The sequence below is a fragment of the Centropristis striata genome, chromosome 2 (genome assembly GCF_030273125.1).
Source record: "Centropristis striata isolate RG_2023a ecotype Rhode Island chromosome 2, C.striata_1.0, whole genome shotgun sequence".
In the NCBI taxonomy this organism is placed as follows: Eukaryota; Metazoa; Chordata; class Actinopteri; order Perciformes; family Serranidae; genus Centropristis; species Centropristis striata.
This window is the reverse complement of record NC_081518.1, coordinates 21,162,794-21,222,455: the sequence shown is the minus strand read 5'-3', so window position 1 is coordinate 21,222,455 and position 59,662 is coordinate 21,162,794. Positions and strand designations below refer to the sequence as shown.

The 59,662-nt window shown below is 39.8% G+C and overlaps 2 protein-coding genes and 1 long non-coding RNA gene across 4 annotated transcripts; 2 read left to right on the top strand and 1 right to left on the bottom strand.

Annotated features, from left to right (window-relative positions):
* The first annotated feature begins 10,004 nt into the window (after positions 1 to 10,004).
* jph3a (junctophilin 3a) lies at positions 10,005 to 45,139 on the top strand. 2 transcript variants are annotated; one of them, XM_059350299.1, is made up of 6 exons: positions 10,005 to 10,345; positions 10,463 to 11,401; positions 32,507 to 33,287; positions 39,174 to 39,298; positions 40,299 to 41,545; positions 43,261 to 45,139. In XM_059350299.1, the coding sequence occupies exons 2-6, from the start codon at positions 11,020 to 11,022 to the stop codon at positions 43,339 to 43,341; spliced, it is 2,616 nt and encodes an 871-aa protein (XP_059206282.1). In that variant the 5' UTR covers positions 10,005 to 10,345; positions 10,463 to 11,019; the 3' UTR covers positions 43,342 to 45,139. The 2 variants fall into 2 exon arrangements, with proteins under 2 accessions (XP_059206282.1, XP_059206273.1); XM_059350290.1 differs by having other exon boundaries at positions 10,049 to 11,401.
* Positions 45,140 to 49,497: 4,358 nt separating this feature from the next.
* LOC131991496 (uncharacterized) lies at positions 49,498 to 52,426 on the bottom strand. Its single transcript, XR_009396147.1, has 2 exons — positions 52,363 to 52,426; positions 49,498 to 49,921 (listed from the first exon to the last, which is right to left on the bottom strand). It is a non-coding gene; the product is annotated as an uncharacterized LOC131991496 (long non-coding RNA).
* LOC131991488 (zinc finger protein 319) lies at positions 51,929 to 57,081 on the top strand. The gene is made up of 2 exons (XM_059356945.1): positions 51,929 to 52,607; positions 53,648 to 57,081. The coding sequence occupies exon 2, from the start codon at positions 53,794 to 53,796 to the stop codon at positions 55,570 to 55,572; it is 1,779 nt and encodes a 592-aa protein (XP_059212928.1). The 5' UTR covers positions 51,929 to 52,607; positions 53,648 to 53,793; the 3' UTR covers positions 55,573 to 57,081.
* Positions 57,082 to 59,662: the final 2,581 nt, after the last annotated feature.

The following is a 59,662-nucleotide window of genomic DNA, read 5'->3' as shown; positions in this document are numbered from 1 at the left end:
AAAGGTTATTATATATAAAATGTATACTGCTACTAATGATAATAATAATGAACTAGGCCTGCAAGCAGGACTGAACGGGACCGAGCAGGGTGGAGCCGTCGCAGGAGGCCACGTCGGGCGCGGTGCTGTAAACTCAATCCCTATGCGTCCCAAATGGCGTGTCTGTGTAAAACATGTTACTTCCTGTAGCCAGCAGGGGGCGCTATGACTGTGTGTCAATAATGACATGTGGGTGTGGTCAGGGCTGGACCCTCATCAGGTGTGGGAAATTTGGGACAGATTGGACAATGTATGGTCAAGTTATAGAGTCTGGTGTATTATGGCGAGATGCCATATTTTGCCGGCATGCCACGCCCACATATTCGAAGGTCAGTAAAGGTGTTGATATGTTATGTTCCCAAAGGGCTTGTAATGGTATTGACCAATTTATAAATCAATGGGATTAAATTTGTAGGCGGAGTTTGGTAAAGTATGCAACGTGGTCATTTTATGAAAGGGGGTGTGGATTAAGCATAAGGGGTGGGGCTTTATGAAATATTGTTATTTAGAAGTGTTAAGGGCTGGACTCTGATGAAGCATGGGAAGTTTGGACCAGATGGGACAAAGTATGTAAAAGTTATAAGGGTGTGTAGTTTGTGGCAAGACGCCATATTTTGCTGCCATGCCACGCCCACATAGTGTGACAGTCGATAAAGCTTTCAATAACTTTTGATCCCAAAGTACAAAGCCCTTGTGATACTGACCAAGTTTGAAGTCCATGGGGTGAAATCTGTCGGAGGAGTTTGTTAAAGTATGCGAGATGGAAATGGAAAAAATGATGAATTGTGCGAAATTCAAACCAAGATGGCAGATTTTCAGTTGGGTTTGAGGTATGGGTCCAAGAGGCTTTTTGGTGCGTCTCCACATGATTCATGTGTGTACCAAATTTCGTGTCTCTACGTGAAGCCTGCTAGGGCTAATTATAAAACATGCGACTACCTGTTGCCAGCGGGGGGCGCTCTGACTGAGTGTCAATATTGATATGTGGGTGTGTTCAGGGCTGGACCCTCATGACATATGAGAAATTTGGGACAGACTGGACAATGTATGGTCAAGTTATACGGTCTCGTGTGTTGTGGCGAGACGGCATAATTTGCCGCCATGCCACGCCCACATAGTGTGACGGTCAGTAAAGCTTTTGATAACTTTTGATCCCAAAGGCCTTGTGGACTGCCCGTTGGAAGCCTCGAGTTCAGCGTTACACTCGTCGCCATCTTGCGTCGCCATCATGTTTCCGATACGCGGAGCAGACCATAATTGGACTGTGGCGGAGCGCGAGGGATCTGACGACACTGACTACACGCATCTCTACACCGGCAACCCGACTGAGAGAAGCTGCTGCTAATTCATGTTAGCATTAACTGGAGCATTAACTGGGATGTTAGTTTTGGCTAGCAAAAAAACAAAAACAAAATGTATCTTTCTTACCTCAGAAAACTGAGCAGCGACTCCTTGGAGTGTCTGTTAGTCCAACCAAATGCTGAACAAGACATTTTACTGAACAAAACTTTCAAATAAACTGTCATTAAGTGAAAATATAGTGTGAAAGGGTCAAAGTTATGACACCAAACCGCTAAACGTCCTCTTTTCTATCTATATAACGTTATATATAACTTTATTGACACGTTGCCGTGGATACGCTCTGCTTCTCTCCTGGTGACGGCTCGCCTTGTCAGTGACCTGTCTATCAAAGCTAGAAACGCCCCAAATCATACGATTCTTTATCTTCTATTTTCTTCTAAATGGGGCCATTATTAGAACTATTGACATCAAATTGTCTTGAAGAAGATTTTTTACTAGCGATTGAGACCATAATGTTGTCCCTGAAAAAATTTTCTGAGGTAGTAAATCAAGTGAGAAGTTTTCAAATTTAGCACTGAAATGAATGGGCAGATTTCTTTTGCAGCCAAACTTAGCACCCCCTATTGGAATTTTCGGTGAATTGCAGGCTTTATGCACTTCCTGGTGGCTTCCATGCTCAGGCACGGAGATTGCCGCCTGGATGGTACTGACCAACTTTGAAGTCAATCAGGTTAAATCCGTAAGAGGAGTTAATTAAAATATGAAATGTGGTCATTTAATGAAAGTGAGCGTGGATATAGCATAAGGGGCGGGCCTTTGTGAATTATTATGATTTAGATGTGTTAAGGGCTGGACTCTGATGAAGCATGAGAAGTTTGGAGCAGATCGGACAAAGAATGGAGAAGTTATAACGATCTCGTGTTTTATGGTGAGATGCCATATTTTGGCGCCATGCCACGCCCACATAATGTGACTGTCGGTAAAGATTTGAATAACTTTTGATCCCAAAGGCCTTGTGATGGTACTGACCAACTTTGAAGTCAATCAGGTTAAATCTGTAGGAGGAGTTCATTAAAATATGAAATGTGGTCATTTAATGAAAGTGGGCGTGGCTATAGCATAAGGGGCGGGGCTTTATGAATTATTTTGATTTAGAAGTGTTAAGGGCTGGTCTGCTCCAAATTTCTCATGCTTCATCAGAGTACAGCCCTTAACACTTCTACATCACAATTTTTTTCATAAAGCCCTGCCCCTTATGTTTTATCCACGCCCCCTTTCATAAAATGACCACGTTGCATACTTTACATAACTTCTCCAAAAGATTTAATCCCATTGACTTCAAACTTGGTCAGTACCATCACAAGGCTTTGGGGAACACAACTTATCAACACGTTTACTGACCTTCACAATATGTGGGCGTGGCATGGCGCCAAAATAGGGCGTCTCGCCATAAAACACGAGAACGTTATAACTTTTCCATTCTTTGTCCCATCTGCTCCAAACTTCTCATGCTTCACCAGAGTACAGCCCTTAACACTTTTACATAACAATTTTTCCATAAAGCCCCGCTTTATCCATGCCCCCTTTCATAAAATGACCACGTTGCATACTTTACATAACTTCTCCAACAGATTTAATCCCATTGACTTCAAACTTGGTCAGTACCATCACAAGGCTTTGGGGAACACAACTTAAAATAAAATAAAATTGTGAAATATAGAATGAAGATATATATATATATATATATATATACATATATATATACACACATATATATATATATATATATATACATATATATATGTACATATATATATATATATATATATATATATATATATATATATATATTATGGCATGCCGTTTAGGAAATTAATCTTTGAATATATTGAATGAATTCTTGAATATATGGAATGAAACTTTGAATATATTGAATGAATTGTTGAATATATGGAATGAACCTTGAATATATTGAATGAATTCTTGAATATATGGAATGAACCTTTGAATATATTGAATGAATTCTTGAATATATGGAATGAAACTTTAAATATATTGAATGAATTGTTGAATATATGGAATGAAACTTTGAATATATTGAATGAATTCTTGAATATATGGAATGAACCTTGAATATATGGAATGAACCTTGAATATATGGAATGAAACTTGACTGACGTCATCAAGGCACTGCCATCTTGTATTTTGCTGCCGCAATAAGTGAGCATGAGTCAGTCTGGGAACCTTGTGGCAGCAACACTGACCAATGAGGACATTATCAACTTATTGTCAAGTGCTTGTATGGGCCACAATCCTCCCGATAGTACCCGTGCCTAATACAGTTCTCCTGACGAAGAAGTTCGCTCCCTTTTTAATCTTTTTAATTCGTTTCTCATTTATTAATATGACGGCGGACAGACGGGAAAATAAAAGTCCCGTCAAAATAAAAGTAGCGTGCTAACTTATTATCAAGCACAATAAAGAAAAGAAAAAAACACTTATCATCATGCACTAGTATAGGCTACTGTTCTCTTTCTACACCCAGGCATGGTTCACATTTATTTTAGTCAGTCAGTTTAGTCATACATAATTATTATTGATTATTAATTATAATCATAACTAATGCCATGGAAGCTATCGCTATGAAAGAGTTTGTTTACTTAACTTTTTTTTTTCAATATAAATGAAGTAGGACATCAAAAGATTCCCTTTGATTAGATAGGCTAAAGCACACTCAGAACATTGTCATATCATTTAATTACAGCAATAGGCGGCGGGTGAGCCTGACGTTTGGGAAGGCTATCTGACCACATATTATACAGAGCAACGGGTCGCCGGTGCTGCTGATCTCTTCTGAAGTACTTTTACGTTGTTTATCTCATCACCATGGCAACGCAGCAGCTGCATCATAATAAATCCCTGGAATTTGGGGGAAGCTTGCTCGCGATTGCAGCTCCTTTGATGAGAATGCGCACAGAGCACAAAGCTCAGAGCTGGACAATAACCGGACAATAACACCAGTTAACTCCGACCGGGGCAAAAGGTTTTGTTGAGCCGGAACATGAACACAGAGCCTGGTTGAGCCTCCTCCGATCTACTTTTCATGTAATAACTGCGCCAGCCTGTGGCTAAACATCAGCACTGAAGCAATAACTTCACAAGTTCTCATTTTCAATTAATATTAACAGTAACACTATTATTATGATTTGAAGCCTTGTCAGTTGACTGTGCGTGATGGGGACCTCTGCTTGTGTCTGCTTGTTATTGATTATAATCACAGCCATGGAAGCTATCGCTATGAAAGAGTTTGTTTATTAAATTTTTTTTTCAATATAAATGAAGTAGGACATCACAAGATTCTCTTTGATTAGATAGGCTATAGCACACTCAGAACATTGTCATATCATTTAATTACAGCAATAGGCGGCGGGTGAGCCTGACGTTTGGGAAAGTTATCTGACCACATGTTATACACAGCGATGGGTCGCCGGTGCTGCTGATCGCTTCTGAAGTACTTTTACGTTGTTTATCTCATCACCATGGCAACGCGTTGTCACTAGCACAATGTGCATTCACACACTAAAATAATAATAGCCTAATTATGTATCACGTTCTCCCAAAGAACCAGCTCTTATAGTTTCACTTGATTAAAATAAACTTCCACTTGAATTACGTTCCCTGCCTAAATAAAGAGCATCTATAAAGTCACAAGCAGAGGTCCCCATCACGCACAGTCAAAACTGACACGGCTTCAAATCATAATAATAGTGTTACTGTTAATATTAATTGAAAATGAGAATTTGTGAAGTTATCGCTTCAGTGCTGATGTTTAGCCACAGGCTGGCGCAGTTATTACATGGAAAGTAGATCGGAGAAGGCTCAACCAGGCTCTGTGTTCATGTTCTGGCTCAACAAAACCTTTTGCCCCGGTCGGAGTTAACTGGTGTTATTGTCCGGTTATTGTCCGGCTCTGAGCTTTGTGCTCTGTGCGCCTTCCCATCAAAGGAGCTGCAATCGCGAGCAAGCTTCCCCCATATACCAGGGATTTATTATGATGCAGCTGCTGCGTTGCCATGGTGATGAGATAAACAATGTAAAAGTACTTCAGAAGCTATCAGCAGCACCGGCGACCCGTTGCTCTGTATAATATGTGGTCAGATAGCCTTCCCAAACGTCAGGCTCACCCGCCGCCTATTGCTGTAATTAAATGATATGACAATGTTCTGAGTGTGCTTTAGCCTATCTAATCAAAGGGAATCTTTTGATGTCCTACTTCATTTATATTGAAAAAAAAAAGTTAAGTAAACAAACTCTTTCATAGCGATAGCTTCCATGGCATTAGTTATGATTATAATTAATAATCAATAATAATTATGTATGACTAAACTGACTGACTAAAATAAATGTGAACCATGCCTGGGTGTAGAAAGAGAACAGTAGCCTATACTAGTGCATGATGATAAGTGTTTTTTTCTTTTCTTTATTGTGCTTGATAATAAGTTAGCACGCTACTTTTATTTTGACGGGACTTTTATTTTCCCGTCTGTCCGCCGTCATATTAATAAATGAGAAACGAATTAAAAAGATTAAAAAGGGAGCGAACTTCTTCGTCAGGAGAACTGTATTAGGCACGGGTACTATCGGGAGGATTGTGGCCCATACAAGCACTTGACAATAAGTTGATAATGTCCTCATTGGTCAGTGTTGCTGCCACAAGGTTCCCAGACTGACTCATGCTCACTTATTGCGGCAGCAAAATACAAGATGGCAGTGCCTTGATGACGTCAGTCAAGTTTCATTATATATATTCAAGGTTCATTCCATATATTCGAGAATTCATTCAATATATTCAAAGTTTCATTCCATATATTCAAGGTTCATTCAATATATTCAAAGTTTCATTCCATATATTCAAGGTTCATTCCATATATTCAAGAATTCATTCAATATATTCAACGTTTCATTCCATATATTCAAGAATTCATTCAATATATTCAAGGTTCATTCCATATATTCAAGAATTAATTCAATATATTCAAAGTTTCATTCCATATATTCAAAGATTAATTTCCTGAACAGCATGCCATAATATATATATATATATATATATATATATATATATATATATATATATATATATATATATATATATCAGTGTGATAAATGTTATTGGATTATTTCTATAGAAATTCCATAGTGCAGAAGTCATTCACTGTTTCAAAAATGGGCATTTATTACATTTCAGTGAAAGTTATTGAGCTAAAAGTGTCACCAAATTATGATGAGGCCAGGCTATGATGAGGCAGCAATTACCAAGCTATTTTTTATCAATTAAAAATATTATTTTCTCAACTAATTGATTCATCAGTTAATTTAAAAATGGTCTGAAATGTTGAAAAAAAAGTTCCCAGAGCCAGTGTTTTTATATTTATATTGGCCGTGTTATTTCACCAATTTACTACCAGAGAAAAACAGCAGATGTTTTAAAGCTGGAAACAGAATTTATTTAGTGTTTGGACCAGCATCCTGTGAGCAGCTCCTCACTCTGACATCTCTCCATATATATATAATGCAGGTGTGTGTGTACATCCTTTCTGCATGCTGCAGCCTGTGTGTGAAAATATATGATAAAAAAAGTAAAAAATGAATTATTTGCGGGATTAATACACTATACATTAAAATAAATATTATTTTTGCAGAAGAAATGACTGATTGTGAACACAGATTGCAGATTAAGCTTCTGTCTGCTCCACTAATCGATTTATTGGCGAAGCGTTTCAGCTCTAAATTATTTATTGTTGGACGGAGAATCTCAGCCCACGAGGAAGGCATTGATATTTTGAAAGTCGATGCTACGACAGAACTTCTGGTCACCACGTCGTCTTAATGAGCTCCTGTGATTGATTTCTCCCCGTTTGTTTAATGATCACTGGAGCAACATGGTGCTGCAGAAACAAGCTGCTGCTTTCACTTTCTGAGGATTCATAAAGAATGAGGAAGCAGAAATACACAGTTATACTTTAGTGTAGGAGCTGCGTAATTGCTATTGTAAATGCATTTTTGTCATGTTTGATTTCCCTTACTTTTTTGTGTAAGAATATGTAAATCATATAAATACACAAAATTATTGTTTTTGTTTTTTATTATATTATTTAAATGTTTTTATTTACCTCCTGCTTTTTCTTGGCTAATTTGTTAGTCACTACAAAGACTTTCAGCTCTTTATACTAAAATCAAGTACTGTCATACAAAAAGGAAATAAAGTAAAAAAAAAAAAACATAACATAAAAATAAATAAATTCAAATCAATAAACCTGATAAAAACAAATATTAAAAAATAGTCTAAATAAAATAAAATGACTAAACTATTTTTAATATGTAATATTTTTTATTTTAAAATGTGCATTTTTATTTTTTAAGTACTTCTTGCTTTGCATTGTTACAATTCAAGCCCTCTCATAAATAAGAAAAAATATATATATATTTATATATATAGATATATATAGATATATAGATACACACACACACACACACACACACACACACACACATATGTGTGAGTGCATTAAATCTGTAATATTTTGTCCTACTTTTAAATATAACTTTGCAGTACGTCACTTTTTATTACATGAAAGCAGATGCCTGATTAAAGTCGAGCTCTGTCCTGTAAACGCTGACACAAACTAGAATCACATCAGCACGTCTGGACAACAGATGGATCAGCAGCTGCTCAGAAACACCAACGTCTCTGAAATAATTCAGCTTTCTGTTTGTTTAGTGGAACAAAATCTCATTATTCACCAACTCTTGTTCATTTTACAGATTATAGATTTACTGTGAGAGGTCAGAACTTTCCGTTCCTGATGAGAACGGTGACAGATTTACCTCCCAGTGGTTCGGTGAGCAGAGATAACTGGTTAGTGTAAAAGGTTGGCTTCAGGTTTTGACACATATGAACGGATTATATACAGTATGTTTTATTAGGTGACTACAGGTCTTTATACAGGTCTGTATATTTGTTTTAATATTTTTTGTGCTTTTAAAAAAAATGTTTTTCCCCTTCTTTTTTATGAGAAATTATACTGATACACTAATTTATTTATTTATTATTTTTAAAAATATATTATTTTAATTATTATTATTTCTGTATGTTTGACTATAGGTCTGTATATGTTTTTTGTGTTTTCAAAAATCCCCCTTTTTTTACAAGACTAAGTAAATCATACAGGTACACTAATTTTATTTATTTGTTTATTTATTTTATTATATTATTTAAATTATTATTATTTCTGTATGTGTGACTACAGGTATGTATATATGTTTTTGTGGGGGTTTTCAATGTTTTTTCCCCTTCTTTTTTTATAAGAAGTGAGTAAATCATTCACATACACAAATTAATGAATTCATGTGTTGTTGTTGTTGTTTTTTATTATATTATTTCAATTCTTATTATTTCCCTCCTGTTTTCCTTGGTTAATTTATTAGTCACTATTCAGACTTCAGCTCTTTATATCAAAATCAGACATGTCATACAAAAAGGAAATAAAGTTGAATTTAAAAAACTAAATAGATAAATTCAAATCAATAAATAATCTGATCAAAGAAATCTTTAAAAATGTTCTAAATAAAATCAAATGACTAAACAATAAAAATTAATAATAATATATGTAAATATATATATATATATAATTACTCAAATATATTGAAAAATATGTATGATAAAATAAATATAGATACATGAATAAGAATAAATAAATAGAAACAAATTTAAACAAATAAATGATACAAAAAAATGGAAAAAATATAAAATAATTTTAAAAATAACAAGAAAGCTCAGTGAGTGATTGATTTGTTTCTATCATGTTCACGTGACCTTGCAACTCTGATTTGAAAAAAGTTGTGACACTGTAAATATAAACAAAATGCATTAAATTCAGAAAGCAAAAGCAAAAGTTTATCCGTTTGAGCATCAAATATCTTCAAAAAGAATGTAGGTCACAAGGGATTTGCAAATCATTGCATTCTGTTTTTATTACATATTTCACAGTGTTTAACATCGTTGGACTGAATCTACATTACAGAAAAATTAAAAAGACAGAAACAGCAGATGTGAACTTGAGATGGACTGTTTCTGTTTCACCAGTTAAACCAGTTTAAACGTTGTCAGTCTGTCTCTGACATCGTTCTCTAGTCTCCATACGATACAACAGATGGTGTGTTCAATGACTGATAGATTTCTAGTAACCATCATGCTCCAGTTATTGATGAGGAAAATATTTACCATGTGACCGCTCGGACAGTAAAGCTCCTACATGTACAGCAGACATGTATCTGTATGTTTAAAGGTCAGTGTGGCTGTAATAAAGCTCCCTCAGTGACAGCTACAGTCCATTCGTTTGCTTGTGAGACAACAGTGAAAAAGACTGACAACAATTAGCTTTGGGAAGAGAGTGGCATGGGATCAATGAGCTCACAAACCTCCAGTTATCAGGAAAACAGATTGCTGACTGACCAGATTTCAGTCTGGGAGGACGAGAGAGTGAAATGAGGCTGGATAATTAGGAAAAAGCAGGCTGTATCCCCAAAGGGAGAGAGCAGCGAGCTCCGTGCACGCAGATATTCGCAGCATCCCTCCGTCTCTATCTCTTTAAGAGCCTAGAGAAGGAGTGTGTGTTCAGTGTGTGTGTGTGTGTGGGGGAGGGGTATTGGCTGGGGTGGAACAGTCCTGTAATGAGCAGATTTTAGAGAGAGAGAGAGAGAGAGAGCGAGGAAGAGAGCAAGAGAGAGAGAGAGGCCGAAAAACAAGAGAGGACAGATGACTTGGTGGAATTGGGATACAACAACAATCCAGGTTTCAGGCTATGCCGAGGCGGAGAGGACAAAGGGAAGAGGAGAGGAATAACTCATTTTTTCTTCTTCACATCCTCATCTCTCGGAGACGCTCATCTTTAGATCACAGCGGAGCGGAGAGGAGGAAGAGGGATATTCAGTGATGTCTGCCGAGGTGTGTGTGCGAGGCTGAGGCTGTGTGTGCTTATGGATGTGTGTCTCTGTTTCCAGGCCATGCTATAGAGCTCCAACTTCTCTCTCTTCTTCTCTTTTTTTTCAAATGGCGTACCAGTGCAGCAGCATCCCCGTCCTGGTGCGGCAGGGCTATGTGGATGCTGTAATGTCTGACTGAGCCGAGCTCGGTCCCCGCCACCACTGTGGGCCTTCTGGGACTGCTGGAAAAAGCCTAGGCCTTGCTTGTCTGGAGCGCCCCGCTGCACCGGCTGAGGCGACGGGTTGGCGAGCTCCCCGGCTGCGAGGCTGCGTGGAGCAGGAAGGTGGAGGAGGAAGTGGAGGAGGAGGAGGATGAGAAGCACTCTGAGCCTGCATGCCCATGGGAAGCAGCATGCACAGCAGCTGCGTTCGTCACTCCAGACCCGTCGCTGAAGCTTAGACTGCTTCTCCATCATCAGGCGATGCTCTTCGGGCCACGTCGGGCGGCTTTTAAAAACCAGGAGCTGGTGTTTTACATCCTAAACTAAGCGGAGAGGGAGAGTCGAGGCCCTGCACCTCCGTGCTACCAGATTCAAACCAGGCCTCCTCCCTCTTTGCTCCTTCTGAGTGAACCAGGCCCTTCTTGTTTTTTCTTTTTCTTGACGTTCTAAGGATTTGCCTAAACCTGTTTCATGCATGTCCACTGGAGGCAGGTTTGACTTTGATGACGGGGGGTCGTACTGCGGGGGGTGGGAGCAGGGGAAGGCCCATGGACGAGGGGTCTGCACGGGGCCCCAGGGTCAGGGCGAGTATGCGGGTGCATGGAGCCACGGCTTCGAGGTCCTGGGCGTGTACATGTGGCCCAGCGGGAACAGTTACCAGGGCACCTGGGCGCAGGGCAAGCGGCACGGCATCGGCGTGGAGAGCAAGGGCCGCTGGGAGTACAGAGGGGAGTGGACGCAGGGGTTCAAAGGTCGCTATGGGCAGCTGGAGAGCACGGCGAGCGGCGCCCGGTACGAGGGGACGTGGAGCAACGGGCTGCAGGACGGATACGGCACCGAGACGTACTCTGATGGAGGTAAGGAGGCTTAATGTCACTTCCTGTTTCTGCTCACAAAAAAACAGCTCAGAGATCAGATTTAATCCAGTTCGACTTCTCTGAATAAAACATCTCCAAATGATTTTCAGGCTGCAAGTGGAGCGACTTGCTTACTTCGCCTGCTGCTAGCATCCACTGTAACACATCTCTGAAGTAGGCTACATAAATAACATGTAGGTCACTTCCACAGGCAGCGATGGATCACTGAGCACACTTGCCGGGCCCCGGGCCCACGGGTTCACAGGGCCCAAATATCGTATAGTTCGCTGTAGGATTCAGTCTAATATCTGACAGAAGCTCTTCATCTCCAGGATGGACTGAATAGTCACTCTTATATAAAGTTCAGCTGTAGGAGCTTAGATCCACCTGCACAGTGAAACTGACAGAGACACAAAATGAGCACACAAGTAACAAAAAGTGATTACCAAAATGCAAAATGATGTCAAAATTACCACATTGGGATGCAAGATAACTACAACAAGACAACAGTTATTACAAAGAGACTCAAAATGTACATAAAACAACTACAAGGATTTGCAAAATGACCAGAAAGAGACAAAAAAATGACTACAAAGCACAGCAAAGTTACAACAAAGAGACAAATATTGCAAGGAGACACAAAGTGACCAGAAAGAGATGCAAAAAACTACAAATAAACACTAAAGGACTACAAAGACACAGAATGGGTACAAAGAGCTGCCTAAAAAGAGACACTGGATGACCGACAGATGCAAAAACACTACAAAGACTTAAGATGATTACAAAGAGACACAAAATGACTACATAACTGCTACTAAGAGATGCAAAATGACCAAACAGAGATGTGAAACAACTACAAAGAAACACAGATAAAGACAAAACAAGATGACTATACATAGACTCACAAAAGGTCATAAAGAAATGCAAACGACTGCAAAGAAATACAAAATCCTTACAATTTGACACAAGATGACCAGCAAAACATGCAAAGCAGCTACTGGGAGACACTACTTGACTACAAAGAAACACAAGATGACTCCAAAGAGACTCGAAATGACTAAAAGAGAGATGAGTGACTTCAAAGAGGTGCAAAACTGCTAAAAGGAAATGCAAAATGATAAAAGATAGATGCAAAATGACTACAAAGGTACAAAACTACTTCATGGAGACAGTAAATGACTACATAGAGGCTCACAAAAGATAAAGAGATGCAAACAAGAAAAACACACAAAAGAGACAAAATATTCACTGACTACAAAAAGAGGGAAACAACGGCAATTAGATGCAAAAAGACAAGAAAGAGATGAAAAACAACTACAAGGATACACTACTTGACTACAGAGAAACACAAGATGACTCCAAAGAGACTCAAAATTACTAAAGGTAGAAGCTGAGTGATTTCAAAGAGGCGCAAAACTGCTAAAAGGAAATGCAAAGTGATAAAAGATAGACACAAAAAAATACAGAGAGACACTAGATGCCTAAAAAAACACACAAAACAACTGCAATTAGATGCAAAATGACCAGAAAGTGATGCAAAAAACTATACAGATACACTAAATGACTACAAAGAGACTTGCAAAAGGAAATATATAAAAAAAAGAAAAGAGACACAAAATGTCCAGAAAGAGATGCAAAGCAACTACAGAGAGACAAAAGATGACATAGAGAGAAGATGAGTGAATCCAAAGAGTCGCAAAACTGCTAAAAGAAAATGTAAAATTATTTAAAAAAATAGATGCATAAAGACTACAAAGAGACCCTAAATGACTACAGACACGCAGAACAACGACAATTCACAAACGATGCAAAATCACCAAAAAGAGATGCAAAAGAACTACAAATTGCTTTCAAAGAGATTTAAAATCACCACGAACGAATTAGTAAGGTGGCTTAGTAAAAAATAAAGAGGACACACTGGATAAAAGCACCAAATGTTTTCCACATGCTCTCCATCATCATAAACTTCAATGTTCGATGGGAGCCACTTAATCAAGATTGTGGATTGTGTGACATACACCCAGACGGTCTCTTACAGTCGGGACCCAGTCCTGGAGGGTCAGGGGCCCCCTTCATGTCGGGGGTACAGGTCCTTATAATCTCTGTGTCCACATGAAAACATGAGGTCTGCATCCTCTGGACTTTACTTTGATTATTATGATTATTATTATTATATTATGATTATTATTATATTACTATTATTATTAGATTATTATTATTAGATTATGAGGATGGTGAAACGAGGACGTGTGTTTCTAATATTAGAAATAGTTAAAATCTCGTCATGTTAAGAGACGCACAGATTTATAAACACACACACACACACACACACACACACACACACACCTCTGCATCGCACCCCTCTGTCGCCATGGCAACGCGGAGACAGCAGGTCAGCGTGTCACTGGAGACCAGCTCGCGGCTCTCTCCTCGCGCTCTGATTGGCTCCGCGCCTCCGTCAGTCTCGTGCGCGTGAATCTAGGCCGTTTGATCGGCGCCGCCGCACCGCGCGAGACCCGGATGATTGAAGCCAGGTCAATAAGTGATGCAGGTGTGTGTGTGTGTGTCGGTGCTGCATTGAAGGTGGAGGGTTGCTGGGCTAAGGGCGCGTGCACGTACCTGCTGTTTGAACACGAGGCTGTAAAAATAAAAAAACAAAGATGGTGAAAAAAGACTGCGTCACGCGACAGCCCTGGTCCTCTCTTCCGCTCACGTGCAAGACCGCCGACAGATGAATATAGCACGCACGAGCTGACACATTTTCCACAACCCAATAACTGTGCAGGACACACACACACACACACACACACTGACAGGCCCGTCAACGCCGCGAGCACTTATTAAAAACGATAATAAAACCACATCACGGTGCACATGCATGCAGAGCTCGTGCACCTACAGACAGATCCTGAGCGCGAGACTTCAGCACCGCGGACAGCTCCTCACAAACACACACACACACACACCGGGCCAGGTTTTTAGTTTGTGGAGCTTTAAAAAGCTTTAAATAAAGAAAAATAACCAAGATACAAAAGATAACGCATAAAGGCAACAGGAGAAAATACTGATAGATACTCATGTGAAAACAATGAGTCACTTCACATTATTTATCTAGTTTAAATACTCGTCTTTAATAGGATGCTGTTTCTGCAGCTAGTGAAGAAGAAAACGAATTTATTTGACCATTTTACACCAACAGGTTATGATAGAAAGTAACTAAATACATTTGAAGGGACAGTTCACACCCCCCAAAATTAATGAAATACAGAGATTTGCGTAACAAAATGGACTTTTAAAACTTTAAAGCTTAACATTTTGGTTCATCACTTTCAACAGGATTCACTTGTAAACTGTAGATGTGTCCCAGACTTACTAAATATGTACAGTTTATAAACTGATCTTTATAGCAAACTGTATCTGCAGTTAGTGAACAACGAAACTAATTTCTTTTACCATGTTGTACCCACAGGACATGATAGAAAGCAACTGAATACATTTACTCAAATACTTTAAGTACTTGAGTAAATGTTCACCCGTAAATACTTATTTTGTGAAAACACAGAAAATTACCTGAAAACAATGAATCACTTAATGCTATTTATCTATAGTTTGTACACTCATCCTTTATAGGATGCTGTTTCTACAGTTAGTGAACAAGAAAACTAATTTATTTTACCATTTTGTACCAACAGCACATGATAAAAAAGTATCTACATACATTTATTAAAGCACTTAAAGGGACAGCTCCCCGCATAAATACTTATTTTTTTAAAAATACACTGAATTACAGATAAAATCAGTCAATTGAAGCTTGAGTTTGGTTAATCAGTTTCCACAGGATTCAGTTGTAAACTGTAGAGGTGTCCCAGACTTGATAGATTTAATAGTATTTCATAACAAACTGTTTGTGCAGTTAGTGAAGGAAATCTTTTTTTTTTTTTTTACCATTTTGTAATTGATAGAAAGCAACTAAATACATTTATTTAAAGCACTTAAAGGGACAGTTCAAGCAGACTTCATTTTTAAGTGTTTACAGTTTAAATACTCATCTTTATAGCATGCTGTCAACAAACAAGAAAACTTTATTATTTTGTATTAATAGGACTAGTCAGAAAGTAAATAAATACATTCAGTCAGTCAAGTACTTAAAGGGACAGTCCACCCAAAATCAAAAATGCTTAATTTCCCCTCTTTGTCATATATATAATATTTTTTCTCTTTATTTACCAGTCTAGATGTGGGATACTAAACTTTCTTAGCTTGAGGGCCATTTTTGCAAAATATAAGGTGACTAGGTGCAATTAATAAACAAACATTAATCTATATTTATAACATAAAATGGAAGGCCCATTACCACTTTCGTCGATATTCATTATTTTCAAATTTATTGATTTAAAACCTTAACTCATTGAGTTAATTGACTTGGCCTGTATGACGGATAAAGATATTTAACTGCAGCTGCATTTTATTTGTAAATTCTTTAGTTGCATTTTAGTTTATACACCATTTATTCATCATGCAATCACTCAAATGAAACTACACAGACATAAAACATGTTTTCGTGTGTGTTTTAGTGTCGGTTTGACCAACATCTGAAGTTTATTTCTGATGTTTTGCAGCTCCTGTATTTCCTTTGTGCATTGAATTGTGGGAGTGTGTCCATCAACACTCATTAAATGTTAAAAAATTTTAAATTTATTTTGCACCCTGTGCAAACAAGTAATCACCACAATAATTTAAATGCTGTAATCATGCTGCTATAAAGCTGTTTGTTCCCTTCTCTTCAACAGAACAAAACAACTGTAAATATCAGTAATATTATCGACATTTAACCAAATGTAATCAGCAGGAAATGACTCAGGATCTCAGATTATTTACTCAAGTTAAAGTAGGAAAACCACAGTACAGAAACACTCTGACAAGTGAAAGTCCTGCATCAGATGTTGACTTGATTAAACTAGCATTGAAATATACAATATTTCCCTCTGGATTTTGACTAGATTTAATGTTTGTTCTGTTAATTTATGCACACAAATGATTAAGGTCAAGTTAAATCAATCTGCAACTATTGTGATTATCAATTAATCCTTTGAATTACTTTTCAAACAAAAACACAGTTTCTGTAGTTTCAGTTTGTAAAATGTGAGAATTGCTGCTATTCTCTGTTTTACATCATTTATATCTTTGTAAACATAAAATGTTTGAGTTTTGGACAATTTTCTAACATTTTAGAGACTAAATGATTCAACAGTTAACCCTCCTATTATTTTCACTTCTCAGGAACAGCAATAGTGTTCGTGGGTCAATTTTACCCGGGGCATTATTTAAAAGTGTCAGAAACCAAAAAATCCACATAAATGTTGTTTATATTTTATGATGACTAACCATCTCAATCAATATTTAGTGCAGTGGTGTTCTTTACCTCTCACAGATGAGGTTCAATGAGGATAATTCAAAAATTTATCATTAACAAATGCATGTTAAAAAATGTTTATATACATTGGAAATACCTTCATATAAAATACAATGTTTTATATGACATTTATGGAGTGAGTTGATAAATTACCACGAGTCAGCTCTTCTGTTCAGGGTCAGATTGATCATTGAACAGTACCTATTTAATATAAACATGCAAATATGTGAAATGAACCATTTTCATTTTATATGTTGATTACAGCAAATTTTTTTCCATTTTAGATTTTTAACCCTATAAAGCCTGAACCATGAAATAATTAATAATAATTAATTATTAATTTCCATCTTTTTAAACTGGAGTGTTTACTGAACCTGCCGACAAATGAATATATATATATATATATATATATATATATATATATATATATATATATATATATATATAGTGAAGGCCATCTGATGCATCAATTATTGATCCCTGGTGGAATATCTAGCTCCTACATGCCTGTCTTGCCGGTCAATTATCTAACCTTGCACACTGGAAAAGTTTGCATCCTAAAAAACACTTACATTTTGAGTGTGCTGTTGATAGACACTATTCTCCCACAATACAATGGACAAAGGAAATTCTCAAAGATTAAAAAAAAAAAAAGCTGGATGCAAGAAGCAGGTGCAGAAGCTAAATAAAAAACAAATCCTTGTTTATAAAAAGAAACAATCTTCTTTCTCTTTTTATTATGAAGGTTAATCACACTAACTGCACTAACAGTATCTTATATAATTCCAGTACTACAGTGCATACTGTTTATTATTCATATTTATTAAATTGGGACGCAGTGACTCATGGTTTAGATTTCTCACTAAGACAGAAAACCGCAGCAGGAAAAGAAGTCAACCTCCGTATGTCTGTTTCAGCACCACAGACAGCTCCATAAAAAGTCACTTCACCGCTCCGAACGTACAGGAAATGATGCAAAACAAGATGCCAAACTAAATTTAAATGTAGGAAAACTACTGTAGGTTAAACTTATCTTAAAGATTTAACTTTTAAAGGTTTTATGTGAAGAAATCTACATGCAGTAATCTGCTTGTTTAACCATTCAAGTGAGAAAGTGAGAAGAACTGAGACCTTTCCTGACTTATAACAGCCTGCAGACTCATCCCATGTAAAGGACTTTGTTAGTAAAAAACATTCATGCTCCTGAGTGCCTTTCCAGCTGCTCTACAGCAGCAAACTAGTCTGCTTTTCTGCTAACTTTATCTCTAGTAAAATTCAATCTGAGGGGAAATGTTAGTTAATGAACTTGCAAAATTACTTCACCAGTTAACATTAAGATATGTTATAGTACAAAAATACAACAAAATTTGCATGGTAGCTTCCCAACGTCTCAGCAGTGATAAAAGAAAATATGAGAAATTAGACTCAACAAGAAGTAGAAGAGTAGTACGGTCATAGTGCAAACTGGGAAAACTTGTAAAAACTGGCAGTGCATGTAAAAGATTGTAAAACATTCACAAGTATTTTAATAAAGTTTCCAATATACTAATTCAGGGTTAGGCAGCCCGCGGCTCCAGAGCCTCATGTGGCTCATTTTAAGCATATTTAGTCATTTTAAAACATCCTATAATCCCATAATATGGTGTTTTTCGATAACTTCTGTCCATATGATGCTCTAATATGTATCAACAAACTATAATTGACCAATTTCTAGCATTTTTAGGCATTTTAAAATTTGAAAAAAATCGACACATGACCAGGCGGCAACCTCCGGGTCTGAGTAGGGAGGCAAACCAGGAAGTGCCTTAAGCTGCATTCTACCGGAAATTCCAGCAGGGGGCGCTAAGTTTGGCTGCAGAAAGATTTCTGTTGATTAATTTCAATGCAAAATGAGAAAACTTCTCACTTGATTTATTACCTCAGAAACACTATGGTCTCAATCACTAGTAAAAAATCTTCTTCAAGACAATTTGATGTTAATAGTTCTAATAATGGTTCAATTTAGAAGAAAATAGAAGATAAAGAATCTTATGATTTGGGCGTGGCTACCTTTGATTGACAGGTCACTAACAAGGCGAGCCGTCATCAGGAGAGAAGCAGAACAATGCGTATCCACGGCAACTTGTAAATAAAGTTATATAGAAAGTTATATAGAAATAAAAAAGGACGTTTAGCGGTTTGTCTCATAACTTTGACCCTTTCACTGTATTTTCACTTAATGACAGTTTATTTGAATGTTTTGTTCAATAAAATGTCTTGTTCAGCGTTTGGTTGGACTAACAGACACTCAAAGGAGTCTCTGTTCAGTTTTGTGAGGTAAGTAACATAAGTTTTGTTTTTATTTTTTGCTAGCCAAAACTAACATCCCAGTTAATGCTCCAATTAATGCTAACATGAATTAGCATCAGCTTCTCTCAGTCAGGTTGAGGTGTAGAGAGGCTGTAGTCAGTGATCAGATCCCTCTCGCTCCTCCACAGTCCAGATATGGTCTGCTCCCTGTATCGGAAACAAGATGCCGATGAGTGTAACGCTGAACTTGATGCCTCAAACGGGCCACAAACCAACAGGTGACGTCACGGTCACTACGTCCATTATTTATATAGTCTATGCATACAACATATGACATTTTTTTTCCCAGGATTGGACATCGCATAATATGGTGTTTTTCTTCGTTTTTGGACAAATTATAGTCCCACATGTATTAACAGGCTATAATTGACCCATTTTAAGCATTTTAAAATTTGGCCATTTATGACAAAAATTGCTTAGGAGCAATCAGCGACCCTCTAGGCCAGGCATGTCCAAACTATTCCACAAAGGGCCGTGTGGCTGCAGGTTTTCGTTTCAACCAAGCAAAAGCACACAGTTTGACCAATCAACTGTCTGAAGACTGAGATCAGTTGATTAACTGAGTCAAGTCTGGTGTGCTGCTGCTTGGTTGGAACGAAAACCTGCAGCCACACGGCCCTTTGTGGAATAGTTTGGACATGCCTGCTCTAGGCCATGAAACGTCCTGGCTAACTCATTTTCACAACGTTAAGTGTGACTTTTAGTTGTTGTAAATATATAGTATTTTGATAAATTATTCTTGTCATTCAAAATACTTCCAAACGAGAGGTGGGAAAGGAGACCACGCCTGATCAGGAGACAACAAATGTTGATTGATGATTTCACAGTGGAGAAGCTTGTAATGCTCGTAATCTATCCAGGATCTTTGCTGTAGCTCAGCTGCACTGCATGGATCTGATCGCTTCCTAACATTAGCTGGTAGAGTTATTTGAAAACGGTAACCGGGTTTGTATCATGGAGACAAAGGTTGGATTAAAATATAGGAACATTACGGACAGTAACGTTATTCTAAATGTGATTATAATCTGTTTTCCAGCATTCTTACCTTCAACATTGCACCTTTACTTACTGTTTTAGTAATCACTTGTAATATTATTTGTGACTTGTCACTGAATCTTTTTCAACCTGTTTTCAGTCTGAAGTTTAAAGCTACTTCTCTGCAACACATTTCACTGTGTAATGGAGGAAACACCCAAACTTCAATTGTCATTTCCTAAAACAAGTAATCACCACAATAATTTAAATGCTGTAATCATGCTGCTACAAAGCTGTTTGTTCCCTTCTCTTCAACAGAACAAAACAACTGTAAATATCAGTAATATTATCGACATTTAACCAAATGTAATCAGCAGGAAATGACTCAGGATCTCAGACTATTTACTCAAGTTAAAGTAGGAAAACCACAGTATAGAAACACTCTGACAAGTGAAAGTCCTGCATCAGATGTTGACTTGATTAAACTAGCATTGAAATATACAATATTTCCCTCTGGATTTTGACTAGATTTAGTGTTTGTTCTGTTAATTTATGCACACAAATGATTAAGGTCAAGTTAAATCAATCTGCAACTATTGTGATTATCAATTAATCCTTTGAATTACTTTTCAAACAAAAACACAGTTTCTGTAGTTTCAGTTTGTAAAATGTGAGAATTGCTGCTATTCTCTGTTTTACATCATTTATATCTTTGTAAACATAAAATGTTTGAGTTTTGGACAATTTTCTAACATTTTAGAGACTAAATGATTCAACAGTTACACCCCTATTATTTTCACTTCTCAGGAACAGCAATAGTGTTTGTGGGTCAATTTTACCCGGGGCATTATTTAAAAGTGTCAGAAACCAAAAAATCCACATAAACGTTGTTTATATTTTATGATGACTAACCATCTCAATCAATATTTAGTGCAGTGGTGTTCTTTACCTCTCACAGATGAGGTTCAACGAGGATAATTCACAAATTTATCATTAACAAATGCATGTTAAAAAATGTTTATATACATTGGAAATACCTTCATATAAAATACAATGTTTTATATGACATTTATGGAGTGAGTTGATAAATTACCACGAGTCAGCTCTCCTGTTCAGGGTCAGATTGATCATTGAACAGTACCTATTTAATATAAACATGCAAATATGTGAAATGAACCATTTTCATTTTATATGTTGATTACAGCTAATTTTTTTCGTTTTTAGATTTTTAACCCTATAAAGCCTGAACCATGAAATAATTAATAATAATTAATTATTAATTTCCATCTTTTTAAACTGGAGTGTTTACTGAACCTGCCGACAAATGCATATATATATATATATATATATATATATATATATATATAAACTACGCACAAAAAGTAAGTAAGTAAGCAATTTGTGTTGGGTAGATTATTTTGTTATTGTAACAATGCTTTTTGGCAATAAATCTTATACCGTTGGAAAGCCTGAAGCCTCCCCTTTTAAATGGTAACACATTTGTAAGGAACATGCATTTGTGGGATAAGCAGCAGAGCTGAGTATGTAGGCTGTGCCCAAGAAAAATGTGCCAAATCTTCTCATTATTTTGCTGTTGCTATTGACTCTTATTTTGAGCTTTTGGTACTCCCAGGTGATGCCAATCAGGTGCCAATCAGAAACTTGATTGGTGCTGTTCGTGCCAGAGTGACCAACACAACCAGGTTGGCTGACTTACGACAAATGCTGGTTGAAGAATGGGAGGCCATCCCACAGCAGCATGTGACTGGTGACCAGCATGAGGAGGAGGTGCCAGGCTGGTGACCAGCATGAGGAGGACGTGCCAGGCTGTATATGGTTATTCCACATGCTACTGAGGCTCATGTTCCTTAAATTAATAAATTGTTAAATTGCCAATATGTCTTGTTTCTTCAAACTTCAATCATCCAATCCACCAAACACCAAACAAGAGTCAATGGCAAAGTAGCCTAGGCATTGGCAGAGAAGATTTGGCACATTTTTCTTTGGCGCTACCTACATACTCAGCTCTGCTGCTAATCCCACAAATGGATGTTCCTTACACATGTGGTAGGGGAAGGCTTCAGGCTTTCCAACGGTATAAGATTTATTGCCAAAAAGCTTTGTTACCACATCAAAATAATCTACCAAACACATATATATATATATATATATATATATATATATATATATATATATATATATATATATATATATATATATATATATATATATATATATATATATATATATATATATATATATATATATATGTAACCGGTGGAGGCTACTCTGCGTTGTGTAAAGTTGACGCTCAGACCAGTTTTCCTTTTGGAGGCGATCTCCGTTTATTCTCACAGCCTGACAGATACAATTAACAAAAACAATCTCCAGTTAGTCCTTCCCTCATTCAGCTCCTCTGCCATCAACAGTTACAAACGGGCGTATTAAATGAACAAAACATACCTGACAGATACAATTAAAATAAACAATTTCCAGTTAGTCCTGCCCTCAACTTCAGCTCCTACACAAATGTACAAAAGTATATTACAGATTTTGACATTTAAAACAACATTTAAGCATAACGGTCAATTAACGGACATACACAGGAAAGAAATGCAGCTTACCTCTGCCATCAACAGTTACAAACGGGCAGAGGTACGCGCGAGGATCCAATATATATACAGTAAACGGACACACAAAAATGACGTGGATTACAGGAGCTTAATGAAACACAAGCACAAGCAGACTAAAGAGGATAACATGTCAGGTAAGAACTATATATACAGATTTTGGGAAATTATAATACAAGAAATGAAAACTAAATAACTATCTTATTTGCAATATTTCTGTACAATTTTATATTATATATTAGCCTTGTTACACTCTCCCCCCTAGAATTACACAAAATTCTGGATAGCAAAACAATCCACAATCACAAAAACACATTTGCCGTAAAGAAGACACAACCAAAACAAAGTGCAATGGACCAGCAACATGAGCTTCCTACTTAAAGGATAAGAGAATTAGAGCACTGCTCGGCGCCTAGCAAGAACTCATAACACTCCATAGACAAAGTGAGATGCCTTATACACCACACATATTACGGCCACACCATGTGGGCACATTAAAAGAAATACCATCATACAGCAGCAAATCAGCACAGTACACAGAGTGACCCAAACATGTTCTCTGTTAAAAAAAATAAATACAAAAAAATTCAAAAATACACATGCTACTAGCATGTTACTTCAACTACATTTACTGTTCACACATGAATAACAGCAGTGGGGCTCGGTTCAACCCCCAGAAAAGACTCTAGTTGTACCATGGACTCAATCAAACGACACACTGGTCTAATAGCTCTGCCAAACCGAGAAGTGAAAAGTCCACCAGCATTTGGAGCCTGAGGTGGATCAGAATGGGCAGTCAGGGGTCGTGGCAGGGAAGCGGGGAGTGTGATTGAGGAATCTGCGGGGGTGGCAGGACCATCAGAAGCAAGGGAAACAACCACAGAGGGAGACAGGGGACACTCTGAACCAGCTGATCCATTAATGGAGGACTGCTCACAGACCCATGAGGCAGTGCGGCTATCATCACAGTCAGCAGCGCTCGAGAGGGAACCAGCAAGGGACGGCTCAGGTGTTTCAGGCGCAGTCTCTGACACAGACGCCTCATTATCATGCCATTCAGTTGTGACAGGAGCATTGGCCAAGCTAGCAGCAGGTATGGACACATGGGCAGTTTCATCGTCCAAAGCCTCATCCAGGGGCAGGAAGCTAACCTGAAGCAGCAGGTTCCGATGGACAACACGCTCCCTTCCTTCGCGATCCCTGATCCTATAGATGTGTAAGGCAGGTTTTGAGGCTACCACTGTGTAAACAACAGGCATCCACTTGTCAGAAAGCTTATGCTTCCCCTTGACACCTTTGTTTGCCAATAGCACCTTGTCACCAAGAGACAGAGGTTGACCTTTGACCCGTTTGTTGTACTGGTCACACTGATGTTTCTGCTCAGCGGTGCAGTTCTTCTGAGCCAGTGCCATGGCACAGTGCAGGTCGTCCAAAAGGGAGGTCACATAAGCATTATAGTCACAGACAGTCCCATCATGCAGCACATTCTTAAAGAGAAGATCAACTGGTAGCCTGGGGACCCTCCCAAACATCAAATAGAAAGGCGCAAACCCGGTGGTCTCATGAACGGTACAGTTGTAAACAAAGGTCATAGTCTGGATCATTTGCGGCCATTTCTGTTTTGAACGTGGGGGCAGAGATCTCAACATGTTACCCAGGGTGCGATTAAACCTTTCTGTGCCGCCGTTACCCATTGGATGGTAAGGTGAGGTATGGGACTTGTTGACCCCCGACAACTCCAGCAGCTCAGCAACCAGCTCACTTTCAAATGTGGCTCCTTGGTCGGAATGGAGGCGCTGAGGGAAGCCATAAACACAGAAAAAGTTTTCCCACAGTTTCTTAGCCACTCTCTTGGCAGTCTGATCCTGACAGGGAAAAGCATGTGCCAGCTTAGTGAAGTGATCAGTGATGACGAGAACATCCACAGACTTGTTGTTACTGTCTTCAGCAGACCAAAAGTCAACACTCACAAGCTCCAGAGGGGCAGATGTCTTAATGCTCTCCATTGGGGCTCTTGCCGAAGGCTCAGGGGTCTTGCTAAGAATACATCTGTGGCAGTTCCTCACATGATCACGAACATCTCCTTCCATATCACACCAGAAGAACCGCTGACGAGCCAGGGAAAGCGTGCGGGGCTGACCCTGATGACCAGCATGGTCATGAACACCAGACAATGCCTCTTCCTTCAGGGTTTCAGGTACAATGAACTGGAATCTTTTCTGCTTCGTCAGGGGGTCCTTTGTGACCCTATAGAGGATGCCGTTCATGAGTGTCAGTTTATCCCACTGCTTAAGGACTCTCAGAGTTTGATTACTTTCATTGCAGCGTTCACGCCTGGAGGGCCTACGTTTCCTGTCCACATAGTGAGCAGCCCTTGAGATGACTGGGTCTTGTTGTTGGTGAGACTGCAGGTCTGCAAGAGACAAAGATGGCAATGCATCCTGGCCAGGGGGTTCCAAGGAGGTGAGATGGTCGGCAAGAGATGCTGCACGCTGCCTGGGGACAGAATCCCACTCGTCAAAAGAGGACAGGATGGAGGAGACTTCATCCTCAGACATTGAGACATCAAGTGTAGTGGAAGGAGGTGGGGACCCCAGTGCCTGAGGCTGGCAAGTGAGGCGGAAGGAGTCCTGCACACATCCATCACTGACATTACAGACCTGGTCCAGCAGCTTAGAGTAAGGCTCATGCAGCAACCGCTGCCTCAGAGGCTTCACAAATGGTTCCCTGCTGAGAGCATCCGCAACCACATTCAACCTGCCGGGAATATGTTTGATCTCAAATGAATATGGAGCCAGCTTTGAGACCCACCGCTGCTCACAGGCATCAAGCTTGGGCTTGGTCAGGATATATGTGAGAGGATTGTTGTCCGACCAAACTGTGAATCTGTGGCCCTTGAGCCAATGGCTGAACTTATCACAGACCGCCCACTTGAGGGCCAAGAACTCAAGTCTGTGAGCAGGATAGTTGAGTTGGCTGCGACTGAGAGACTTGCTTGCAAATGCGATGGGCCTTGCTATTTCCTCATCAGCAGGCACCTGGGACAGGACAGCACCCAGACCATCAAGGGAGGCATCGGTGGAGAGGATGAAAGGCCTATCAAAGTCTGGGTGTGCCAGCACTACACTGTTGAGGAGAGCACACTTCAATAGTTCAAACGCATCATCACAGGCAGGAGTCCAATCCTGAGGAGTCAGTTTCCGGAAGGTACCGGCTCTCCGTCGACCAGAGGCTCCTTTAATACTCCTCTTCTTCCCCGCAGTCAGAGCATAAAGAGGCTTTGCGATAGAAGAGCAGCCAGGAATGAAATGCTGGTAGTACAGTGCCATCCCAAGGAAAGACTTGACCTTTCGCTGAGATGGAGTGCAGCCGTCAACGTCCATTAGGTCTTCCTTCCTGAAAGCCGAGATGACCTCCACTTTCTCCCTGTCGACTGAGACCCCATGGCTGTCCACCACATGGCCCAGGAACCGCACAGACCTGCGAAGGAAGTGGCACTTCTTTTGAGATAGCTTCAGGTTGTTGGCTCGGAGACGGGAGAAGACGGTCTCCAGCCGACTTAGGGCTTCCTCCTCTGATGGAGCAAAAACGAGCAGGTCATCCAGGTAGCAGAGGAGGCTAGAGAAGTTCAGGTCTCCGAAGACACTCATCATCATCCGCATAAAGGATGCAGGACTGTTGCATAGCCCCTGGGGAAGCCTATTATACTCATACAAGCCTAAGGGTGTTGTAAAGGCTGTGTATCGTCTGTCAGACTCATGAAGGGGGATGTTGTAGAAGCCCGATGTAAGATCCATGGTGCTGAAAAAGGCATTCCCCCCAAGGGCAGCAAGGCAGTCAGCCTGGTGAGGCAGCGGGTGTGCATCCTTGACTGTCTTGGCATTAAGCCAGCGAAAGTCGGTGCAGATCCTCAATTCTCCTGACTTCTTCCACACCAGGACCAGTGGGGAGGCATACTCACTGACTGACTTACTGATGATGCCTTTCATCTCCATCTCAGACAACACCTCTCTCAGTTTGTGATAGTGTGCTGGAGGGACACGGCGATAGGGCAGCCGGAAGGGACGATCATCGGTGAGGTGGATTCGATGGACAAAACCCTTTGCTTCCCCACAGTCCAGCTTATCTTTGGAGAAGACATCCTTGTAAGTAAGCACAAGGTTAGCCAGCCGCTGTTTACACTCATCTGCTACCTCACAGCCCTCAAAGTCTATGTCTGCCAATCCACAGTCCTTGAGACGTTGGAGGGGGTCACAGGTGGAACCTGGCTTGGAGGCTGGTTTAGACGCCTGATCAGCCTGTGGTCTGCTTACACCCTGGGAGATAGGAAGGTCCTCCACAGCAACACAGGGGAAAACATCAGCTACTTTGGTATTGCGGCGTAGCACCACAGGTTTCATCGTGGGGTTGAGGATCTTCATAGCGACCCAGCGATCACCCCACATGGGCGCTACGACCCGCCCGACGATGATGTCTCTTGGAGCTGAGCGGGAGGAGGTGGGCTCCACGATTATAGTGCTCCCTGGTGACACAGGAGCACTACTGGGCAGCTTTCCCCAAACCAGATACTCCTGCTGAGGTGCAAGGGTGATAGCCTGCTGCAATCTGACGGTGCCAACCTTGTCAGGGGGTTCAGGACCAGACCAGCGAGTTATGCAACTGAGCATTTGGAGGAACTGCTCACACTCTGGGTCTGAGGTGTTCGAACATATGAGCTTCCAGTATTGCTCATCAGATTTCATCCTCTGTATTATGGGTCTGATAACATTGCTTCCAATGATGAGCTCGTCCCTCTGTCCTGGGACAAGGAAGGTGGGCACAGTGAATTCAGATCCAAAAATCTCAATGTTCATTTCATAGATACATGTTGGCTGTGTTATAAGGCCACCACAGCCAACCAAGACCACCTTCTCAGGCACAGGTTGAGGATTCAGGAGAACACCAGCAGCTATAAGCCTGGACTCTGCCTCTTTACTGAGCGTGCATGACATGCTCCCTGAATCAAGCATCCCTCTCAAGGTAGACTGGCCATCGACGGTCACCGGAGCATAAAACAGTTCACTAGCTCCTACCACCCTGTGCGACCCCACAAAAATCACTGTATTATCATCAGGTAGATCACTACGACAGTTCACATACATAGACTGCAAATCATTTTCTTCACTGAGGGTTACACCAGCACTGCCCCTGCTACCCCTCTCATCACACGGGCGAGCTAGTTTAAAGCAGCATCGGAGGGTGAAGGGGGAGGGATGGCTGGGGAACGTGAGGCTTGTGGGCACTCGTGCCTTATGTGACCGGGACTGAAGCAGTTGAGACACAATCTGTAAAGTCTGCAGTGTGCATGGGTCGTGTGGTCGGCTGAACCACAGACCCTGCATGTAGTGGTGACAGAACCCTGGTGATTACGGGGTCGGTTACCCTGGCGATGATTTGGCTGACGGTTGGTAGGCTGATGGGTGTATGGCTGACGATTAACTGGGTTTTGGCTGCTTGCAAGGGAAGCAGAGCACAATGACAGAACTTTGTCAAACATAGTCACCAGCTCTGGAACACCAGGCTCCTTGGTTGATGTACAAATTGCAGCAGGAGGATCAAAGACAGCAGCAGGAGGAGGCAATGAGGTGATGTGGGGGCTCACAGTTACATTGTCCAGTCGAGGCTGACTGTAGGCCTGCATAGAAGCAGTCAGAGAGGTTGGAGGGGGGTTTGACTGGCATGCCACTGAAGCGGTCTGAGACACACAGGGGTATGCAGGATGGAAGGAATCTGTCATAGGGCTCTGACTGCAAGCTGAGAAACACGCTGGGTATTGGGACTTAGCTTGTGTCTTCCTCACATTTCTTGTGTGACTATCCAAACGCTCCTGGACCTCAGCTGCAGTCCATTGCTCAGGCGCCTTCAGCTGGAATGACATGGCAAGACTGGGATCGGGACAGTGATTAATGAACATCATGACCACTTCAGCACTGGGGTCCTCCACAGACCTGCCCCTCCTCCGAAGACACTCGTCAGCAGCATCGATGGACTTGTTAAGGCGAATCCAGTAATCCATAGCACTTTCACTAGCATGGGGAATGGTACTATAGAAATCTTTCATGGGCAGATTGGAGTATGAAAGCTCACTAAAGTTACCCTTTAATATGTCAAACACAGCCATGGGTAAGTCAGTGGCACTTAGTTCAGGACGGCTGCGGAGTGACACCCTCACCACATCCCTCGCTTTGCCTGTCAGCCTTGACATCATCAGGTCAAACGTGTCTTTGTGTGTGTCACATTTCACCCTGTTCAAGTAACATTTCATCATGTCCTCCCATTCATGCACAGAGAATGTGTCAGTATGGTCACCCCTAAAGTAAGGTGGAGCTTTGGTGTCGGACTGCACAACTACTTTTAAATGTGATAAGTCACTTTTACTGAATGACTGACCTACAGGGGACTGAGGCTGGGCATCAGTGGGCTGGTGCATACTGCTAAGGCTGGCTGAGATGTTATCTCCAATCTGTTTAGCCAAATCTGCAATCATGTCTCCAAAAGCTTCAACAGAGATGACTTGTGTAGGCTTAGGGTCTGATGGGACAATAGGTGTCGAACTGGCAGTGGGGGCTAATGATGGGTTAATAACTGACTGATCAGCTGTGTAGTTGAGAACACCGGGTGACATAAGTCTACCCCTACCAAAACTCAGTGAAGCAATCTGCTGACCCCTCCCCATCCCAAGGGTGATGTCATGTCCACGACCAGCCATGCTGCCAACCCTAAATGTATCTCCCCCTGACATTACAGACTTTCATAGAAAGGAAAAACTAGATATCACCCAAACTGAATGCAAACAATTGGCAGATATGTATCATTTAACAGTATGACTTAGCACAGCACAGTATAACCAAGGAACATGAAAACCCCAGGATGCAGACAAAATTAAAATATGAATGCAAATAGTCTCAGCCCTGATATAAAACAAATAGACCGTTTAAATTTTGAATAAAAAATAAGTAAATTATCACCTCATACACTTTGAATACACACACAAAAAAAAATCACCTTTCCCATATACAGTTCCAGAAATATTCCCTTTTAATTTATATATTTTTTAAAAGTGACCCTTTTATGCATTTACTGGCCACAAAAGACCCTCAAAGTGAGAATAGCATGAAAACAACAAAGCACACACTTCAGAAAGAGCGTAAAAGCGCTCCTCTAATCCCACGTTCTAATTAACACACCTCGCGCGCACTCGGGGGCGCGCGTAGCTCGCGGAGGCCACACAGCCGGAGGAGGAGGAGAAGCGGGAATCTGATGGATTCGGAGAATCTCAGATGGATCCCGGTGGACCGGACAAGCGCCGATCGGAGATCCAACGGGTCGGACGGCACCAAGTGTAACCGGTGGAGGCTACTCTGCGTTGTGTAAAGTTGACGCTCAGACCAGTTTTCCTTTTGGAGGCGATCTCCGTTTATTCTCACAGCCTGACAGATACAATTAACAAAAACAATCTCCAGTTAGTCCTTCCCTCATTCAGCTCCTCTGCCATCAACAGTTACAAACGGGCGTATTAAATGAACAAAACATACCTGACAGATACAATTAAAATAAACAATTTCCAGTTAGTCCTGCCCTCAACTTCAGCTCCTACACAAATGTACAAAAGTATATTACAGATTTTGACATTTAAAACAACATTTAAGCATAACGGTCAATTAACGGACATACACAGGAAAGAAATGCAGCTTACCTCTGCCATCAACAGTTACAAACGGGCAGAGGTACGCGCGAGGATCCAATATATATACAGTAAACGGACACACAAAAATGACGTGGATTACAGGAGCTTAATGAAACACAAGCACAAGCAGACTAAAGAGGATAACATGTCAGGTAAGAACTATATATACAGATTTTGGGAAATTATAATACAAGAAATGAAAACTAAATAACTATCTTATTTGCAATATTTCTGTACAATTTTATATTATATATTAGCCTTGTTACATATATATGGGGTGGCTGTGGCTCAGTTGGGAGAGTTGGTTGGCCCCCAACCGAAGGGTTGATGGTTCGATCCCTGACCATCGCAGCCTACATGTCGAAGTATCCTTGAGCAAGATACTGAACCCCAAATTGCTCTGCCACCAGTATGAATGTGTGTGTGAAAGGGTGAATGAGCGCAGTCTGTAGTGTAGTCCATTTACCATTTCCATTTACCATATATATATATATATATATATATATATATATATATATATATATAGTGAAGGTCTGATGCATCAATTATTGATCCCTGGTGGATTATCTAGCTCCTACATGTATCTGATTGTATACATCCGGTTTTTCAGGAAAAAAAATATCACACTGATGATGTAGAGGTCTCAAAAACTTGTATATCAAATGTGATACATTCAGCTTTAGGGTTTGAAATAACAGGAGGATTAATTAATAAAATAATCATTAGATGTAGCTCTGGTGTCAGTTTTCTTGACTGAGGCTGAGCGCAGGTTGTGTGAGGGAAGTGTAGACAGCTGGTAAAATAACTTTCATGACAGAAAACTCTGGTAGTTTTGTCAGCAGAAGCTGCTGCTGTAAATGAAACTGACGAGCCGCAAGTTGAACAGGAGGCTGTCGAGTGTTTTGAAGCTGCTTCACCTCTGGTTCTGACCCCCTGTGGGACCTGAGGAGAGGACGGAGGGTTCAAGACAATCACCTCTCCTTAAAGCCAAATCTTAAACAGCTCTGGTGCAAAGATGTCAGATTCTCCTGATAAAATAAATATCTTTTTGGTCAGTTTTTAGAAAGTGCATATGTTCTTGTCTGCAGACGAGGAAATGCCAACATATCTGGTGTTATTCTTGGTTTCTCTGACTTATTTCCTCAGCTTTCGTGTCGTGCCAACATGCCTCAGTTTGGCAGTGAATTATTTTTAAAGAGAGAGAGAATTTCTGGTGTCGAGTAGCAGCCACATAAACCCTCACACACACAGGAAGGACAAACACATACATCTGTTGCATTTCACAATAAATCGACCTCACCGTGGAAGATTACTGTATGTATTCATCTGTCACGTTTAATAATAACCCAATTAAACTCTTATCAGCTATTTTTATTGTTGTCATTATATTTGTCCAAACAAATGTACCTTTAGTTGTTCCAGGCATTAAAATCAACAAGAAAGCAAGGAGAAAACAAGGGTGGTCTAATTTTTTTTCCCTTGACTGTATTTTAACAATTTCACACTCATCAATGTGCTTTTGTGGGTTAATTGTTCATTCCAAAAGTTCTCTGGTGCTTAAAATAGTTGAGTTTGCTGCAATGTTGCATCTCCGTTTTTCTGGTCTCTCTTTCTTTATCTGTTCTTGGATGAACTTTAGCGAGAGTGCATTTGCATATATATGAATACATATGTCCTGCAGGACTCAGGAGACACTGCACGTCCTTGTGTTCTCAGGAAGAAACCCACCTAATGTGACGTTGATCGGATGAACGGTTGTTGAGTTAATTGAAGGACAAACAGACAAGAAGTCCTTACATTTTAGTTAGATTTTAAACAACAAGTAAAGACTTTGACCTGCTGTGGTTGCTGGAGAAAATTTCATAAAAGTTTCACAGTGATCTGTAGTTGCTGAGATATTTCAGTTTGGACAAAAGTGGAGGACAGATAAACATTGCATAACCATGCAGGTAGCATAACTTCTTTTAAAAAGGACATAAATCTGACTGTAGTTGTCTCTGTTTGTCTCTCAGGAACCTACCAGGGCCAGTGGCTGGGCGGGATGCGTCACGGCTATGGCGTGCGGCAGAGTGTCCCGTACGGCATGGCGGCCGTCATCCTCTTCCCTCTGCGAACATCCATAAACTCGCTCCGCTCCGAGCACAGCCACGGCCCTCCGGCTGTGCTGGAGGATGGCAGCGCCACCACGCCCACCGATGGAGTGGTGGCCGGGCTGGCGGGAAGCCCTGTGGGCCGCGGCGGGTTCGCTCTGACGGCGCCGAGCGAAGCCGAGCGCCAGAGGAAGAGGAAAGGCCGCTTCCGGCAGTCAATCCTGAGCGGCCTGAAGCTGCGGCGCTCTGAGTCCAAAAGCTCGCTGGCCAGTCAGCTCAGCAAGCAGAGCTCGTTCTGCAGCGAGGCGGGCATGAGCACCGTCAGCTCCGCCGCGTCCGACATCCACTCCAACGCTAGCGAGAGCGAGCAGGGCGCCCCCGTGGACGCCACCGTCACTGAAATGTACGCCGGAGAGTGGCGGAGCGACCAGAGGGCGGGCTGGGGTGTGAGCCGGCGCTCTGACGGCCTGCATTACGAGGGCGAATGGGCGGCGAACAAGAGGCACGGCTACGGCTGCACCACCTTCCCCGACGGCACCAAGGAGGAGGGCAAGTACAAGCAGAACACGCTGGTGAGCGGGAAACGCAAGAACCTGATCCCACTGAGGGCCAGTAAGATCAGAGAGAAGGTGGACCGAGCAGTGGAGGCCGCGGAGAAGGCTGCAGACATCTCTAGGCAGAAGGCCGAGATCGCCATGTCGAGGTAATACGCTCACTTTTAGCAACAAATGTAGGAAATATTGATCTACGGCTGGGCGATACCGCCAAAATCTGTCTAGAAATAGATAGTTTCACAACTCGATACACAATTCAACATGTTTGGTGGTAATTCCGTCAATAAATAATCATTAAGAAATAACCAAATTGGAAAACCTACTTTTTTATACTCCATGTCAGAAAAATATTGTCTCTATGGTTCGCTACAGCTTTACTACCAAGAATCAAGAATCAGACCATGAAATATCGTCTAGCGTAACTGTATCCCAAATCGGACACACTTCGGCTAAGATTTTATCAAAATTTCACATTAACTACTAATATAAATTATCTTGTTATGCTTCCAATTAATTAAATTCTGTGAAACCAAAGTCTAACTACTTATCTTTTGAACTGTATATTGTTTTAACCGTGTACTTTAGCCTCAAGTTTACCAGAGTCGGCAAAAGGACGCTAACACCAGTGAATTAGCCGTACGCTAACTGTATCGCAAATCGGACACTTGGATCTCTTTGCTGTTGGGGCTGCTGAGTTTTTCGAGGGAAATTGGATGTTTCTGGATAAGCCAAATAAATATCACCGTTATCAGCCATCGTTATCAACACACCCGGACCGTACTTCTGTCCTTCACAATAAAATACAGTACAGTAAAAATACAGATGTACTTTTAAGGTCGTCGCCCAAATGTTCTTACTGCTTTCTCTCATCAGATTTACTTTCATATTGTAATTAGACATGTAAATCTTCATGTACATAAATTAAATTCCACACGTAGATTGGTAAATATTTATAAATAAATTATACCTACACTGGTGGTGGCGATGACTGTGTGTCAATATTGACACGTGGGTGTGTTCTGGGCTGGACCCTAATCACGCGTGTGAAATTTGGGACAAATTGGACAATGTATGGTCAAGTTATTCAGTCTGGTGTTAGATGGCGAGATGCCATATTTTGCCGCCATGCCACGCCCACATAGTGTGACGGTCGGTAAAGATTTATACAACTTTTGATCCCAAAGGCCTTGTGATGGTACTGACCAAGTTTGAAGTCAATTGGATAAAATCTGTAGGAGGAGTTCGTTAAAGTATGCGACCTGGAAATGGCCAAAAACGATGACAAGTGCGATAGTCAATCCAAGATGGCGGACTTCCCGTTGGGTTTGAGGTATGGGTCCAAGAGGCTTTTTGGTGCGTCTCCACATGAAGCACGTGTGTACCAAATTTCGTATCTCTACGTGAAACCTACTGCTGGGGCTAGGCGTTAAAGTTGTTACTTCCTGTTGCCATCGGGGGGCGCTATAACTGTGTGTCAATATTGACACGTGGGTGTGTTCTGGGCTGGACCCTAATCACGCGTGTGAAATTTGGGACAAATTGGACAATGTATGGTCAAGTTATTCAGTCTGGTGTTAGATGGCGAAATGCCATATTTTGCCGCCATGCCACGCCCACATAGTGTGACGGTCGGTAAAGATTTATACAACTTTTGATCCCAAAGGCCTTGTGATGGTACTGACCAAGTTTGAAGTCAATTGGATAAAATCTGTAGGAGGAGTTCGTTAAAGTATGCGACCTGGAAATGGCCAAAAACGATGACAAGTGCGATAGTCAATCCAAGATGGCGGACTTCCCGTTGGGTTTGAGGTATGGGTCCAAGAGGCTTTTTGGTGCGTCTCCACATGAAGCACGTGTGTACCAAATTTCGTATCTCTACGTGAAACCTACTGCTGGGGCTAGGCGTTAAAGTTGTTACTTCCTGTTGCCATCGGGGGGCGCTATAACTGTGTGTCAATATTTACATGTGGGTGTGTTCAGGGCTGGACCCTCATCACCTGTGAGAAAATTGGGACAGATGGGACAATGTACGGGCAAGCTATACTGTCTGGTGTGTTATGGCGAGACGCCATATTTTGCCGCCATGCCACGCCCACATAGTGTGACCGTCGGTAAAGATTTATACAACTTTTGATCCCAAAGGCCTTGTGATGGTACTGACCAAGTTTGAAGTCAATGGGATTAAATCTGTTGGAGGAGTTATGTAAAGTATGCAACGTGGTCATTTTATGAAAGGGGGCGTGGATTAAGCAAAAGGGGCGGGGCTGTCAGAAATATTGTTACTTAGAAGTGTTAAGGGCTGGACTAAGATGAAGCATGAGAAGTTTGGACCAGATCGGAAAAAGAATGGAAAACTTATAACGATCTCGTGTTTTATGGGGAGACGCCATATTTTGCCGCCATGCCACGCCCACATAGTGTGAGCGGCGATAAAGCTTTATACAACTTTTGATCCCAAAGGCCTTATGATGCTACTGACAAAGTTTGAAGTCAATCGGGTGAAATCTGTAGGAGGAGTTTGTTAAAGTATGCGGCATGGAAATGGGCAAAAACAATGACAAGTGCAATATTCAATCCAAGATGGCCGACTTCCTGTACGTTTTCGGGTATGGGTTCTTGAGGCTTTTTGGTGCGTATTCCCATGATACACATATGTCCCAACTTTTGTGTGTCTACGTGAAAAAAACCTATATTGTGAGGATGTTTTGACAATTTTGAGGGGGCGCTAGTGAGTCATTTTGCAAGGTCCATTCCCGCGAATACCAGAATACGTACATTTCAAATCTGATTTATGTATATTCCAAATATGGTGAGTTTTTGAATATGATAAAGGCCTCAAATAAGCGATTTACTTTCCCTAAAAATAATAATAATAAACGGACCAATTTCAATAGGGTCCTCGCACCGTTAGTGCTCGGTCCCTAATAACAAGTTATATTCCAAAAATGGTGAGTTTTTGAATATGATAAGGCCCCCAAAAAGGCGATTCATTTGGGAGATGAATAATAATAATTCCTTCAATTACAATAGGGTCCTCGCACCGTTAGTGCTCGGTCCCTAATAACTAGGACTGCGCGCAGTACTGAACGGGCCCTTGCAGAGTGGAGCCGTCGGGGGAGGGCACGTCGGACCCAGCGCTGTGGGCTCAGTCCCTATGCATACCAAATTGCGTGTCTCCTTCCACTGTGCTTGTGGTAGGTGTAAAACATGTTACTTGCTGTTGCCAGCAGGGGGCGCTATGACTGTGTGTCAATATTGACACGTGGGTTTCTTCAGGGCTGGACCCTAATCACGTGTGTGAAATTTGAGACAAATTGGACAATGTATGGTCAAGTTATACAGTCTCGTGAAAGATGGCGAGACGCCATAATTTGCCGCCATGCCACGCCCACATAGAGTGACTGTCGGTAAAGATTTATACAACTTTTGATCCCAAAGGCCTTGTGATGGTATTGACCAAGTTTGAAGTCAATTGGATAAAATATGTAGGAGGAGTTCGTTAAAGTATGTGACCTGGAAATGGCCCAAAACAATGACAAGTGCGATATTCAATCCAAGATGGCCGACTTCCTGTACGTTTTCGGGTATGGGTTCTTGAGGATTTTTGGTGCGTCTTCCCATGATTCATGTGTGTGCCAAATTTCGTGTCTCTACGTGAAACCTACTGCAAGGGCTAAGTATAAAACAAGTTACTTGCTGTTGCCAGCAGGTGACGCTATGACTGTGTGTCAATATTGACACGTGGGTGTGTTCCAGGCTGGACCCTAATCACGTGTGTGAAATTTGGGACAGATTGGACAATGTATGGTCAAGTTATACAGTCTCGTGTGTTATGGCGAGACGCCATATTTTGCCGCCATGCCACGCCCACATAGTGTGACAAGCGATAAAGATTTATACAACTTTTGATCCCAAAGCCCTTGTGATGGTACTGAGCAAGTTTGAAGTCCATGGGGTGAAATCTGTCGGAGGAGTTTGTTAAAGTGTGCAACGTGGTAATTTTATGAAAGGGGGCGTGGATTAAGCATAAGGGGCGGGGCTTTATGAAATATTGTTATGTAGAAGTGTTAAGGGCTGGACTCTGATGAAGCATGAGAAGTTTGGATCAGATCAGACAAAGAATGGGAAACTTATAACAATCTGATGTTTTATGGCAAGACGTCATAATTTGCCGCCATGCCACGCCCACATAGTCTGAGCGGCGGTAAAGATTTATACAACTTTTGATCCCAAAGGCCTTGTGAGGCTACTGACCAAGTTTGAAGAGAATTGGATGAAATCTGTAGGAGGAGTTCGTTAAAGTATGCAGCATGGAAATGGGCAAAAACAGCAGGAAACGCCATTTTCGATCCAAGATGGCCGACTTCCTGTACGTTTTAGGGTATGGGTTCTTGAGACTTTTTGGTGCGTCTTCCCATGTTACATTTATCTACCAAATTTCGTGTCTCTATGACATTCCTGTGCGAGGGGCTGAATTTTCTGGACTTTCAAGGGGGCGCTGTTGAGTCATTTTGCCACGCCCATTCCCACGACCACTAGAATATGTAAATTTCAGTGGAGATTTATGTATATTCCAAAAATGGGGAGTTTTTGAATATGATAAAGCCCCCAAAAAGGCGATTCATTTTTCGGAAGAAAAAGTATAATAAAAAACGGACCAATTTCAATAGGGTCCTCGCACCGTTAGTGCTCGGTCCCTAATAATAATTCCTTCAATTTCAATAGGGTCCTCGCACCGTTAGTGCTCGGTCCCTAATAATTCCTTCAATTTCAATAGGGTCCTTGCACCGTTAGTGCTCGGTCCCTAATAATAATCCCTTCAATTACAATAGGGTCCTTGCACCGTTAGTGCTCGGTCCCTAATAAGAAAAAATATTGCCATAAAGCAGTTCGGCTGCTGGTTTTTTCAACATCACAATATTGAAAATTATGCAACAGTTAGTTTCAACCACCCGATATGAACATTATCAAGAGGATTGAATGAACGTTATCAGCGGTTATCAGTCCATGTATGGAAGTATGGGACCTGCTGGTAGGCCAGTAGGTTGTTATCATTGTTATATTAACGTCTGTTGGTTAGCTGCACCCTCCAGTGGCCATATGAACAATGCCAAGAGAGAAGTGACGTTACGAGTGTGAAAACTTTGAAGTTTAAGATGTTATTGGAAGTAAGCAACTTTGTCACTCCTGGTACTCATGCATCATCCTTGTAACACCTTAACTTCTGGCATTTTTGTTCATTTATTTTACTTTTTTATCTTCTAGTTTTTTGCCCAAACCTTGGAAAAGTTTGTGGTTTTGTGGCACAAAACAGTGGCCTTTTAACTAAACATAACCACTTTGTTTTCAGTGAGCGAACATTAAATGGGCTAATAACAACCTTCTCAACCTGCCAGCAGGTGGAACAGGTCCCATTTTTATGGGCTGATATCCGTTGATAACGCCCATTCAAATGTCTGATAACATTAGCAATGGATGGTTTCAACCAAATAATTTGATTGGACAAAAGGCATTCCATGAGTGCTGAATTACGTTATAACAGTATATGACTTTATAACTGCACAACGATGAAAATAATTCCTTCTAAGCTGCACACTTCATGACTGAGAAAAAGCGTTAGAAGTAAATTTATATGAGGTGGCTGTGGGTTTTGGTGTTTTTTTTTTCATTTGTTTCAAAGAATTGGTGGGAGACAAAGAGATATTCTTTGATCTGATTATACAGTATAACAGCACGGTATTACTGAATATATACGATAAACATTTTGTGGCACAGAAAGATCTACAATCATGGAAAAAATTATTAGACCATCCTTGTTTTCTTCAATTTCTTGTTCATTTTAATGCCTGGTACAACTAAAGGTACATTTGTTTGGAATATCTATCTCCTACATGTGATATTAGGAAAATAAGTCTCAGAGCAGATTTGTCTCTAATGAGGCCAAACAAGGCAGGAACTTAATGTAAAGAAGAATCAGTTTAAATCTTTACATGTTCAGCCTGTGTGACTGCAGTGTTTCTACCTGTGCTGCTCAGGATGAGCCATGCTCGTGGGAAGGCGGAGGCCGCAGAAGGAGTGGCGCAGAAGGCCATGGAGGAGTGTCGACTGGCCCGGATCGCTGCCAAAGAGCTCTCTCCCTCCTTCCACATCTACGGGAACGGTGAGTGTAAGGGTGAACAATTTTACCTCCAGAGAATCACACAGCTGCTCAGAATATCATATATTGATATTATTTATAGTATTTTATTTTATTTGTTTTTATCATATTATATTTTATTTTATTATTTTAAAATTATTTATTTATTTGTAATTTAATGTTTTGCATTAATTTTGTATTTATTTCATATCTTTGTTTTTGTGTTTATTTTGGTAGCTTCTGTCTTCCATATATGATAACTTTTTTATATATATTTACAGTGAAACTGCTTAATACTAAAACACTGAAACATAATCCATAGGCCTGCAAATAATGATGATTTTTGAATGATTATTACTAAGTATATACATTATATTCTACAAGATGCAAAGCTGCATTAACTGATGTTTTAATGTTATTATTATTGCAGCTTTACATTTATCCACCATTATAGGTATTACGTTTATTTTAAAGTTAATTAAAATATATATGAAAATGAAGCTATATGTCATCAGTCAGTGCGCATAAATATATAAATATAAAATCATTGCTCCCTCCCATTACAGAGCTGTTTGTTTAGCTTACATTTAGAAATATACAGTGGCAAAATACACAGTATTATTTTTTCTTTTGGCTTTTATCCCTATCTTTATTTAAGGTTGACATAAAAGGATGTGTAAGTACCTGGATTAAATAATAAAAATGTATATCAAATGTGTGGGTTTACAGGAGGCTCAGTGTTTACATAAATTTTTCAATGTCATAACAAACTACAGAGGATTAAATCCTTTGAGAATTCAGACGAAATCAAGTGTATTCACTTGGTTAATCCGCTCTGAGCCAACAGCGACTGCCAGCACCAGATCCAGTTTGTATGCAGCTTTTCTCTCCTTTTGTTACCCTGCATGCTAATAACACTCACACACACACACACACACACACACACACACACACACTCTGATGGACTGGCTGTGGATTGGTGCCAAATCACTTCACTGGTGTTATTCTCCGACTGTTTTCGCAGGGCTCGAATGTCAGAGGCCTAAGCACCAGGACGCCAAGGACAAAGACCATGAGGTGATCTCCACAGGAACAGACAGTCCGGAGCTGTGCACGCCGGACACCACGCCGCCTGTAATAACACCTGATCTCAGCCCCGTGCTGAGCGTGCCCACCTCGCCCCCCCACAGCCCGCCCAAGCACGGCCACCGCCCTAGAAACGCCTGCTTCATGCGCCAGAGCGCCGTGGACGACCAGGGCGGGGCTGAGATCCAGGTGCTGGTGGAGGGGCGAGGCATGGATCTGCCGAGGAGCGGGGCTAACAATTGGACTGATGACATGTATCCGGACCGCGGGGGCAGCAGCCGCTCCACCACGCCCTCCCTCCTGGAGGAGCAGGAGGGCCAAATTAACGGCCACGAGCAGGCCCCGATGTCCAACCACAAACCACGGGAGAAATCCTCGTCCAATCACAAGTCCCGCGAGCACGCCTCCTCCTACAGAGCGTGGGAGCACTCCTTGTCCAACCAAAAGCCCTCCAAGCAAGCCTCTTCCAATCACAAGTCGAGGGAGTACTCGTCCTCCAATCACAAAACATGGGATCATTCTTCCACCAATCACAAGGCCTGCGAGCACGCCTCTTCCAACTACAAGCCGCAGGTGCACATTTTATCCAATCACAAGGCCTTGGAACATAACATGTCCAATCACAAGACTTCTGAGCATGCTTCTTCCAATCACAAGTCCCAAGATTATATCTCCTCTAATCACAATGCAAAGGACCATGTCTCTTCTAGTTACAACCCTCGAGAGCATGTTTACTCCAACCACCATCCAAAGCAGCACAACCCCTCCAACCACAAGCTTAATGAGCATGCTGTAATCGACCAAAGGCTCGACGGCCTCACTGGGGGCTGGACTGCTGAGAGCACCCTTAGGTGGAGCCCCGCCCACTCGCGCCTCACGGAGCAGGACGAGGAGAGGATGAATGACTATACGGTGGACATGAGGCTCCAGTGTCCGGACTCACAGGCGTCTCGGGGGCTGGGCCCGGAGTCCCCGGCCCCCAAAAACAACCGGCTGCGATCCAGAGGCCTTCGGCCGGTCAGAGAGGGTTCCATGGACTCTGTACAGATGCTGGACAACCTGAATGTGGGGGCAGAGTTGGAGGAGTGGCCGCTGCACAGGGACCTTACCCTCTCCCCGCCCCTCAAGTCTCAGCCCATCACTCTGGAGCAGGAAGGAGAGCATCTCACCCTCAAATCAAACTCAGTGAGTCTGCACACTTTGTCTGTTTGGTATGTTGGCGATAACTCCCCACAAGTGAAGCCAAAACACCCCCTGGTGGCTGGCTGCAGTACAGGTTATAAGCCACGCCCCCTCCATGTTAGTGGATGCATGAGTCAAACTGAAACCTCAAAGTAGAGGTCAAATAAATTTTTCCCAAAGATGGTCATTTCAGGTCGTTCTCACCACGCTGATGTTTGTTCAAGTGTTCGCTTTCCGATTTTGTTTTAATTCAGTGATTCTATAAAACAGGGCTGTGATGTCATGATTGACAATTGGAATTGAATTGTGATTGGTTGTCTACTCTTTGGTTTTGTATGGAAGCTCCCAAATAATAAATAAATTAAAATAAAAGAATATGCCATCAAATGTACCAAAGATATTATTAAAAATAAATTGAGGTATTAATTAATAGAAGAAAATCTGATATTAATTGATTTAATAATAATAATAATAATTATAATAATAATACATTTTACTTATAGGTGCTTTTCTTATCACTCAAGGTCACTCAACAACTAATAAATAACAATGAATAATTGAACCATTTAGTAAACAGAATGGGGATGTAAAATGAGATTTTTAGGTACAATATGTCTGTTTAAACAGATATTTCTGTTTTATTTTCCTTTTTTAGTTATTTACCTTTGTATTAATAACTTAATGTATTAATTGCTTTACTATTTCATTTTCATATTCAATTTTTTATTTTTTTTGTTAATTTATTACCATTAAAAAATATTAACTGAAAATGTATCTTGTAGCATGTAAGCATGTATTCATTTTTAATTTTACTTTTGTATATATATATATTCATATTTTAAGTTATGCTTCTTTTTTAATAATTCATAAATACGTAAAGTCTGAGGAAAAAAATAGTTAGAAAAATCCAAGAGGAAAATTTTATAAAAATACATTTATTTATTTATTTACATAAATAAATAAATAAATATTTGATTATATATAATGATTATATTTAATTTAATTTATCAATATATAAATTAAAATGAAATATGAAAGAATAATTTAAAATACATACATTATTTTAAAATTATTATTTAATTAATTTAAAAAATGAATGAATTAAATATGAACTGAGCTATTTCAGCTGATTCTTGTTAAATTAATTTGGGGTCTGATAAATAGTAAATTCATCAAATTTAGTGCTGCATATAATTTAAAATAAATTAAAAAATAAAATAAATAGGGTGTTCTCTGTGGCATACCTGGTAGAAGCGCATACCACAGAGGCCCAGTCCTCGTAAGCGGGCAGCCCGGGTTCGAATCCGGCTCGGAGCCCTTTCCCGCATGTCTTCCCCTCTGATATCTCTCCTAATCAATAAAGCTACAAAATGCCCAAAAATAAATAAATAAATAACATGCCATAAAATGTACCAAACATTTTATTAAAAATAAATGTAGGTGGTAATTAATAGAATACATTTTACATTAATTGATATAATAATAAAAATAGTAATAACAATTCATTTTATTTATAGGCATCTTATCTTATTTCTTATCTTATCGTCTTATGCATATCACTATTTTTCTACTGTAGCTGTTATTTTCGCCATTAATGCTGAATGGACGCTTAAGTCAAATGGAAGTGTGTTGGGTTGATAAAACCATTTCATTTGTAATCTGTCTGGGAGTATTTGTGCATTAGCTGAATTAACTTCTTCTTGTCTCTTGTGTTTCAGGGCTCCAGCTCTATTCTGGTGGTTATGGTCATTTTACTCAATATTGGAGTAGCCATTCTTTTCATTCACTTCTTTATTTAAGCTTATACAGGTATGATCTACTAAGACTTATTGATAACTACGGTATATTATATTATTACTTACTGAGACGGACATTCTGCCTATTCGACTGGAGCCCGCAGCCCGCAGCCCGAGTGACGGACACAGCAGAGCCTTTCTATTGTTGCTACTGGTCTTTCCACCTCTGTTCAAGCCCGTTTCAGGTCCTGCGAAAGCACCGTTTCCTTTTCAAGATGCTTTTTTTTGAGTTTGCAACCATACATAGAAATGAAAAGTAAAGAAAGTGTGGGTGGGGGGTAAAAAAAGAAGAAGTTCAGCTTTAAAACCAGCGTGGTGTATCGGGACACACGTGCATGGGTGTCCATCAGTATAATGGAGATGGCACAGGCCGTTTTGCCCATTTTTCCATCACTGAACAAGAATATAGCAACCCTTGCTTCCTGGTTATCATGAGGAAGCACGGCACACACTCCATCCAATGACCCCTTCTGCCTTCTGCCCCGCCCCCCGTTGGCCCCCATCTGCCATCCTTCAACCCCTCTTCGCACTATGCGCTACATACAGAACTATGCTGCAAGAGTAGATCCATTTTAAAGGGCTCCGTCATTATTATTTTCTTTTTTCCACTACGAACTGCACACACAACCATTGCATGAGGCTGTGTGGGGTTTTAAAAGTGCATTTTCTATCCCTTTAACATCACTGTTCTGTCCTCATTTGTATGCACTCCATCCTGGATGTCACTTCCACTTCAACACACTCAAACAAAAACACACTTCCACTTTCATGTGTGTCGGCAGAGATTTGAGGGGGAAAAAAATCAGCCGCCACGCCACTTTCACGTCCAATCAAAAATCACAGAATCTGACTCTGAACCAGATTCATCAGCGACCAACACCGAGTCTAAAAACCTTGAGGGACTTCTTTAGTTATTGTTAAGTGAAACACATTCGCACGCAAAAGACAAGAAAAAAGAAAAAAAAAAACACATACACATTTAACCGCTGACATACTGAGGAGGGTTCAGCCTTGCCCCTTTGTACAGCCTTGAGACTGTTATGTTATAACCACTAATTCTACTATATATGTGTATGTGTCATTATTATTCAAAGTTTGTTACTTTTTTGCAGTTTGCAAGACAGAGAGAATGCTGAGTGCCTCGTATTTATTCATTTTCCGTCTAAAAAATTTGTTTAAAAAACCCTGACCCAAGATAATAAAACACCCAGGCTAAGAGGAAACAAATAACCTTCAACATTAAGAAAGGTGACCCACCCCTTCCCGTCCAACACACATACACACACACACACACACACACACACACACACACGCACACACACGAAAACCTCCCTTCCACCCTGAAATGGCATGCACTGTTTTGTCTCTCTCCCAGTCCCCCTTTTGGACCAATCAAAAAGGGAAAAATGGGGTTTCTATGGTGTCATTTCCAGACACTTTTTGGGCCGGATGAGATTTTTTTCAGCATGTTTGTTCAGCCTGCTCAATCTGGTGTCAGTTTGTGAGTTTCTCCCTCTTGTCTCTTTTAATCCAGCAACACAAGGCTACGTGAGACAAGGAGAGCAGTGTAAAATAAACGCTAGCTTTTAAAAACTCTCAGTGGATTTACCGAAAAACCGTCCTGAGTTTATGAATGATATAAAAAGAAACTCTCTGCTACTGTATGTTTTATACTTCGCACCCAGTGGCATCATCATGTTGTGACATCATTGCATGCCCGAGCATGCTCTTTCTTACTCTTTGGTTTATGAGGTTGTTTCGAAGTTAATGTGGAGAAAATAATGAAATGTTTGAAATTAATGAGTCTGGTGTGGTTTATTTGTTGTTTCACTCAAATGAATCGAAGGTGGTGAATAATGATTAACACATGAATAACCAGAAAACATTTATATACAGGTGCATTTAAATAAATTAGAATATGATGGAAAAGTCTATTTCCAGTAGTTCAAGTCAAATAGCTCCAACCAAGCATTGCATATATATAGACATATTTTTCAGAGGACAACATTTCCATATTAAACATACTTTTTAAAATTGGTCTTTTGTAATATTCACATTTATTGAGACATTGAATTTTAGGTCTTCATTAAATGTAAGCCACAATCATTATAATTAGAAGAAATTAAATAAGTTAAGACATGTGTTATTTCCACTTTTTTGAATTGAATTACTGACATAACTAAACTTTCTATGATACTCTAATTTATTGAGATGCACCTGTATATCCATACTGGTGGCAGTGGCTACCCTAAATGGTGCCATCTGCCACCATCAGGAATTCATTCATACACCGATGAACGCAGCATCAGATGATAAAAGCATGAAATTTGGTAGATGTGTTGGTGAATTTGTTTCGAACAAATCTGGATATTGGGCCACCTCAAAAGCGCCCCCTAGTGGCCGTGGCAGGCATTTGTTATACGAATAAATCAATGATGAATAAAAACTGCCCTTTTAATAATACCAACTGGTGATGAATTGTATATTGTTGGAAAGCCTGATTCGTCACCTTCACAACGAGGTACAGCTTGTAAGGATCGTGCATTCATGGAATGAGCAACGGGGCTAAACGTGTGGGTAGCAACCCCAAAAAATGTGCATCCCCTGTGTAGTGGGGCGGATTAGCTGAACAATAGTTCATTTTGTGATAAAAGCATCAAATTTGGTACACTCATGGCTGAATACATGTTTAATGAATCTGGATATTGGGCCATCGCAAAAAAAATTCTGATGGCTGTGGTGGCCATTTTTAAAAATGGCCATTTAAAAGCCGGTGGTTACTGGCGAGGAATGCTTTGCCTACCCTACAGCTGCTGTTTCATGTTTTCAGCACCACAAATATAATTTAGAGACATGTTAAAGTTACAAAAGCTTTATTACAGTCTAATAGAAAAGAACATTAACTTTGTATAACATTTTATTAGGTCTTGATATTCCCATTCACAGGCTACGGCCTCCTCTTTGGCTTGTATTCTTCTGTTGCTCCTTAAAAAGAAAAAATAATTTTCAATATTGTATGACCTGCAACAATAAAAACAAAACACATTTAGACAGAGAAAAAAAGCATACATTTTAAAAATTCTACTAGGGTTACTTGTAGCAGGTTACTCTTTCTGGCAAAATCCTTGTACTGAGGTGTGTGACTTAGTCAGGCGGCTTAGCCAAATAAAGGGGACACGCCGGACAAGAGCACCACATTTTTTCCACATACTCTCTATCATTATAGGTTTCAATTTTTAGTAGGAGCCACTTCATCAAGATTGCGGTGATGGCAGCCATATAAAGTCTATGAGAAATGCTATATCTTCCAAGCCACTTAGAAGGTCAATCTTGGTGTCAAAATATACATTTTCTGGGTCCAGGAATCATTTAAAGCTATTGAGAATATCACTAGATGATTATTTGATCAAATAGATATGTTCATTTTCACTCAGACTTGGCAACTCTTCAAGTGCTGCAGCAAGGAATCCTGAGTTGAAAATGTTTGGAATCAATGTTCACGGGAGAGTGTGGATTAGCTGCCATGTACACTGCTCAAAAAAATCAAGGGTACGCTTTCATCTCATGTCAGATCTTGATCAACAAATTATTTAGTCATTCAGTGATATTCTCAATAGCTTTAAATTATTCTTTGACCCAGAAAATGTATATTTTGACACCAAGATTGACCTTCTAAGTGGCTTGGAAGATATATTGGTTCTCATAGACTTATGGCTTATATGGCTGCCGTCTCCTATCTGCAATCTTGATGAAGTGGCTCCTAACAAAAGTTGAAACCTTTGGTGATAGAGAGCATGTGGAAAAATTTTGGTGCTTTTGTCCGGCGTGTCCCCTTTCTTCCCAAATCTGGTCCTAAGCCGCCGGACTAACTGTGATGGAGTTATAAAATACATTTAAAAAAAGAAAAAAAGAACCACATGGGCAAAGGAGACATTACATATAGTGTGTGTGTGTGTGTGTGTGTGTGTGTGTGTGCAGAGAGGGATGTCCACATTCCACAGGACATAATTTAACAGTGTCTTATTAAGCTTTCACACCCAACAGCCACTGATACATGTTCCAAGCTAACTAGCTAGCTTAAGTACCTATTTTTGCTATCTTGCTAATTTACTTTTCCGCCAAGGCCCATGATGATTGTTTTTCTCTTTAGCCTTTATGATGTTCATAGCATATTTTATTCATAATTATAACAGGTGAAATAAAATATTTAGACATACCTTGATGGACAGTCCACTGCACTGCTTGTCCCAGGAAGCAAATGCTAGCTAGCTCATTTGCTAGCTAGCTCGATGGCTAGCCCGATTGTGGTGGGGCAGGAAAAATAACTGAAAGAGTGTCTAACTGGATTTTTGTTAATTTAATATGTATTTACATTTTTTAATTTACGTTTGTATATTCAGTTTAAATTTTTTAAATATTTTAAAAAATAATTTAAATATTTTTTGTAATTTTAACGAAGAAAATGACTGCTATGGCCACTAGGAGGCGAATTTGCGATGGCCTAATATACAGATTTGTTTGAAACATATCCACCAACACATCCACCAAATTGTGTGCTTCTATCACAAAATAAGCAATTCTTGTGATTTATTGAGCTAATCCGCCCCACAGGGGATGTACATTTTTGGGGGGTGCTACCCACACGTTTAGCCCCGTTGCTCATTCCATGAATGCACGATCCTTACAAGATGTACCTCGTTGTAAAGGTGACTAATCAGGCTTTCCAACAATATACAATTCATCACCAGTTGGTATTATTAAAAGGGCAGTTTTTATTCATCATTGATTTATTTGTATAACAAATGCCTGCCATGGCCACTAGGGGGCGCTTTTGAGGTGGCCCAATATCCAGATTTGTTCGAAACATATTCACCAACACATCTACCAAATTTCATGCTTTTATCACAAAGTGAACGATTGTTCAGCTAATCCGTCCCACTAACAGATGTTGATAGGTGTAGAAAGTTTGTGGTGAAGTTCTGACAAAAAAGTATGTCCTAGTTGTAATTATTCAAATATGACTTATTATAGACGAGGAAAAAATATATATTTTTTAAATTTTTGCAACCATTTTTGAACTGAAGTAGTTTTACTTGTGTTTCAGCCAGAAACTAGAAGATTTGACCTTTCAAATGAGGCCTCATATGTGCATGTTGGATGTACAGTTCTTTTTTTACAGGCTTTTCTATGTCAAATAGGGCGGAAAATCCAAATAAAAGGGTGGGTGTTAAAAGGATAATTACAATTTCTCCATAAACTAACAAAAAATTCTAATCGAATTAATTGATTCATAACAGTTTCTTTTGTTATTCTGCAGAAAATGTACCATATCATATTAACATATAACATATTTCCTTTATATATACTGTGACAAAGAGGACTTTATCCATATAACCTTCTCTGAGCTCAAGAGTCAACACATGATATTTCTGAAGGCAACATGCTGAATCTTTAAATTATTCCAGTCCGGTTACTTGAGATTACTGACGGTGATATTGCAGTTGTTTAAAGGTTTTCTGGTTCATAAAAAGACCAACAAATATGTTATTATTTTCCCCAAAGAATATTGAATATTTAACTGAAACCGAACATATAGCAACAACTTAATGTGTCGTTTCTAAGTTATGAATGAAAGAGAGGCCAAAAGGTTGAAGTGTTTCTTTTGTTTACGCTTTAATTTCAGCCGCATGTGAACACAGGTGAGTTTATTTAATAAAACTGGACAGGAGACGTATACAGCAAATCATCATAATTCTTGGCCGTAATCATAATGCTTACGTGAATCTTGCTGATTTTTGCTCAACTTGTGGTTTAACTGTTTTTTAAATAAATATTATCTACTGTCAAAATATGTAAAAAAAAAAAAAAAAAAAGTGGGAAAGGCTGGCTCTGAAAAGTGAAGCCAACAGTGAAGTGCCTTGAACCTGCATTCTTTCTTACGGCCAGCTGGGGGCGACTCCACTAGCTGCAAAAAGAAGTCTGATTGTATAGAAGTCTATGAGAAAATGAGCCCACTTCCGACTTCATTTGTGACCTAAGTAAACATTCTCATAATGAGTTCATGGTCTCAATCATTAGTTTGAAGTCTTCTTCAATGCAGTGTGATGTTTATTTAGTATGATGATCCCATTTGGAGTAAAATAGACGATAAAGCAGAGGAAGATTTAGGGCGGAGCTTTAATTTCAGCTGCATGTGAACACAGGTGTATTTAATAAAACTGGACAGGGGGACGTACAGCACATCAACATAATTCTTGGCCGTAATCATAATGCTTACGTGAATCTTGCTGATTTTTGCTCAACTTGGGGTTTAACTGTTTTTTAAATAAATATTATCTACTGTCAAAATATGTTAAAAAAAACTCATAATGAGTTCATGGTCTCAATCATTGGTTTGAAGTCTTCTTCAATGCAGCGTGATGTTTATTTAATAAATGATGGTCCCATTGAGAGTGAAATAGACCATAAAGCAGAGGAGGATTTAGGGCGGGGCTTCCTTGTGGTTGGCAAGTTGCTACCTTTTTTCAGTGTAGCCAGGAGTCAGGAGCAGTCAGGTCGCAGCTGAACATTTACAGCGTCCTAACTGAAATAAAATAAAATCAGAACAACCAAACCAACGATCCTAAACAACAGAGATATTGTTTACAAGACCTGTAACTTTCCAATACGCTACTAGTTTTCAGAATTTTTATTAAGAGACTTCTTCAACACAATACATGAGCTAACATGAGGTATATAAATGTATACTTCTTCAATATCTATATTATTATTATAATTATAATTATCCCCTTTTCCTGAAAAAGAGAGCCTTTCTCTCAGCAATTTTTAATTAATAATAAGGAATAATTGAATGTTAGAAAAATAAATTAAACACATTTCTTTAAAATAAGAAAACAATAAAAAGGCAATTTTCTTCCTAAAATCCTTTACTCTAATAATTATTTCTTTTAAAAATGCAGTAGAACCACTTCACAATGTTTAATGACCTGAAAACCTTTTTTGTTCATTTTCTAATTATAGATGTATTGCCTCATGCACAAGATTACTTTTCTACTTTATTCCACTTATTTTACTAAATATATCTCACGTACTTAAGCACTGGTGTTAGCAATACTCCTTATAGAGTTTATACATTTATTACTTGACTGTTTTTATCCTTATTTTGTCGTAATGTTCAAGCAGTCTCTGCCAAAACAAGTTAAGTTCTATCTTTTCTTATCTTAACCTTACTTATCTCGTTTTTATTATATCTTATCTTGAGGACTTCCTCTTTTACTTCAGGGTGTTTGAGACTTCCCAATGCATATTAAAAAGAGATTATCAGTAATAAAATGCGAGGCTTGTGGGAATTAAAATGTTTAAATTATATTGGACGACATAAGACTTGCACAGCAAAAGCAAAATACATCAAAAAGGAGAAAAGCTGCTGATAAATAATATCAGGTTTGTGAGTGTTATTGTGCACTTGATGATGCATTTAGGATATAACAATGTTGTAATAGTATAATAAAGCTATTTTTGTTGATTTTTTAGAATATCAAACATTGGAATTGAAATGTGGAAAAGAAATATTAAAATATCCTAGATAAATAAAACATAAATATACTACAACCAAAACAAATACAATATACTTTCAGGCTCTGTTAACAAAACATTGCAATGAGATAATCATTATGTATTATATTACTTAATTATTAAAATAACATACAAACAGCTGGAATGGCTGCTTCGGAAATATAGTTGTTGTTTTTTTGGTTATTCATACTGCCTGTCAAACATTTGCAGCATTACTTTAAACACAACACAAAAAAGTCGATATATTGAGTCCAGAAAAAAACTATTGTGTCCATTTTTATATATCGAACGATAAGTTGACATAGTAATTATTGTGACAGGCCCAGTAGTGTGGTTTTGGCTGTAAATACAGTCATGGAAAAAATTATTAGACCTGTTTTCTTCAGTGTCTTGTTAATTTAATGCCTGGTACAACTAAAGGTACATTTGTTTGGAGAAATATAATAATAATAACAAAAATATTTGATAAGAGTTTAATTTTAGAGCTGATATCTAGACATTTCCATGGTTTTTTGATAATGATTTTGGTTATTATTATTAGAAAACCATGGAAAATGTCTAGATATCGGCTTTAAAATTAAACCCTTATCAGCTATTTTTGTTGTTATCATTATACGTGTCCAAACAAATGTACACAAAACACTTCACAAAAAGTGTAACATATGACATTTATTGATCATTTCACTCAATAATGATGTAACAAAGGATGGCTATTGGCATAGTAATAACACTGTGTGTAAATTATGTAACTTATGAGATATAAATGACTTAGGCTTTTTTTTAACCTGCCTTTGTGACTTAAGCAAGATATGGTAACACTTTATTTTGAAGGTGTCTACATAAGAGTGACACAAGCCTGTCAGAAACATCACATGGCAAGTAGCATGTGAGCATTAATTACTTCAAAGTGTCATTAATGTTCATGACACATCCCATGTCATGTTTATGACACGCTCATGTCACTCTTATGTAGACACCTTTAAAATAAAGTGTTACCAATATTAGTTTCAACAATAAAAAACTGATAAACTAAACTGATAACTAAACAATCTCCTTCTAGCTCTTCTTTGCTGGGTTCTTATCTGATGCCTATGAATGTGGCAATTTGTCAAAGAAATGATGATCTTAAAGGGGTAAAATGACATGATCTGATCAACTGAGCATGTAGGCGATTTTACCATCGGTGGTCGGAGTCATGAGGAGATGATTTAGGCAAAAAAACAATTTTGACAAAAAATGACTGTGTCGACATAGTAATTATGGTGACAGGTCTAGCAGTAGTGTGGTTTCGGCTGTGAATTGGTGAAAATGACAGTTACAGGTGAAACTCTCTTTCTGTCTTTACATTGAAGGAGAGAAACACTCCCCCCTACTGCCACATTAAAGAAATATATCTGCTAATATATTTTCGGCTCGTATTGTGTTTGTTTGAATGCGCTTCAAACTAACTCTGAGAGCTGTTTATCTCCTCCCCGGGTGGTTTGGTGGGGCTCCTGGCTGTACCTCCGGCATGGAGCGGCTGTAGCGGCGACAGCTCACTGCGTGGCGGCTTCCGGTGTCCGTCCGTCTGCAGGAGGATGGCGTCCGGCTTCACCCGCAGCCCCTCCACCGCCGGTCCTCCGAGCCCCAAACACACCGAAGGTTGTCGACCTCAGACTGAAGACGGCTGTGGAAACCATCGATAAGCGGCTCTGGTGAGTGAGCGTGGTGTTTTTAAATGAGTGTAAATGGTGATTTTGTTGCAGATGAACGAGGCTCCGCTGGAGGAGGAGGTGATGTTCCCCCTCAGCTCCGAGAGGCCTCGTCTGATGTGGGCTCCGTCTGCAGCGGAGCCTCGTATCAAACGGTGGACCACTTATTGTGGCCTTTCAGAAAGCGGCAAGAGAAGCGACGGTAGTTTACAAGCTGCGTCGCTTCTTTTGCCTTTTCGCTTGTTGTAGCGTTGTTATTATTTGGTGCTAATAGCGCTGCAAACCCGCACATTGAGGTTTATTATAATAGAAATAGCGGCTGATAATCTCGGTTGTTTAGGAACGTTAGCTGGAGCTAGCGGTTAGCCGTTATCTGCGCTGCTAACAGGCTAGCTACATCCTGGAACAGAAACCATTAAATAACCGTCCAGTGAATAACATACATATCCAGCTAAATTATATACATATCATAATTATGTTCAAACCACATACATGCCGTTTACAATACATATTTATATATGATATGCCACTATTACCGATTCTCGTTTCAGGAAATAGACCGAGCCCAATTCTGGTTTAGCGTTATGCTGATCTGAACTGTTAGTTTTTACGGGGTTTCCGTTTAGGTAAAGTGCCTCTAGTATATACACATTAATCATGTTATCTGTCTAACAAATTATGATATCTACATAGTTGTTTTAAGATTTGTTTCCTGAATAACGGAATAACACGTTTTAGGCCTCAAAAGCTAGCATAGGTTGGTTTGTTTCAGTTTTATTCTCACCACAAACGAGTGTTGAAAAATCAGTCGCACCGTTGTTTTTTTGACACTAGATAAAGAACCATCCTCTGTTTAATTACAACCATGAAAGTGTCAAAAGTGAGTGTTTCTGTCTCATGCATTGCTATTTATAATGGGTCTGTCAGAAACGGGCAGCTCTGTACTTGCATATTAACAACCTGCACTGGCTTTATTCATTGCAATGATCATTTTGGATTTAATTTAGTAATTCATTGTTTATGTTTTGGTTTTCCCCCCATAGGTTTTCTCACCTATCTCAAAGGACGTGTGTGAACACAGATAGAGCACTCAGCTACCCTCAGTGTACTGGTTGCCATTTCTCAAACCACATCCCCTCTTCAGTTCAGCACTGAAACCCCCCTCATCTGCCGAGAGCTGAATCCGTACATGCGAAGTGGAAGGATGACGGAGGCGTGGCAGCAGCAGCAGCAACATGCAGTGGCTCCACCCTCTGTTGTGCACACGCTCCCCCAGGGAACTGACAACCCTCTGGGCTGCACTGTGTACGGAGTCGTCCTGCAGCCAGATGCTTCCCTGCAGCAGCCCCAGCACGGCCAGCAGCACACTGTTCAAACCCAGCAGCCCTCCTTGCAAGTAGGGGGCGAGAGAGGGCACAAGTGTGGAGCCTGTGGCCATGACATATCTCACCTGGCCAACCCACACGAGCACCAGTGCATGGTCAACCAAGACCGATCCTTCCAGTGCACCCAGTGTATGAAGATCTTCAGCCAGGCAACAGACCTGCTGGAGCATCAGTGCGTGCAGGTGGAGCAGAAGCCGTTTGTATGCGGCGTGTGCAAGATGGGCTTCTCTCTGCTCACCTCTTTGGCGCAGCATCACAACTCGCACGGCAACGGGAACAACCCGATGAAGTGCTCCATCTGCGAGAAAACGTACCGGCCCGGTTCTGGAAACGTCACCCCAACCGCGTCAGCTGCCAACCCCCAGCAGCCCTCCACTGGAGAGACGTCCAGTGGCGGTGCAGCCATCAGTGCCTCGTCTCCTCCTTCGTTTGAGGCCTCGGCACCAGACCGGCCATACAAGTGCTCAGTGTGCCATAAGTCCTTCCGGCATTTGTCAGAGCTGACCCGCCACGAGAGAGTACACACGGGTGAAAAGCCATACAAATGTGACACTTGTGATAAAAGCTTCAGCCAGTCTTCACATCTGGCACATCACCAGCGTACGCACAGCTCCGAGCGGCCGTACAAATGCGCCGTGTGCGAGAAGAGCTTTAAGCACCGCTCTCACCTTGTACGGCATATGTACGCTCATTCAGGCGAGCACCTTTTCAAGTGCAATTTGTGTGAGATGCACTTTAAGGAGTCGTCCGAGCTCCTGCACCATCAGTGCCAGCCAGAAGGGGAGAGACCTTTCCGATGTGGTTCATGTGGAAAGAGCTTCAAGCGCCCGTCTGACCTGCGGCAGCACGAACGCACCCACTCAGAGGAGCGACCTTTTCAGTGCGAGGAGTGCCAGATGAGCTTCAAACAGCAGTATGCTCTCGTACGCCACCGTCGCACTCACAAAAACCCAGCTGATCGCCCTTTCAAGTGTAACCTCTGTGATAAGGGGTTTCTCCAGCCATCCCACCTGCTTTACCACCAGCAGGTTCACGGTATGGAGAGTCTGTTTAAGTGTGCGTCCTGCCAGAAGTCTTTCAGCCAATCAGGAGAACTGCTGAGGCACAAATGTGGTGGTGAGGTGGAGAAGCCCTACAAGTGTGACGTGTGCGGCAAAGGTTACAAAAAGAATTCGACGCTGCAGCGCCACCAAAACTCTCACTGCACAGAGAAGCCGCTGAAATGCTCCCTGTGTGACAAGCGCTTCGTGTCGTCCTCCGAATTCGTTCAGCACCGTTGTGACCCGACCCGCGAGAAGCCGCTGAAATGTCCCGACTGTGAAAAGCGCTTCAGGTACTCGTCCGAGCTGCAGCGCCACCGCCGGGTTCACACTGGGGAGAAGCCTTTCAAGTGCGCCAACTGCGACAAGAGCTTCAAGCAACGTGAGCACCTGGCCAAGCATCAGAGCGTGCACTCGAGGGAGACGCAGTTCAAGTGTGTGTGGTGCGGCGAACGTTTTGTTGACCTCACAGCTCTGCAGGAGCACACAGTCCAGCACACTGCTGAGGGGGAGAGTTTCCCCGAAGCTCAATGCATCCCATGAACTGAACTGCTCTTCAGTCCTGGGCCGTGACATTCGCCCTCAAAAGCAACGTGTGCCAGCCTCCGCTCTCCCCTTTGTAGTTTCTAACACGCACCCATTAATTATGTTTAATGATTTTTAGTATCAAGACTCAATTCATCCTCATCCTTCATTGAATAAATGGCAAAACACCCTGAAATCAACAGAGGCGATTAGGATCCCTCGTCTTATTATGGAACACATGGAAAAAAACTTGAACAGAATGACAAAAAAAGGCGTAAAAATGTGAGAAGATCTTGATTTGTTTGGTGCTGAGTGTGGGACCTTATTCTGTGGTTGCATGTGATCGTCTGTTTTGTGACTGATCCTGTTGTTAAGAAAGAACTTCCAGACAGTTGTCAGATGTGTGTGTGCTCATGTGTAAGCTCCTCTGAAATCCATGTGCCTTTTTTTACCGATCACGTCATTTTGTGTTTTTTGCTAATTTTCATGTCCTGTTTAGCCGATAACCCCCCTCCCCCATCCGTATACAGCGGCTGGCTTGTGCAGCAGTATCTTTTCACATATTAGATCTTAGGTAGTTTCATCTGTTTGTGCATGAATATTTATCACACTTTAATATCACTGTTGTATTATAGGTTTGGTTTATTTAGGAAAACATCCTAAGAAGAAAAAAAGTGGATTTGTGAAAATGTATAGCCCGTGTCCTATGAAATCTGTGTTGTTGCATCCTTGTATTAAAACAGATGACATCTAGGTAACTAACCCATACCTATCATGTCATACGAACACTTGACATGTGCAATAGAACATGCACAATGTAATATTTATGACTACTGATTCATGGCATAGTCTACTCTGTTATATTATAGATTGTGTGTATACGCTTATGTAAACATTGAAAACTGTATAGTGCTTATGTTACCTGCTTTTGTATTCACTATGAATGAGCTTGCAGTATTTTGCAAGTACTTTTAGTTTCAGAATCACAAGGTTTAACCCGACAGGACTTCAAAGCGTTATATTGCTCACTTGCCACAAACTAGCTGCATTAGTTACTGTGCGATAGATCTAACAAAAGTAATATTTTTAACGTTTGCTTTGAAGAATTGGCCTTGTAACATCCTCACGGGATCCTAGCCTCGTCACGGTGCAGACCGGACGTTCAGCAGAATAATCCGAGTAGCCTCAAAGTTGCAATTTATGTGTTGGTTTATGCCGGCCATAAAGTAAAAAACAACATTTGTGTACTTTAGTTTACCGTGTGGATTTCTATATTCACAATCTTTGCAGTATATTTAAAAGAAGGTTTTTGGAGTTTAAAGTCGTGGGCAGAGGGACTTACAGCGGGTGGGGTGGGGTGGGACTTTGTGGTTGTGCCATGGTTTAAGTCCTGGTGAGTCTGCTTCAAATCCTCCTGTTGGAGGGGAATGAGTGTAATGAAGCGTTGGATTTACACATATGGATATCAATATAGACTCCTGTTCATACTGTATACAGACAATTAAAATAAACCACCCTTATGAATCACATGCGTACATTGTTTTCATTAGGTCAGTCTTCTACATGTAGTTTGTTGTTTGAAAGTGTTACTAATTTGTATTATGAATAATTTTCACTTAATATGCAGATTATTTTCTCTATGAATCTGTTATTGTGTTATTAAAAAAAGGGAAAAAAGCCTGTTATTATTTACTAGACTCAAAAATGATGGATTCAAATGTCACACACACACACACACACACACACATATATATTTATGTATATGTATATTTATGTATATGTATGTATAAATATATATGTATGTATATGTATATATATGTATATGTATGTATATATATATATGTTATACATAAATGCTGATTTAATCTGAACAAATTACATAAATATCAATATTTGTTTTGACAAATTACCAAATTAGATTATTTTAACTTAAAAACATTAATTATTGTGGCACATGAGTAAAGCTTTGAATAGAAGTAACACAAGGGGACAATCAATCAATCAAATTGTTTTATTTCTATGAAAAAAAAGACAGAAATTACTTAAATGTGGCCAAAAGCAGTTTTTAAGCAATTTAACCTCAAAATGTGTCCATAACAATATTGTGGAATTATGTGTTCATTTACATTTTTAAATTATTTAAAAAAATAAATCTAGCATCTATTTTCAGATTCATAACACAAAATATAATCAACAATTTGCATTTAGTTCGAACACGTATTTTTACACTGTAGTATTACTACTTTTACTGAAGAGCCAAATGATAGTGCCTTTTCCAACACTAGAGAATAATAAAGTCAAATCAGTTTTTATATTATAAACGAATACTGAGCTTTTAGAATTTATTATACAAGTTAATTTAAGAAAAATAGTTACATTTAAAAGTAATATAAATTATAACAATGGCGATAATTAAACAAAAATAATTGTCATGACACTTCATTTTTTCTTTATTAATTTTCATCATTGAACAAACACATATACATGGCAGAGTACATGTAAGTGAGATAAAATAATAAAAATTGTATTTAAGGTTGATTAGAAGAGAAGAGTTATTTTTTGCTAGTGACATGCAATTTTTTATTTGCTCAAAAATAATAAAATTTTAATTAGAAACAGCTTCAATTCGATGATAAAAACCTGTTAATATATATGTATGTATACATATATATATGTATATGTATGTATGTATGTATGTATGTATGTATTAGCAGTTGTCATATTTGTCTTTGGGCTTGACAGACCTCTGTAAACTGCAGCAATGTTGCACATGCCACTTGCATTCTCTGTTTTGTTGCGAAATTATTTTGGTTATAGAAGAGCTTTATTCTGATCTATTAATGAACTGAAGGACCAAGTGGATAAGTGCAGATAGTTTGTAATAATGAGTAGAATAGATTATTCTATATAGATAGAGATAGATAGATAGATATATATAGATATAGATATATAGATAATTATTCTGACAAGCGATAATTTTTCCAGCATTCTACAGAATGTAACTCTCAAAGTCCATTTATATTAGAGCTCCAACAATTATTTGATTAATCGAACAATAATCGATAATTAAATTAATAGTCAACAATTTTGATAATCAAATAATTGGTTTCAGCAGTTTTTTAAAGACAAAAAGTCCAAATTCTCTGATTTCAGCTTTTTCAATGTGAATATTTCTGGTTTCTTTGTTCCTTTATGACAACAAACTGAATATCTCTTTGGTTCGTAGACAAAACAAGATTTTGAGGACGTCATCTTGTGGTTTGGGAAACACTGATTGATATTTTTCAACATTTTATTGACCAAACAACTAATCAGTTAATCGTTTAAATAATCAACAGATTAATCAATAATGAAAATAATCGTTAGTTGCAGCCCTAATTTATATGAATTATACTTTCTTGTTTAGTCGTGCAGAAATTAAATGTGTGATCAACACCTAAAAACAATACAAATATAACAGTTAGTTTGATATATTTAGAGTAATATTTTCTGTTTTATTTCACTACTTTTGTTTTTCAGGTCACTCCCAGTTCACTTCCTGGTGATAGAGCATCCAGCAGACTTCTTGGGAAAAAATCATGCAAAGAAAACAAGCCCCTATTTGATTACCTGAGGGAAACCGGACTTATAGAGAGAATTTAGTTATGTATTTAATTATTTATATTTGTATTGTAAAATGCTATTAGTTACACTATTGTTTCCCCCTTTTCCCGTTAAATCATTTATTTATCTTAATTTTATTATTATTATTATTATTACTTTATTTATTTATTTTTTGTATCAGTATTATTGTTTTCTCTCCTTAACTCTATGGAGTCTTGGACTATTTTGTCCATTTTTGAATCCTTTTCATGTCTTTTCGTGTCTTTGTAAGTCATTTTGTGTCTTTTTTGGTCATTAGTGTCTTCTTTTGTCATTTTGTGTCTTCTGTGTTTTGTTTTGGTCATCCTGTCTTCTCATTTTGTGTCTTTTCGTACTCATTTTGTGTCTTTTTTTGGTCATTTCGTGTCTTTTTTTTAGTCTTTTTGTGTCTTTTTTTGGTCATTTGGTGTCTTTTTTAGTCCTTTAGTCCAACATAAAATGTGATTTTAAATCTTGTTGTTTTTAC

Bases quoted from the DNA above. Each gene is read 5' to 3' on its own strand.
- jph3a (XM_059350299.1), top strand. From the start codon at position 11,020: ATGTCCACTGGAGGCAGGTTTGACTTTGATGACGGGGGGTCGTACTGC. The intron at 11,402-32,506 runs GTAAGGAGGCTT...TTTGTCTCTCAG, and splicing joins CGAGACGTACTCTGATGGAG to GAACCTACCAGGGCCAGTGG. The intron at 41,546-43,260 runs GTGAGTCTGCAC...CTTGTGTTTCAG, and splicing joins TCACCCTCAAATCAAACTCA to GGCTCCAGCTCTATTCTGGT.
- LOC131991488 (XM_059356945.1), top strand. From the start codon at position 53,794: ATGCGAAGTGGAAGGATGACGGAGGCGTGGCAGCAGCAGCAGCAACAT.